This window comes from Vulpes vulpes, chromosome 10 (genome assembly GCF_048418805.1).
Source record: "Vulpes vulpes isolate BD-2025 chromosome 10, VulVul3, whole genome shotgun sequence".
NCBI classification, from domain to species: domain Eukaryota; kingdom Metazoa; phylum Chordata; class Mammalia; order Carnivora; family Canidae; genus Vulpes; species Vulpes vulpes.
In genome coordinates this window covers 90,535,222-90,607,310 of record NC_132789.1, presented here as the reverse complement: position 1 = coordinate 90,607,310, position 72,089 = coordinate 90,535,222, and the positions used below count along the sequence as shown (strand labels likewise).

General features: G+C 36.7%; 1 long non-coding RNA gene across 1 annotated transcript; it reads left to right on the top strand.

The window, feature by feature from the left end:
* The first annotated feature begins 39,869 nt into the window (after window positions 1–39,869).
* LOC140594250 (uncharacterized) lies at window positions 39,870–56,655 on the top strand. The gene is made up of 5 exons (XR_011994988.1): window positions 39,870–40,080; window positions 42,379–42,478; window positions 43,317–44,180; window positions 54,012–54,177; window positions 55,734–56,655. It is a non-coding gene; the product is annotated as an uncharacterized lncRNA (long non-coding RNA).
* Window positions 56,656–72,089: the final 15,434 nt, after the last annotated feature.

Sequence of the window (72,089 nt, the reverse complement as noted above, 5' to 3'; positions counted from 1 at the left end):
AAATATTGAAATCAAGTTAGTCCAGATTCATATCTTGGTCCTCTGTCCCTATGTGAAAGTCTTTTGAAAATCTTTCTGAATGGTTCAGCAGTTGAGCGTCTGCCTTCGGCTCAGGTCGTGATCCCGGGGTCCTGGGATTGAGTCCTGCATCAGGGTCCTTGCATGGCACTTACTTTGAGGAGAAGGAAATTTTCTTGGGCATAGGAATGAATTAAGCTTCTGGGGTGCTGATAAATTTTTCCTTTTTTTTTTTTTAATCTAGGTGGTGTTTACATGGATGTGATCATTTTGTGACAATTCATGGAGCTATTCACACAGGATGGCATGTTTCTCTGTTGTATGCTACAATATATAATAAGCAAACAGCAAAATCTATGTTAAATTTTATCAAAAGACACAAAAAAATTCCTAAATGAACATAAATACTGTTCATGCTTGCTTGGCATAATCTAACATCGTAAAGATGCCATTTTCCTTAAATCAGGTTATAAATTCAGACATTTTTTGGAAACATGTCAGCTGAATTTTTTAAAGGACTGACCAAACTAATTAAAAAATCAAATAGACAAGAGTGCATGAAAAATAAAGATTAAGAATAAGAAAAACAAAGGAGACTCACCCTAAAGGATATGAAGGCATTTCATAATTCCATTGTAATGAAATAAAATTTATTTATTTAAAATAAAATAAATAACATGTTTCTGGTCTGGGAACCAAAAGACCTATGAAATGCAAACAGACTCCAGAGTCTAATTTGTTTGGAAATTTGGTACATAAAAAAAGGTGGAATCAATCTCTATTGTCATCAACAGCAATAACAATAAAAGAGTATGTAGTAAACAATTTCATGAGATTTCATTATATGGAAAAAATAGCATTGTGGATAAAACAAAATAATAACAAAATAATATCCAAATGAATTAATGAGCAGATACTAGAAGAAAATAAAGGAGAATATATTTATGACGTCAGAGTTGGGCAATATCTCACTGAGAGAAACAGGACACCCCCTAGGAAAATACGTAAGTTCATTACATATACAGTTCTGAAGGGGAAGCTGGAATGGCCAACGTGTATGAAAAGAGGAGTATTTGTTGTTTCTAATGGCTGAGTCACATTCCATTGTATACATAGACCACAGCTTCTTTATCCACTCATCTTCCGATGGACACCGAGGCTCCTTCCAGTTTGGCTATTGTGGACCATTTGCTTTGACGTGGATGGAACTGGGGGGTATTATGCTGAGTGAAGTAAGTCAATCAGAGAAGGACAAACATTTTATGGTCTCATTCATTTGGGGAATATAAAAAATAGTGAAAGGGAATAAAGGGGAAAGGAGAGAAAATGAGTGGGAAATATCAGGGAGGGAGACAGAACATGAGAGACTCCTAACTCTGGGAAACGAACTAGGGGTGGTGGAAGGGGAGGTGGGTGGGGGGTGGGGGTGACTAGGTGATGGGCACTGAGGGGGGCACTTGATGGGATGAGCACTGGGTGTTACGCTGTATGTTGGCAAATTGAACTCCAATTAAAAAAAAAGAAAAGAAAAGAGGAGTATTCATACTAGGAATCAAGATAGTGACAGGATTCTTTTGGATTCTTCAAATGAGACAAATGTGGAAAATAAAAAAACAATAAGATTTGATGAGGACAGAAAAAAATGGGGATCTTCATGCAGGTTCGGTGAGAACACAATCTGAGTCCAAACATTCTGGAGCTCCATCCAGCCTTATATGGAAAAAAATGGCATTGTGGAACCTATAAACAAAAATAACATCCAAATGAATTAATGAGCAGATACTAGAAGAAAATAAAGGAGAATATATTTATGACGTCAGAGTTGGGCAAGGTAAAAGGAATGGGGTCTACCTAGTGATGGATTCAGTCAGAAAACAATTTCATACATCTTGTCAGGATTTGTCTAGAACCTGAGATGGTATTGAACACATTTGCGGTAGAATGGGAGTAAGATTGGGGATGAAGAGAAAAACAGAAAAAGGGCTTTACAGAGACCCCTGGTGTCAGAGAGCCCTGAGCTGTACCATTAACTCCACTTTCTTCACATTAGGCGCAGGTGAAAGAGAGGAAAACATGGAAAGAAAAAGAAGTCCTATTTATAAGCTTTCTTAATTGTCATTTATCATCTTAAAGGGACACTGTATGGGTAGAGACAAATCAAATAATGATCATTGTATTCAATTGTGTTACCTCAGAGTCTCTCCATGGGAAAATAAACTATCAATAGCTGTGTGGACTGGTAAATTTCCCAACACACCCAAAGGTGCAAAAGTTTTAAACAGTGTTATAGCTCTTCTGATCTGACTCTAGATCTCCTTTTGTCGCCCGGCCCTGTGGCACAGGGGTCCACAGGTGGCTGTAGAGCCTTGGTTTCTAAGTTATGGTCATTGAGGTAAATTATTCAACATAGTAATTGTGAAATAAGCTCAATAATAGTGCCCATTTTTAAAAAGATTGGAGAGACACTAAATCAAATAATTCAGGCACAAGACTTGGCATATAGAGATCCCTGAGTAAATGTCAGCTACTACCTTTAGGCTCTGTTAAGAATATCCTTACTTCTGAGATTCGTCTTAATACTCTACTTATATCTTAGGTGCATTTATTTATCGTTGCCTTCATGAATCATGCAGACCTCTAAGCTTTTCCTCATAGTAGGAAGAATTTTTCCGAACTACTCTCCAAAGGTATTTGTATGTTTGTTTGTTTGTTTGTGTTTTGTTTTGTTTTGTTTATTCTATCTCTCATAGTTCTTGAAATTTTTTTCCAGGAAGACTTTTTGAAAACCAACATTAAGGGAAACTTCATGTATTTGGTCAATTTTCAGGAAAAATGTTTTCTTTTCTTTATTTTTTTCCTTAAAGATTTTATTTATTTATTCATGAGAGACAGAAAGAGAGAGAGAGGCAGAGACACAGGCAGAGGGAGAAGCAGGCTCCATGCAGGGAGCCCGATGTGGGACTCGATCCCTGGTCTCCAGATCAGACCCTGGGCCAAAGGCAGGCACTAAACTGCTGAGCCATCCAGGGATCCCCAAAATGTTTTCTGATCTTAGTATATTTTTATTAGTTTTAAAAAAATATGGAAATGGTTAAGTACACCTCTTACTAGGAAGTGCAATTGCAGACGATGCATTTTATTACAAAACCGCCATAAATATATTTTAATCTGGAAGGTTATCCACATAAAACAATGGACCAGATTCTATCTGTCATTCTGTACAGTTACTTTATGTTTCAAAATTAAAGTATGGGGGAAAACTCTTATAAATAAGCTGAATCAAAGAGAACTAATTCTATTAAGTATTTCCCTTTATTTATGAAGATAAACTTAATTGATGTTCTGGAGTGGGGGAGACTGTAGTATTTTCATAAACAAAAAAAGCTGAACATTTTTAGAAAAATGTAATAAGGCAAGTGGTGGGTTTTTTAATCTTTCAAAATAAGAATTAGAAGTTTGATGAGTAAACACCTGAGGGCATAATCACAAGCTGCTTGACCAAACCACACGGAGATGGCTTTGCGAAGACTATTCTTTCCACCTTGTGATGTCACAGCGACTTTGAACTCCTTTGGTGCTATTGAAATCTCTGTTCACACAACTGTCATTCCTGCAAGCTCTGTATATCAGTTGGCATTGTGTTTATTCATGGAGGAACACCACTGGAAATACCTGTTCTGGGACATGGTTTGTACTGAATGGGCCATTGTGTTTATATACACTCATTTCCCTGAAAATGCTGTCTAGATAAAGCGTCTCCTGGAAAATCAATAATGTGCTTCATTTTCAAAATAAGCCTACCTTGTTGTTCTGAAAAATGGCAAAAAAAAAAAAAAAATCTTTTGTGTTAGGGTATTTCCCTTTAAAAATGAGAAAGATAGGAGGACACTTGATGGGGATGAACACTGTGTCTTACACTATATGTTGGCAAATTGAATTTAAATAAAATATTAAAAAATAAATAAAAATGGGAAAGATAAAATTGTGCTTCTATATTCTGCAAATCGTTTTCTTTGGTAGTGTTGACTACATATTTGGCTTCTATAACTTTGCAAGTAGCCCTGACTGTTAGACTGATCCATTGTGATAATATGAATCTCTTGCAACATCTTTAAATCCCAGGTTATTCTTTATTGAGCATGCTTCCTTCAGTTCAATCTGTGCTCAGTATAATATCATCCTAGAGACTCATCACTGCTCTTGTATTCTAGAGACCACTCATTGTTCTCTATGTAGCAGTAACATGTAGCCGCCTGCTGGTCCTGCCCCATCTGCTGTTTCTTTCCATCCACCAAAATGTTGTAATTGGAGTTTAGGAGTAGGATGCAAGGCCCAGCATTGGCTGACCCAGTCACTGGAAGATTTTCTTTTTCTTTTTTTTATTTTCAAGATTTTATTTATTTCTTCATGAGAGACATACAGAGAGAGGCAGAGACACAGGCAGAGGGAGAAGCAGGCTCCTTGCAGGGAGTCCAATGTGGAACTCAATCCCGGGACCCTGGGATCATGACCTGAGCCAAAGGCAGATACTCAACCACTGAACCACCCAGGCGTTCCTCTTTTTTTTTTAATTAAGTTTTTTTTTTTTAAACCCTAATATAGTTGACATACAGTGTTGTGTTAGTTTCAGGTGTACAGTATAGTGATTCAACAATTCCATATATTCCTCACTGATCATCATGACATGTGTTCTTTTTTTTTTTTTTTTATGACATGTGTTCTTTAGCCCCTTCACCTATTTCACCCATTCCCTCCATCTCTCGTATGATATGCTTTATTTAAAATGAGTATACTTAGTTAAAAAATATTTTTCAACAAGAACATTTTTTGCTTCATGTATACTTTAGAATACATAGTTCTTAAAGCTATATATAAAACATTCCATCCAAGAAAAATAGAATACACATTTTCTTAAAGTACACCAAGAAGAATCCCCTGGTTAAATCACATAAAAAGAGACATGACAAATATTACAAATTTAGGAAAACTGAAATCATACCAAGTATATGTTCCAACCACAGTGCTACAAAACTGAAGATTAACAATAAAATAAAGCTGGAAAAATCTACAATGTAAATATTAACTATTTAATACATAAAAATTAAACAACACATCACTGCACCAGCAATGGGCCAATTAAGAAATGGAACAGCAAGTTAAAATATGTCTCAAAACAAAAGAAAAAGAAAACACAATATTCCAAAACCTATGGGATGCAGCAAAAGCAGATGTTAGAGAAAAACTTATGGCTTAAATGCTTGAATTAAGAAAAAGAGTTCAAGTAAGCAACTTGGTATTAGACCACAAGGAATTAGAAAAAGAAAAAACTTAGCTGAAATTTAGTAGGAGAGGGAAATAACAAAGAAATATCAGAAATAAATAAAATAGAGATCTGAATAAATAAAATAGAGATCTTAATAAACAATATTAATGGCCATTTTTTCAAAAAAAATAAACAAAATTGGCAATGCCTTAACTACATTAACTAATAAAAAAAAAAAGAAAGAAAGAAAGAAAGAAAGAGAGAGAGAGAGAGAGAAGACCCAAACGCCAAAATGAGAAATGGAAGAGAAAACAATTCAATAGATAACCACAGAAATACATAGGGTGATAATAGATTACTAAGCAATAATATACTAACAAATCAAATAACTTAGGGGGAAAAAAGCCAAATAATTCCTAAAAACATGTAAGTTACCAAGGTTGAATCATGAATCTTGAAGCCAAAAATTAGAAAATCTTCTTATACCAATAATAAGAATGAAAGTTGAATTAGGAATAAAAACAATTTTGTATAAATTTATTTCTCCACTTGGAAATTTGGGTTATTTCTAGTGCGGGCTATTATGGAAAAAAAATCTACCATGTACATACCTTTTAGCATATATGTACTAGGAGTGAAATTGCTGAGATGTAAGTGCTCATATGTTCAGCATTAGTCAATAGTGCATGTAATTGTAACAACTTACTCTATACCACCGGCAAAGAATTCCGTTTGCTCCATCTTCTTATCAACTCATGGTATGGCCTCTTTTTGCTGTATCCTTAGTGCATCACAATGAAAGGAACATGGTGTTGTTTTGCCCCTTTATTCGAACATGTTAACTGGTGACTTCATTAATGCAATAACTGCTAAACTCCACCACTTAGTTTTCTTTTGTAATTAATAAGTAATTTGGGGGAGATCATTGGAAGCTATGTAAATACCTTGTTCCTCATCTACCTTTACCTGATATATGTATATATCATCATATAGGTCATGTTATATTTATCATCAGGCTTTATGTTTTAAAGCAAGTAACTGTCCTTTTAGAACATATCTTAAGGGCAGCCCGGGTAGCTCGTTGGTTTGGCGCTGCCTTCGGCCCAGGGCCTGATCCTGGAGACCTGGGATCAAGTCCCACGTCAGGTTCCCTGCATGGAGCCTGCTTCTCCCTCTGCCTGTGTCTGTGTGTTTCTCATGAATAAATAAATAAAATCTTAAAAAAAAAAAAGAACATATCTTAAAAATTCGGTCATCTGAAATGTGCCGTGACTGGTTTCACAGCCCAGCATATGATCTATCTTGGTGAACACTATGTGCACTTGAATTTTACACAATAAGTATTTATGTTTCAATAGAGTAGTACTTTAAAGATTTCATTTATAATTTTTAAATCTGAATACAAAGAAGGCCTAAATTCATATTTGAAAGGTAATTTACACTCTTCAAAGGATATAATTTAGTTATCAGAAATGTTTTTTTAAAATAAAGTGAAATTAAAACACTGAAAAAAAATCAAAACACTGAAAAAAAATAAAATAAAGTGAAATTCTCCTGAGAGCCTAAGTGAGTAAAAAATTTTTCTTTCATCTTCTAGCACATTAAAGACTTATATTAAAACCACCACCCAGAGGCTGCTGGGTCCCTTTTGTGATCCTTCACTCACCAGAAACATCTTCCATGTCAGTGCAGGTATGAAAGTACCTCCATAGTCATGGACTGTCTCATACTTGTCTTTCTGCCTTTTCACCTTACGGTGGTATTCCTCACTTCTTTGTCCATAAAATTCCTGTGGTGTTTTTGTTTAAATTACATATTCTTGATACTTTCTTTCACATATTCTGATTTTATAGATTTTTGGATAGGGTCCGAGAATTAGCATGAAAAATAAATGAAAACCAAGGAGATTTGAATGCAGGTGGTTGGGGGATCACATCTGAGAGCATTACCTACCTAATGTCTTCTTCACTCATTCTGGTGTTTAGACAGATATTGATAAGTCTGTCCTTCTTTGATCCTTCGTCTTTTGGCACCAAAGGGCATAGGAAATGGGATGCTAGAATATAAATAAGTACATTGACTCATGATAGCACTGACAGCTGTTTTTATTACAGTCCCAAATCTTAAAGTTTGAATATAAATTCACAAAGGAATTTTTCTTGATTTGGGCTTAAACACAGTAAATGGCTAAATTATCTAACAGTCAGAACTTCCAAAGCATATTGTTCACAAATTAATAAATTGTTCAAGTGAAAGGAAGATCTACTAGATCAAGAAGTAAAGAGTATTCTCAATCTAGTTACCCTATAGTACGGTGCTAATCTTTCCTATTTCTGACTATAAGATCTAAATAACCAGAAGACAAGACTCTGGGTTTTCCTTATGAACCATCTTTTCTGTGATGAAAAGTTAGTAGAGCCAATGTGAAGGCATCTATTCCTCTCTGCCAGGGAAGTTAATATTCTCATATGTGCCAACTGAAGAGCTCTAAATCACTGCTTTTTTAAATTCTTCACCCAATTCTTTCAGTTGCTGTGAAAATTTGTGTTTCTGTGATAAATTGCACAAGTCTTTGAAGAGCAGACTTTTCCTTTCCAGCAGAGCATAGTATTAATAGCTTTATTTTAATTGGATAGAACTTTCATTTTCATTTTTTCTTTTGAGAAAACCAATCTGTGCTAGTCGTGGAAACAATTATCCAACATTCAGCTTAAATAATCTATTAGAACAATCTCTTGGGAAAGTCAAAAGCCAGGCAGGATTAGCTTTCCAAGAGGGAGGACAGTTGTTTACTCTCAAATGTCATGCAATCCAGCAAATCTGTAAGGTTTATTTTTAGCATAAATTCAGCTATTTCATTTTCCCCTACAACTGAGTGAGAACATTAAAATGATTAACGTGGTCCTAAATCACTGCACAACTTCATGTCAGAAAGACAAGAATTAGACAATGTACATAAGGAAACCAAGAAAGGCTGTGAAATTCTAATTTTCACCTCATTTTTCTTGTAATATTTTCCCAAATGTGTTTTCTGTAATATTTTATGTGATGCAATAGCAAAAAATAGAATGGACAGTTTCAGAGAAGACTAAAATCCAGGCTGCCTTTGGAGACATTAACCTGAAGTCTTTGTTGTCTCTTTAAATTCCTTATTATAAGTAATAATTGTAAATTTAACAATAATAATAATAATTATAACAGTAAGCACCTGCTTAAGTTCCAAGATCATTGAAACATGAAGGCAAAATAGTAAATAAGATTCCCTTGAAAGTATTCCCCTCTAGGTAACCAACTTGCAGGGTTAGTTAACCTCTGGGGTATGTTTTTCTTAGCTTTATTGAATTTATATCATTATGGATGTATTTGTCAATAAAGAAGCAGAAATAACATTCAAACATTTTAAACAGCAAAACACAATTTACTATATAGTAAGAAAATTATTGTTCTGTTAATAGCATGATTTCTAGGCTTAAATAATTAGAATCTCAAGTAGATCAATTAGCTTCTATGAGCATCAGTTTCTTTGTCATCAAAAATGAAAATAATTGGACTAAATCAGGTGTTCTTTATTTGGGTTATGACTTGTGGTCTTAGAGGAAGAAAGCAAACCTGACACAATATGAAAACATTTGAATGCATGTACATTTGCAGGCAAGAGGGTCCATAGCTTTCTGTTTGAATTCTCAAAGCAGTCCAAGGCTAGGAACACACTAGAAAATCCTCATGTTCCAGTTTCTCTGACATCCTAAGCATCATATGACTTTCAAGTTCACTTGGGTTCTGATGAAGGAATATTCCCTTTTTTGCTGAACTTATCATCTGAATGATTATATTTTGTAAAATCTAAATTCCACTTTGTCCACCAGAAATATTCCCTTATAAATAAAAATATAGAATGATTAGGCTTTATAAGCATAATATTCTGTAAATTAATTGTCATCAAGTTCCTGAAACATTTCTGTTGTCTGAAAAGATGACCCAAGTTGATTACAAATTCCATTTACATGGAGACATAATGTCCATAAAAAGAAAAAAAAAGCTGTTTTTATATGTAATAGGGTTTGTCTTGAAGAACAGATGGAAAGTAACCCAGAAGCAGGTGGGTTGTGTACACATTTGTTATGTAAGAAGAAGCAAAAGTCTTGGCTTAATGAGAAAGTCATCTTCAGTTAAGAGCGTGGGAAGACATTTTTCCATTGAAACAAAAGCATAATGATGAAATACTAAAGCTGTCAAAATAAAAGTTGCTTTAGCAACTATGTTGAGTTTTTGTCTTAGTGTCTAATGAAGGGAAGACTGCAGAGATGGAGCAGATACAAATTAAGGCAAACCTGAGCTGGATATTGACAGAATGGGGTGACGCGCTGACATCTGGCGGAACATATTTCTGGCTTAGTTAGTTTTATTCTCCTATATCTCTCTTCTCCTTATGAATTGTTTCACGGGACAAGATGCAGACTTTAGGCATATAATAAATTCAACCACTGATTTTTATTTCCCAGAGTATAAAGACTTTTTGTTTGGACATCCTGGGGCTTATTTGTTGAGAGATTCCTAGGAAATTGCTCCAGTTCTTTAGATTTTTAAAAAGATAAAATTTTTTATGTCGGTTTTTTTCCCCCTAGTCTGTTTAAATGTTTTTTACTTTGGAACTGTAGGCCCATTAAAGTAGAAGTAGTATAAGAGAAAGGAAGGGAAGGATATTCCTTCTGGCTGGATCCAAATAATTTGAATTTTGAATGAATTAAAGGTATGTTGGTGAAAGTGGTTCACGTCAAACCAATGAAACATAGTCTATTGACTACTGATATGAATGCATATGCATTAATATGAATGCAAGTGCTTTCCAAAAAAAAGGAAAGAATCCCTAAAGTGATGTTGGAAGAGGATACTAATGCTAGAAGGTGCAGATCCTGAAGTAGAAGTGATTGAGAGCTTTACAAGTGCATTCATTCGCTTTCTCCCTGTGCTGTGCATTGCAAATTCAGATAACAAAGCAAAATCCCTGCCACAAGGAACAAAGAGTTTTGTGATTAAGAAAGGTGGAAAGAACAAAATAAAATACGGGACTGAACATTTTCAGAATGTAATGACTGATATTAAAAGTAGCCCACAGAAGGTTGATTACTATGTTATGGTTTTTTTTTTCCTTTCTTTCTTTTTTAAAGAGAGAAGAGTAATACTAAAATTATCAGTGAAAAGATCCCAGGGACTCTTTCCTTGATGACTACTTAGGTGAACGTGGAGAGTGGTTTTGCTTTGAACTCAAGGGGTGCCCTGCGTTTCAAGCCTGTGATAGAACTTGACTCTTCCAGAGACTCAAAGAAAGCAAGAGAAATTAAGTCTTGTACTACAGAGTAGAAAGTTCAAACGAACTAGGAAGAAAATGAAATCAAAGTTTCAACAACTGGAGGTAGAAGGGAAGGCAGGACTAGAAGAGATACTTTAACATACATAAACCTTTTAAGCTAAAGGAGTAACCAGAGGTTGTGTGACTATCACTCCACCCTTGTGTATAAATTGTGTCCTGAGGATCCCTCCCTCTTGAGGTAAAAATAGTCATGCGTGTGAAAGGCCAGGACCTGTGCCATAGCTCAGTGAGTCCCGTGAGGGAGGGACACCATCTGAGAAGAGAAAGGAGAGAGACTACCAACATCTGGGCCCTAATACCAAAGGGACAAATAGACCATAAGGTCGACATTTTAGCACTCAATAAATGTCACAGTAATGGAATAAGAGAAGAGAGGTACAAATGTCTGATTTTCCAAAGGAAAAATATCCAAGAGCTATGTTTACAGAACTTAGACAGAGAAATTTGTTTGGGAGTTTGCTTGGGACCCTGGTCAGAGACAATTGAAGTTCAACGTTTTAAGGCTCCAAACTCTAGGTAACAGAAAAGCTAAACTGTTTTTTTTTTTTTTTTTAATTTTTTTTCCAAGTAAGAGAGTAGATTTTGACAATACCACAAATTACCTTTAGGAAGATTTAGAGTTCTGTGTTTCTCATTTCACCCTCCAACAATTCTTGGAAAACTTTCTTCTTTCAGAGGTAATAGTCTTATTCATTCCTTCATCCTCAGTGGAAAATAAATGGCACTAGTAGAGTGAAGAAAGACACAAATGGCTTCTTGATCACTACACAATGACCTACTGATCTTGCAGTAGTTGCTTGTTCTTGATTATCTAGCTTTATCCCTTATCTCCTCAAATCCCTGCCTTTATGCCCTGATGACCTGATCCTCATTATGAATTTAACCCCTCCATACATAACCAGATGGCCAGATGGCCAGCATGTGGACAGGAATTTACTCTATGTAATCTAAAATGCAGAATTAGAAGCATTTAATAGAGGTTTCCAGGAGGCAATTTAAGATAAATTAAAGGAAGGAGTCTCTAGGAAGTCTTAGAGTTTTACGAAATTGTAATGGCTTGGCTGGTGAGATAGTGAATTCCATAGCACCAATGTTATTAACAAAGATGCAGGATGGCCCTTTGCAGGAAGTGACAGAAATTTCTTGCATCAAATGGGAAGGTTGTGAGATATCTGAGGCTTTACTTCCTCACAAAGGAGCTGGGTGGTAAAGCCTGAGTGGGACAGAGGGAAAGAAGCATAGCTCTTAACACTGTGGTGTAAATGGATTGCTCACACCAACTATGTAAACAAGCCCACGCAATGTTTATAAACAAAATAATTTGGAATTCAAGAAAGTTGTCCAAATTTCATGAACCAGACAGTTAAGCTCAGGAGCTCAATTTACAAAGCCAAGAAAGATTTTAAAAATCAAACAAATCCAAATACAGGAAAAAGAAAAAAGAAAAAGGAAAGCTGGTGTTGTCATTTGCAGAATTCTAAGAAAGGAGCAGTCCACAAAAGAAATTAAAAAACATTTTTTTTAAAGCAAGTCTCTGGCTTGCCTCTAATCTATATGAGAAAGGAAGAATAAGGATAAGGGGTAGGATCGGTGATTATTCTTCCTATAGTGGTGAAGGAAGCTAAAAGCTGGGATCTGAAGAGGCAGCCTAACAAAAGTCTAAAAATGTAGTTATTTCCAGGAGACACAGTGAGCGTAGAATGCTAATGTTGAGAACAAGCTTGATGGGTTACAGGAACAGAAAAGAAGGTCAGAGGGGCTGGATATAGTGAATAAAGGGGAGAAGAGAGGCAGACAGGCTGAAGAGACAGGCGGGGACCTCTTTATATAGGGTTTTGTTGAGTTTATTTAAAAATCTGGATTTTATTTTGTATCTGAGGAAAGCCACAAAATTTTGGTCTAAGCAACTAGCAGTGAGGGAAAAAAAAAAACAATATAAATGGTATGAGATATATACACTTTTTACCTCAAACCATCATGGAAGAGAGGCAGGGCAAGTTGAAACAAAGGCCTTAATCATATTTCTAGGAATGAAAGCCAGTAGGATTTTGAATTATGTGATGCGCATTCTTTTTGGTTATGGAAACAGGGCTCCACAGTCTTTAGGAAGGCCCAGCCATGAATATAATGGAGCAATGAAATCTTTAGTCCAAGGAAGTCAGAGAAGGACTTCAAATCCAAAGGGGTCAATGTAAAAAAAAAATTAAAAAAAAAGGGGGTCAATGTAAATTTGGGATTTAGGAGGAATAGGGGCTACTGATGATATGTAATCCTATAAATAAGTCAATATGTGGGAGGACAGAATGAGCCAAAGGCAAACAATATGGTTCTTTGAGGGTAACTCTGAAATCCAGGATCATTGGTCAGATTGGTAGTGAAAGAGAAAAAGTAAGGAGAGGAAAGTTGACTAACCAATGGTATTTTGAAGCCCATAAAGTTGGTGGTGCTGATGGTTCTTTTCTTTTTTTTTTTTTTTTTTTAAGATTGTATTTATTCATGAAAGACATAGAGAAGCAGAGAAAGAAGCAGGCTCCATGCAGGGAACCCGACGTGGAACTCGATCCCAGGACTCCAGGATCATGCCCTGGCCCAAAGGCAGGTGCTCAACTGCTGAGCCACCCAAGTGTCCCCATGGGGCTGATGGTTCTTATGTAACTGGCTGTGTTAGCCAGTAAGTGGGACAGCATGAAGACTACGCATAGAAAAGTCTTCGAAGCTTGGGAAGCTATAAACGAAGATGATAAAATAAGGCAGAGAAGAAAGCTGCAGTATAAAGTATCGCTTTAAGGAAATGGAACTTACTCAAACCACTCTATTTGTAAGTTGTACAACCAAACAACTGTTTCTCCAAAAGAACCATCTTGGGAGCCAGCACTAATTCCAAAAATACTTTTATTTCTCATGGCAACTTCAGAGCTCTTTGACAAAACATGTCCATGTGCATACCTACATGAACAGGCATGTCTTTCTTCAGGAACATTTCTCTTTCTTTGATCTCTGACCGAGGGCCGATTCTCAAGCCAAACCTACATAAAAGAATAAATATTTGACACCACTTGTGATTTTTCAAAAAAAAAGAGTTGTTTTAAGTTTTAAGGCATTTTTGAAATTGTTTTGAGCATGACTGTCATAAAACATGGGATTCCAAAGTAACTACAGGATTATTTTGCTTTTATTCATAACGAATTCTTAAAGGTTCATCTGGAAAATGCAGTATAGAAAAGTAAAACAATAATCAGTTCCTTATTAGCTGGCTTGAAAATTACATTGAAAAATATATTTAAGTACTGTGTGCAGTTTTATATTCACATATTTATACACATTTCTTTTCTTTCGTGATGAAGTAGACAGTTGAATGGCATTAATCTAATAGGTAGACAATTAAAGCAGAAGATTTGCTCATTTCTAGAATTGACTCAATTGTATTAAGTTGCATCACTTTTTTCACACTTTCATTTATCCAGTTTTTGGTCTTTCCTAACTAAGGAAGGCAAAAAACAATCAAATGTTTAATGATTGCATAAATGTTGCTGTACGAGATGCAGATAGTAGCACAGGAAAGCTTGGAAAGAGGTTATCCAGAGTTAGTCCATTAGTGCCAACCATTGTTCTCACCCTCAAATCCCCTCACGGTCCAAGATAACTGCTGACACTTGAGCTACCATGTCTGAGTTACAGACCTGATAGAAGAGGTAAGAGAACTAAAGAAGCTTCCCTTCTAGAAGTAGATCCTCTATAAGTAGATTTTCCAGGAATCTTATACGTGTCTACTTATATCTTGTTGGCTAGAACTTAGTCAGATTATCACAGTCTGGCAAGGAGCCCAGTTAAAAGTTGATTTCTAAAAGTAAGGAGAAAGATTGGGGGCCGGGGCATGGATATTGGAAAGGCAACCAGAAGTCTCTGCCAAGATTGATTTCATTTCCTTAAGATCCTGCTCGGGCCCAATTCTTCATCTTCAGCTTCCTCCCATCATCTAGACAGGACCAGTAGTTTCCTCCATTACATGATTAGTTCTTTTCTCACTTCTGAATGAAACCTGAGTACAGTTTAAGACACTGACATTCAATTTGCAAAATTATTATTTTGAAGCTTGATGCTTCAATCAACAACAGTTCTTTGGATAAATTTTTTTTACTAAAGGTCTTCTTTGTATAATATAGCCCAACATCTAGCTCCCTAGAAAGAATACCATAGAGAATGCAATTGAAAATTGTACTTTGAAGTTAAAATTGGTCAAATCCCAACCAAATTAATTTGCTTTTATAGTTCTGTTTAATATATGTTTGCACTGGAGATATTCCAAAATGTCTATACTAGTAAAATTTTAAATTAAACTAAATCAAATTAAATTAAAATAACTTGAGAAACACAAACTCTCTTTCTCTGTGTCTTTATATTTACTTCACAAAGATGCCTTTTGGAGAATTTGTCTGACCAATAGCTCTCCAAACACACAACTTGGTTATTTAGAATAATGTTATAAGGAACATGGAGCATGTATGTCTCTTCAATATCCTGGTTTCAGTTCTTTTGAATAAATACTGAGGAATGGAATAGCTTGATCATATGGTGGTTTTATTTTTTTAGTTTAGTTTTTTTTTTTTTTTTTAGAAAGCCCTATACTGTTTTCAATAGTGGCTGCACTGTTTCACATTCCCACCAATAGTATACAGTGTACAATGATACTCCAATTTTTTCACAACCTTACCAAGGTTTGTTAGCTTTTGTTTGTTTGGTAATGGCCATTTAAACAGATGTAGGATGATGTCATTGCGGTTTTATTCTTTTTTTTTTCTTTTTTTTTTAAGATTTTATTTATTCATGAAAGACAGAGAGAGAGAGAGAGAGAGAGAGAGAGAGAGGCAGAAGCCCAGGCAGAGGGAGAAGCAGGCTCCATGGGACTCGATCCCAGGTCTCCAGGATCACGCCCTGGGCTGAAGGCGGCGCTAAACCGCTGAGCTACCTGGGCTTCCCATCATTGTGGTTTTAAATTGCATTTTCTTGATAATTGATGATGTTGAGCATCTTTCATATAGTTATTGATCATTTGTATGTCTTCTTTGAAGAAATACCTATTCAAGGTCTTAGTGCAATTTTAAAATTGGGTTATTTGGCCTTTTGTTTGTTTGTTTTTTGACTATAGGGTTATAGAAGTTCCTTATAGATTTTGGAGGTTAACCTTTTTATCAAATATATTGTTCGGAGATATTTTCTCCCATTTTGTAGAATTCTTTTGCTGTGTGGAGGCTTTTTAATTTGTATAGTCCCATGGATCTATTTTTGCTTTTTGCCTGTTCTTTTGGTGTCATATCCATGAAATCACAGCCAAGAATAATGTCATAAAGCTTTGTCCCTATATTTTATTCTGAGTTCTATAATTTCAGCTCTTACAATTAAGTCTATATTTAGAGTTTATTTTTGTTTATGAATTAAGATTAAGGTCCAGTTTTACTTTTTTGAATGTGGATATTTAGCTTTCCTAACACCATTTGTTGAAGAGATCATCCTATTCCCATTGAGTATTTTTGTCAAAGATCAATTAACCACATATGCTTGGTTTATTTCCAAGATGTCTATTCTATTTTTTTGCAGAGTTATTCACAATAGCTGTGATGTGGAGATAATATAAATGTCCATCAACAGATGAAAGGATAAAGAAAATATCACACACACACACACACACACATACACACACACAAATACTATTTGACCATGAAAAAGAAAGAAATCCTACATATGCAACTACATGGAGGAACCTTGAGAACATTATGCTAAACAAAATAAACCAATCACAGAAGAACAAATACTGCATGATTCCATTTATATGAGGTATCCAAAATAGTCAAACTCCTAGAAGCAAAAAGCCAAACACTGGGGAAAGAGGGAAATGAGGACTTGCTTTTCGATGGGTATAGTGTTTTAATTATTTAAGATAAGTTTTAGAGATCTGTTAAATGATATTGTGATTATGTTAACAATACTGTCCTGTGTACTTAAAAATTTAAGAGGGTAGATTTTATGTTATTTATTCTTCCCACGAAAAAAAAAAAAAAAGAAATACCAAAATACATATGTTAGTATTTGATTTCAAACTTACTAAGATTAATTTCCAATCATTGTATATAACTTCCAAAAAGCCAATTACCTATAAATACGAGGAGTTGCTGTTATGAATTTAAGCTACCTTCAGAAATCACACCCTCAAAAGTCTCTTTCTAAACAGACAGTCATAAAAATTTAATATGATAACAGAAAGCACCAAACAAAAATGGTATTAGAACAATTAGAAATTAATGAAATAATCTTGTTTTTAAAGTTAATAAAAATTTAGGAAAAGAAAACACAAACTTACATTAAAGTTTCATTCACTTTCTGACTATTAACATAATGCTGTTTGCTAAGAACTACACAAACTATGATACGGTAAAGGAATTTTTTTTAAGATTTATTTATTTATGTATTCATGAGAGATAAGTAGAGAGAGAAGCAGGCTCCATGCAAGGATCCCGATGTGGGACTGGACCCCAGGACCCCAGGATCACGGCTCGGGCTGAAGACAGGCGCTTAACCGCTGAGCCACAGAGGGGTTCCTGGTAAAGGAATCTTAACTAAAACTTTAGTTTCCTGAAACTGGGACCTAGGTCTCTATTCCTGCAGTTTTCCCCTTGATTTAGGTTTTAAGACTCCTCGTACCTAAAGCGAGGTAGCTAAAGGGACAGTATATGGGGTTGAGGACTGAATTGTGTTTTCAGTGGACTTCTAATGCCAGTGTGAATCAAAAATGCTAACATATAATGTCTGACAATAAATGAAATTAGTGAAACTCCTATGAGAAAAATAACCTAACCCACAAAATACCATGCGTTGTAAGATGTCATTAGAAAATAATTAGTGGGGCGGCCCTGGTGGCTCAGCGGTTTAGCGCCGCCTCCAGCCCAGGGCCTGATCCTGGAGACCCAGAATCGAGTCCCACGTCGGGCTCCCTGCATGGAGCCTGCTTCTCTCTCTCTCTCTCTCTCTCTCTCTCTCTCTCTCCTCTGTCTTTCATGAATAAATAAATAAAATCTTAAAAAAAATTAGTGTACTTGCCTCAAGAATTTTTCTTTAATTCTATAAAAGGACATAGAAATGTACAACTGTTGGGTCACATGCAGCTGCAAATTATGTCTAGCAGCAATAAATAGCATTTCTAATAATCAAAAAATGATAGAATAAAATAATGGAATAGAAATATGATTTGAGTGATTTCTCAATTATCTTCTTTTTTTATTTGACAGAGAGAGAGAAAACATAAGCAAGGGGAGCAGGTGAGGGAGAAGCAGGCTCCCTGCAGGAACCTGGGATCATGACTTGAGCTGAAGGCAGCTGCTTAACAGACTGAGCCACCTAGGCGCCCAATTAATATCCTCTTTGACATCCCAAGCTGTGCTTTTGGTAAAGTTGTTGAACCTATTTCCCCATCCATAAAATACAGGAAACAAGAACCTAGCGGGCAGGACTTTTGGGAGGACTGTGTTGATGGGCTAAAAGAACCTAGAGCAATACATGGCTCATGCTAAGTGCTTAACGAATGTTAACTATTGTTATTATTCAAAGGAACCAAATAGTTTTTGGTAAGTGTGATCATACTGAATTTATGAATATTCTTTTATTTTCCAAAGAACTTTCCCTGACATTATACAGTAATTGCCTCACAGACCTCCTGTATTCGACTATCTTTTACTAAAAGATTTCTCACAAGGATACAGCTTTCCTGGTAGCAATTATTAGTATGCAAATAAGACATCTCTCTACCAGGTCATTTTCAATCTTTTTTGTGTGTGCTTAGATTTTTTTAAATTGCAGTGTAATTAACATACAATGTTCTATTAATTGCAAGTATATAACACAGTGATTCAACAATTCTGTACATTACTTAATACTCACCACAAGTGTAGTTGCCCTCTGACACTGTTCAATGTTATTACAATATTGATTATATTTCCTAGGCTATGGGATCCCTGGGTGGCGCAGCGGTTTGGCGCCTGCCTTTGGCCCAGGGCGCGATCCTGGAGACCCGGGATCGAATCCCACGTCGGGCTCCCGGTGCATGGAGCCTGCTTCTCCCTCTGCCTGTGTCTCTGCCTCTCTCTCTCTCTCTCTCTCTCTCTCTCTGTGACTATCATAAATAAATAAAAATTAAAAAAAAATTATTTCCTAGGCTATACTTTTCATCTCCATGACTTATTCATTTTATAACTGCAAGTTTGTGCCTCTTGATCCTGTTTATCTATTTCATCCATCTCCCCACCCACCTCCCCTCTGCCAACCATCAGTTTGTTGTCTGTATTTAAGAGTATTTGCTTTGTGTGTGTGTGTGTGTGTGTGTGTGTGTTTTAATAGAGTGTCCCACTGTAATTCTATCACTAGTACAGAGTTCTGGTGAGGAGACAGCTGAAACAAAACAAAACTCCGAGGAGCATTCTCTAATAGAATTGAATGATTTCTCCGCAGTGAGTGGGGATTAAAACTCCGGATTAAATGAAGAAAAATACCAAAGTTTTCTTTTCTTGATTAGCCTTTTCTGTAGCGTTTTTTCACTCTCTTATATAAATTGTTCTAATATTTAACTTGTGTAGGGTATGTTGGAGTCATTTTTAATTCATACAGGAAGTAATCTGTAAGGTCGTATTCTCTGAACCCAGATGGTTTAAATTCAAATCTTTGCCACTCAGCAGTTTTTTAACTTTGGGTAAAATACTTAAAATCTCTGGGTGTTGGTTTTCTCATCTGTAAAATGATGATAATAACAGTTCCTACCCCACAAGACTGTAGTGAGGATTAAATAAGTTAATATAAGTAAAGCACTTTAAAATAGTGCCCAGGCCTGATAACGCTCAGCAAACATTATTGCTACTGTCTGTGTTATAGTTTTTCCCATTACCTAGCTTATCTATAGAAAATGGCTTTCTAATTATGAACCATTTTACTTCATTTTCTGGTCAACACATTTTTTTTAATTGCCTTCACAGCACTTAAATTTATTCTTTACATAAGCAACCATTTAATATCATTCTGCAGAAGTTTTACACTACAGAAGCTACTGTTTCATTCTGGAAGCTGCTTAACTCTGTGCCCTCTCCAGCCTGCAAGGAGCTTGAGCAGATCTCTGCTCCCCTTCCAGAGCCCCACACTCCATTCAGAATCCAGAGTAAAGGGGAGAATGGGCTGACACTTAACTGCAGAAAAGAGGATCTAATGGTAGGTTGTACTAGATAGGGGAATAATTACATATGATTTTGATTCTAATTTTGTCCCCACAGATAAGCCCTGCTCAATGTAGCTGCTGAGCCGTGATCATGATCTTTCTCAGGTGGCATCAGGCAAGTTCATTCTTTGAGGGTTGCCTAGACCATTCCTCTAAGTTTTGCATTTATATATCTAAATCCCAGATGGTGATCTCCATGTAGGTGTCCAACAAACACTTCACATTTGATGTGTCTCAGAGTAACTCATTATCTTCTCATCGAAAATATCTCATCAGTGCGCAGCTAAGTTTGAAGACTATAAATTTGCAACAAGCCATTAAGAAAAGCTGTGGACTTTTCTTTAACTTTGCTCTGCTTAGAGAATACAGATTCTGATATTCAGCCACGAGTTTTACATATTTTATGATATGATGCAGAAATCAATCAATTAATGAACAGAAAAATATAATGTGGAAATCTAAATGGTAAGAAACCTAGTACCCAGAAATCAATAGTTTATAGTTAAAGTGAAATCAAATTTACATGTCAGTAACATCTGGTGAATTCTTTTATTGTTCTGCTTGTTCAATAAGGAAGGGTAGATGAGGGAAGCCTGGGTGGTTCAGTGGTTGGGTGCATCTGCCTTCAGCTCAGGGCATGATCTTGGGGTGCCAGGATTGAGTCCCAAATCAGACTCCCTGCATGGAGCCCCCTTCTTCCTCTGTGTCTCTCATGAATAAATAAATAGAAATATATATATATATATATATATATATATATATATATATATATATATTAAGGGGGGCTGTGCAGCCTGGGTGGCTCAGCGGTATAGCGCGGACTTCGACCCAGGGCCTGATCCTGGAGACCAGGGATCGCGTCCCACGTCGGGCTCCCTGCATGGAGCCCGCTTCTCTCTCTGCCTCTCTCTCTTTCTCTCTCCCTCTCTCTGTGTCTCTCATGAATAAATAAATAAAATCTTTTAAAAAAAGGGTATATTAAAAAGGTGTTTGCCAAGACAGTGAGTTTATCCAGACTAAAAACGTCATGTACTCTTTTGCATACCCTTTATTCTCTCCTTCATACTTTGGCAGTGTAAAGTACCAAGAAGCTAAACAAATTAAAAACTCAGAAATTTTAAATAACGTTTTTAAATTTCAATTAATTACCATGTAAAAGACCAAAAATTCTGACATTTTCTAGCAATGCATGGGCAGTTAGTTCAAAGAGCCATAGCAAAAAATAGTAATGCCCTGCCCAAAGTCCATATTGCAGTTGAGAAATTTGGGCCACGAGTAGCCTTCTACTTTCCAGAACTCAGACAAAACTTACTGTGACGATTAATTTTACATGTCAACTTGAGAGGACTGCAGGATGCGCAGATACGTGGTAAAACATTGTTTCTGGTTATGTCTGTGAGGATATATCCAGAAGAAATTAGCATTTGAAGCAGTAGACTGAGTAAAGAAGATCTCCCTAACCAATGTAGGTGGGCATCATCCAATCCACTGAGGGCTTGCATGAAGAGGAAGGGCAAATCTGCTGTCTGTGTTTGAGCTAAGTTATGTGTCTTCCTCTACTCTCGGACATTAGAGCCCATCTCAGGCCTCTGTACTTTGGCTTAAATCATACCATTGGTTTTCCTGCTTCTCCATCTTTCAGATAGCAAATTTTGTGACTTCTCTGCTTCCATAATCATGCAGGCTAATATTTATAATAAATCTCATACTCATTCTCTCTCTCTCTCTCTCTCTCTCTCTCCATATATATAACCTATTGCTTTTGTTTCTCTGGAAAACTTTGACTATTACACATAGTGAGCCCAGTTTATTGCTGTTGCTTTCATGTTAACCATTTATAACTAGAGGCAAAGCATATCTTAACATATTATCTGTGCCATTTTAAAGTTTGTTAATGAGCTTTTTTATACATTTAAGAAGTTTACAACAGTAATAAACCAAGTCCTTCTTTTCTTTTCTTTTTAAGTATTAGTAGTGGCTGTGAGGTGCAGCTTTGATGGGCATAGATATTCCCAGTGTTCTTATCTTATATATCTTATATGGAAGAACAGAAGGAAACTCCAAGTCCTTCATGTTTCTAGTCATGTTCTCATATATACAAAAGAATACGTAGTAAAACTAAAGTAAAATAAATGTAATTTAAAAATGAATGTAGATGTGTTTAGTGGTAAGTAGAGTTTTGTCTGTGTGTTGTACGTTTAACATCTCTACTAACGTGAAAGCTGGACAGTCAATCCAGCTATCCTGTGCCATTTCTTTTGCAGATAGAAAAACAAACAAAAACAAAACTCAAGCTAATTTAAGAGAAATTAGCATTACTGGTTAGAGAGAAACAGAACTCAAAGTTTTTAGTAGTGTTTTTTTATCATGACTCCTTACGTGAGGCAATCAAATCATCACCAATAAAAAGTCTCCAATGAGAAAACGAGATAAAAAAAAGTCAAATAATACTTACTCAGTCACATAATTCTGAGGCAGAGCATTGGATCAAAGATCAGAAAACCTGGCTGTAAGTCTTTCTGTATCTTCTACCCAAGGGTCTTGTGTTTTGGAAGCAACAACATTTGACCTCATATGAATCATCACCAAAGTGCTTAAAACCTGGAGGAAGATAAGAGTCAGTAAAATTTAAATAAATCACAGCCCAGAAAAATAGCCACAACTTTGTCAAACTATCAAATAGCTAGCAGTTCTTTCTCTCCTTTCAAGGTTTATCTTGCTAGAGTTCACTCTTGGGTTAAGAGTAAAGATTGTAAAGAGGTTGTGTTTATAAAACCTTGTTCCTATTCAGAACTACTCATAATAGAATCATCCCAAAAATGCTAGTTAGTGCAATCTAGTTAAGAATAGAGGATACCTAAAGGTGTGAATTGTACCCATCAGTCTCAGCGCTACAGGGTTGAGGTAAATTAGAATCTTAGTTCCACCAGATGACCTGTTCATAAAGAAAAAAAAAGAACTAGCTATACTCCCTCATTAAATTCTCAGGCCTAATGCAATTCCTGATGATCGTTTTGAGTGAATGGTCTGCTGAAGCGTGCCAAGTTTAAGAGTGCAGTTCTTGAGGAAGTACTCCCTACTTTCCATATCACATCCTGACATCAAGACTTAAGGGAAAGTTAAGCCCATTTTAAGATCTACTTGGTGTTTAGATCCATACCCAACCAAGCTGGATGTATGAGTTATCTAACTGTGTAATGATGCTGTAGAACAAGCAACCAGCAAACTTCACAGGTAAGTCACAACAAACATTTGTTTTGGTAATATGTCTATAGGTCGTCTGGGTGGTTCTAAGGATTTAAACTAGATTTAACCAAGTTCATTCATTTATCTGTGGTTTACTCCAGTAGTGTTCCTATCTATTGAGGATCTGGGATATCTGACCAGTTCTCATCTAACAGCAGGCTAGTCTGAGGATATTTTCTTGGCAAGAACAGAGAAGAGAATGAGAGAAGGGGAAGATGGAGGGATATCATGAAGCTTAGTCACAACACTGGCTCCCTGTTTCTACTGCCATGTTCAACTGTCCAAAGCAAACCATAAGTGCAAATTCAAGAAGTATAGAAATATTCTTCTTTTATTATTGGAAAAGCTGCAAAATCACATTGCAAAGAATAGGGATACAACGGGGGGTATGGGAGGAGTGAGGAATCGGGGCCATTTTTATAATCAATATAGGACATCTGGGAACCTGAAGCCCAGCATAGGATACATGTTCCTTTCAAGAGTGAGTCACAGTGACAAGGCTAGATCTCCATGCTATTCCCCAGTAGACCGAGGGTAGAGATATGCTCTCTAATTTCCTCTCTCTTCCGTGGTGCCCACCGCGTTCTTTCATCCTTGGCCTTGCTCCGTGGCATATTCATCCAAAGATGTTTCCTGAATGGAAGGGAAAAAATTAACACCCATAGCAAGAAAGAGGCACAGGCACCATCTTATCAGAATAGATGCCCAGGAACTAAAACAAGCACTGATGCTGAGCCACCAGTGCTCCTTTGTGATTAAACATCAGCCCTCCATTTTCCATGAGAAAAACTCCAAACTGCCTGTCTTGAACTCAAGTTCACCATGCTTCTGTAATATCTGACACAGAGTTTCTTTTAAACTTTAGGGATATACTCTAGCTAGTCCATTGATAATGTGAAATTCAGTACAAAATCCTCAATGCATGTGTACATTTTTCTGGAGAAAAGATCTATGATTTCCATCTGAGCCTTAAAAAAGAGACTATGACTTAGAAAGGTTAAGAACTACTACTTACTTGGGTTAAACTGATTTAAAAAAATCAGTACACTAAACTGCCACAGAGCCGAATAGACTTCTCTCTCCAACAGAGCATTTTCAAATCCCCTAACAGGATATATAATTGATGTTATTTAGAGATATTTTAAGGACCAAATGGAGCAGCCTTGAGGCAGGTGAATTTGTAGAAATGAATCTCATACTTCTGAAGAGCTGCTTTTTCAGGAGAGTTCCATTAGCCTTAAAAACATTCCCAGCCTGGTAATATTTTAATTTAACAGTAATTTTATGATAAATAAAAGCAACTCAACACCCAAAGAATGAATAATCCAATCAATACATGGGCAGAAGACATGAATAGACATTTTTCCAAAGAAGACATCCAGATGGTCACCAGACATATGAAAAGATGCTCAACATTACTCATAATCAGGGAAATGCAAATCAAAACTGCAATAAGATACCACCTCATGCTGGTCAGAGTGGCTAAAATTGACAAGTCAGGAAATGACAGATGTTGGCGAGGATGCAGAAAAAGGGGAACCCTCTTAAACTGCTGGTGGGAATGCAAGCTGGTGCAGCCACTCTGGAAAACAGTATGGAGGTTCCTCAAAAAGTTGACAATAGAGCTACCCTTACAACCCAGCAATCGCATTACTAGGTATTTACCCCAAAGATACAAAGGTAGTGATCTGAAGGGGTACCTGCACTCCAATGTTTATAGCACCAATGCCTATAATAGCCAAACTATGGAAAGAGTCCAAATATCCATTGACAGGTGAATGGATAAAGATGTGGTATAAATAGACAATGGAATATTACTCAGCCATCAAAAAATGAAATATTGCCATTTGCAATGACATGGATAGAACTAGAGGGTATTATGCTAAGTGAAATAAGAGAAAGACAATTATCTGATCTCATTCATGGAATGAATTTAAGAAATATAACAGGGGATCATAGGGGAAGGGAGAAAAATATAAAACAAGATGAAATCAGAAGGCGAGACAAACCATAAGAGACTCTTAATCATAGGAAATAAACTGAGTATTGTTGGAGGGGATGAGGGTGGAGGGATAGGGCAACTGGATGATGGACATTAAGGAAGGCACGTGATGTAATGAGCACTGGCTATTATATACAACTGATGAATCTCTGACCTCTACCTCTGAAACTAATAATATACTATATGTTAATTAATTCAATTTAAATTTAAAGACTTTTTAAAAAGCAACTCCATCCTCCCAGAGCTTTATTTATCACTGAGTAGGAGGGCACTGAGAACTATCATAGAGAAGAGAAAGAATGCAGAAGAAACTTAAATCTACTAATCAGGTTACCACCATCATTTCTGTTCCATATGGAGAACTTCAACAATGATTAAGATTGTATTCACCGTCATCACATGCATTCACGGTCCTCCTGTCTTTTATTAATCATATAAGAACAAAGGAAATGATTGGGATTTTATAAAGAATGTTATTTACTTCTTTGTCAGGGATGAATACTTTCTTCTGGCAACCTGGAGTAGACAAAAGCCTGTTTGGGTTGAGATCAGAGCACACGATACTGCTGCCTGGTCCTGCTTTTGCAATAAAGACAGAAAACACAGTGAGGGAAGAAGCATTTTTGGTGTGATGAAAAACATTAGGGGAAGGAAGGAGCAGCCCTGGAAATTAGTCTTAGAACTTACAGTCATAATTAAGTATCGTTGACAAAATGTCACTTGGCCTCAGTGGGTAATTTATCGCTCAAGACTCAGAAAGAAGTAACTATTAGCAGATTCTCAACCTTTTGTTAGAAACCTCATGCTGAAGGCAATCAGTTGCTGGGTCTACCATTTCTGAACTTTAGCTCAACAGTATAAAAACCCTGGTGGGCAACACTTCTCTCTTCTCTGTTCCCCTGAACCGAGTCAGAAAGCCATGGTCATTTCTATTTCCCAAGGGGAGTTGCAACAATGATTGGCTCATACCCACCATCACCACGCACAGGCAGCTCTCATTAATAATCCCTTTGGTTAATCCTGTTGTTTTGGTTAATCCTGCTGCTTTCTTCCCTCCAAGTTGAGGGTCTTTTCCTTCTATCAGACACTTTAAAATAATGTCTAAGTCATTTTAATATTAGTAGAACTCTGGGTCGGTCAAAATGTATTTTTTTAATCTTTAAAAGAATTACGTTTTCAATTTCCTTCATGTGACCAGAAACAAAATGAAACGAATGAACAGCAATAACAAAGTAAACAAAAACTTCTAACAAAAATGGACCAGATGCAACTGTGATCTTAAACTGAGTCCTCACTGATATTATAGTTAAGACCGAGAATACTTTTCTACAAGTAAACAAATCTGTGTTCATCTGTTTGGGGGGAAAATAGCAGGAGAGAGCACTGAGAAAATGCTTGAACCAAGAAAGACCTAAATTTGCAAATACTGTGACACGCGGGACCCTTTGTCAGGTGCTTTCCATGTGTGATTTTATTTTATACTTACAGAAAAGCTATTTTACAGAGAGAAAATATAAGTTCCAGGAAGAACTTTAAACAACACCTCCCCCCATACACAAACTCTCTGTTGATGGGTTTTAAGGAAAGGATTTCAACGTGGAGATGCTTCAATACACAGTGTGCAAAACCTCTGCACTCACACGGAAGCTTTTGAATTCTCAGACAAATCGGAGGAAACTAAATCAAGACTAAGGGTAAGATCCTTTAATTAGCATGACTAAAATTAGCACCATACAACCTTTAAAAAATGCTTGAGAGTGCAATATGAAAACCAAAAACAAACCTGCAGCCTTTCCCTGGGTCTGCCTGAATCCCAGAGGAGGTTTTTCCATACTTTTCCCCATGAAGGACAAATTGACTGTAGGACAGCATTTACATCTTATTTTAAAACTATCAGCAACAGCTTGTCTTTTTACACTTCTGTCCTTGAGAATGTTCTTCAAGCCCCAGCATCTTTTTCAAAGTCTGTCTCTTAATTTGTAGCTCAAATGCAGAAACAGAACTTACCCTTGAGAAAACATTTGGAGCCATCTCTTAATTTAGGGGATGAGTCAGAATCCAGCAGGGCCATCCCATGATTCTATAGCATACAATTCACTTTTTTGGCATCAGATCAGCAAGACAGATCCATAAAAATAATAAGAAATAATAATTCCTCCAAAATCCCATAAAAGTGAAAAAGACTGCTTAAGAATTCTTATTATGTTTATAGGCATCAAAGGATTCAATTACAGTATTGTACAAGGAACTTTAGTATTTATCCAAACATTTTCAATAATTAAATCACATTTTTTCATGTTGCCTAACATTTGCTGGCACCAACAGTGCGCTAATCTTCATAGAGGGCCCAAGAAATCAAGGATAATGATCTCCTACTGCCAATCCACAGGAAGGTTTGCAAATTTTACTGTAATGCATTGTAGGAAGTAAATTGCAGATTCGCCATCACTGAACAAACAGCTTGAAATGATAACTGAAACAAGACGGTGAAATTAGGAAGACATGCGTGGACGAGTATATATCCCTAAATTTAGGTCATGAAAACTTTTGCATAAACAGAGAGTGAGGAAAAGTAGTCTAAGAGTAGAGCTTGTGACAAACAATTAAAGACATTTTATTTTAGGTTTAAAATAAATTACAATAATGAGGAAATCTTCAAAAAAGCAAAAGCTATTTGGGGCTTTATTAATAAATGTATTGGCTTAAAATAAGTGACAGTTCCACCTGTTGTTGAGTGACCCACCCGCTAAATTGCTTGTTCTCTGGAGGGAGACAACAACAATCTGGAAAATTCCCACGTGGGGAATGATGAAGAGAAATAAGAATGCTTAATTTAATTTCTGTGAGTGGACTTAACATGAAAATAAAGGACCACGGTCTTCAAATGTTTGACAGGCAGTAATGTAGAAAAGGGATTTAAATGCTTTTCCTTGGCTTTGACAAGCAAAATAAAGCCCTAAATGTAGAAATTATAGCCAGGGTCATTTTGACTTAAAATATGGAAAAGTTTCTTTTTTTTTTTTTTAATATTTTTTTATTCATGAGAGACACAGAGAGAGAGAGATATCTAGTGAGAGAGAGAGAGAGAGAGAGAGAGAGAGAGAGGCAGAGACACAGGCAGAGGGAGAAGCAGGTTCCATACAAGGATCCCGATGTGGGACTCGATCCTGGGTCTCCAGGATCACACCCCAGGCTGCAGGCAGCGCTAAACCGCTGAGTCACCGGGGCTGCCCATGGAAAAGTTTCTAATCCTTGTTCTACAAGTGACCAAACTGCCCCCAAAGTACTGCCTTGGATTTCTGGTGCTGAAGGAGGAGATATGGGAAGACAGATCCTATGTCTAGTAGGAAACTTCTTCTAAATGACTTCCGTATTCCTAGACTGTTTAAGGGGCTGGACGAGGTATCTTTACAAGAATAAGCGAAAGGGAGAAAAATGATACTTTTTTTTCTTACTAATGTAACTGAAAATGAGAATCTGTATGGGAATAAATCCTCAATCAAACACAAATATCCTACGACAGATGTCTTCACAGTATTCCAGAAGTTCTCTTTGTTTCCATGTTTGTTTGCTTGTCTTTTAATGCAATTTGATCTTTTTTTTTGAAGATCATTCTGAAAGTAAAAAGGGAAGTTTCTGCTTAATTCTCTTCTCTTTGCCTTGGGAAATTTCTCTAGTAGTAATGGGTAGGGCTAATTGTACAACCATGAACTTCTTGGGACACATACAGTGGCACCCAACACTTTATAACTGGTTAATCCCAAATCATTAGGGATTTTTCTCTCCGACTAGACTGCATAATGTCTACAAGTCAACTTCCTCAAATCCTCCTGAGTCTATGTGATGGGGCTGACTCTCTGGGGATAGAAATTAGGGGTATCCTTTCGTCATCCTGCTAAAGCTAATTAATACCAACAGAATGCCATCAAAATGTCCTTTGGAGGAAGTTTAATGGAGTTCTAAAGTAAATCATGTATTTCTGGATTACCTAAAAGTTTACTGTAGGTATCTACTTTGTGAGCTAAAAATAATAATGAACCTCTATTTTGAGGAGTGTCAGACTTGCTGTTACAGAGCCACAGGTGTATTCCTGAAAGAGACTTGGTTATAAACATTAGTTGAAGAATATACCTGAGAATGCTATGAGCTGCTTATACATAAAGGTAGAGGAAATTCCAGAAAATGGTGGTTTTCCACAATTACCTTCTGCACTAATCTTCATTAAGGGTGAAGAGTATAATTCTATGCCTGCCCATTACTGAGACTTCCAGAATGTATTCATTTCCCTAGGACTATGTCCTCCTTGCACCATTCTTAATATATATGCTTAAATATTATCAATCTCTCTTTTCTTTCCTTTTACCCTCTGCCTGTCCTTCCTTCACTCATCTTTCCTCTCAGTGACAATCAAGGGCTATTTCTCTAGCTTGTCTTTGAGCAATCTATGTAGAAAAATAAGAGAACTAGGTCCATTTATCTCTAGAAAACAAGTGACTTTTGAAGGTCTTGAAATATATATTCATATTTCATTCATATATATTCATATTTCATATGTATATGATATATACAATCCTCTGTATAAATCAATGTGATGATATTTTAAAATAGGAAACTAATTATTCCAATATTCACATACATTAACTAAAACTAGCATGAAAATCAGAGAATACTGTTTCTGCAAAACAGTATTTGCTTTCATCAAACTAGAAAGCATTGTTTATTTTTTTTATCCTGAAACGAAAAGCCTGAGAGCAGTTTCCAGCTCTCCACACCCTCCAGCTGCAGGGCTCGGCTGCACTGCTTATCACCATGCTAGCTGGAAACATCAGATCACCAGCTGAAGGAGCATGGCCTATGGATCATAGCTTTCTCCCTGTCAATTTGAGTATTGAAACAACCACTTAAGACACTGAGTTTCAAAAATGAAGTCAGTGATAAAAGAAAGGAACTCCTTCCATCTGAAATATTAAATTCCCCTGGGAAAAGTTAGAGAACTCTTCCCCAAGATTAAAATAATAATAATAATAATAATAATAATAATAATAATAATAATGAAGGAACCAACAAATTGATTTCAAGGCAACTGACACTTATTCATACTTAAAGGTTTCACAATGCTAGGCTTAGAATAAAAGCTTATAAGTTTGGTACCAGCTCTCCACAGGAAAGACTAAACACCATTACAAATGATAAAAAACTATATACACAGAATCCATTTCTTTGTTTAAAATTGTGTGTATTCAAAGCAGTGGGAAAGCTAGCAAGAGAAAAATAGTCTGCCCAGAAAGCCTCCCAGAAGAATGTAAGCAGTGCAGAAAGAGAGCTACTTACAAATCAAATTTAGAACTCAAAGGTACCTTAAAACTATTTGATCCACACTTTTATTTTTCAGATGTAGAATTAAAGAGAGGTTGTGAATAAAATCGGTTCACAAAATTCACATGGGGAGAAATTGCCCTGAAACGCGGATCTCCTGAGGACTGACTTATTCAGAATTCCTTCTATCCAACAAACATTCTATTTTGTAAGCACTTACTCAGGCCCTACCACATGTATGGCAGTTGCCGACTGGGGGAATCACAGAAAGATAAATATTCGCCCAAATAGTTTATGTTGTAGGAGGAGGGATACAATATAAAAAGATTTTCTAACACACAATATAAAGAAGTATGTGCCATTAAGGAAAAACAACATGACTTCTACTTTATTAAACACAGCCTTTGGGAACTGGCAAATACTCAGCATGTTTATAAACAAAGCTCATGACCTGACAATTTTATTTTGTTGTTGATGATGCTGTTAAAATATAAAAAAATCAGCATTCTATGGTTCTATGAAAGCTACTTTTGGTTACAAATTACTGGGCCATACTGTTTCCTTTACCTTTTAAAAATTGTTTTTATTTTATTTTATTTAGTAACCTAATAATACATTACTTATTCTGATTTTGAATAAATTTGTAGATTTTTTTTAAAAAGTTTTTTCTTGGTATTGTTCTGATACCTTTCCATTGAAAAGTGATTCTGGTAGAACAATTATGAGAGACTTGTAAAATGCTGCACTGCTATTTAACCCCCAACATAGTGCAGTACATTGCTTCCAACTAAAAACCAGTTAAGCTTGTAATATAATATACTCTAAGCTTATTTAGTAGATCACAGAAAATTAAGTCAACACTCATTCAATGAGAATATAAAGATTATATTAACCACATATTGCCTTTGAAATGAATCTATTCATGTTACACTTTGCATGTAAATTTTACGCTAATTGGCTCTTATGCTGTCCATGAAAATCTCTTCTGGAAAGTAATCTGGGGAGAAAAGCCAAAATGTGAACTTGTCAAAGACAATGAAGACAGTCAAGTGTATGCCAAGAAGTTCAGAGATTATTTGGAGTTATTATTTATGTTAAATTTTTTCCTTTGTTACAGAAAGAAATGATGTCTCAAGACAGGAAAACTCTATAGTTTCATCACAAAATAAATTCCTTTGCCAGTAAATCTCAGCTTTAATTTTATGAATATTTTTAAAAATACAAGAGAAAATTATGTCTTCATTTCTTTCAATTCCTGTTATTAACAACGTTTCTTCCCCTTTTTCTTTCCAGGTGTCATGAATTATCACCATCAGCTTTCCTAAAAGCTCAGGGCCCTAGAAAATCCTGGCAGCTGTTGGTTTGTAAAGTATTTTCCTACAATATGTCCTTTTCACATTGGAGTTTTATAGAGGAAAATAGTTCTTGATTAAATAAGTGGAAGACAGCTGTTATGTCCCCATTATATACTAAATCCAGGATATTTAGAATATCCTACAAATCTAAAATCTGAAAACCACACAAATAACAACAATAAAAAAGAAGAAAAGTTCTGAAGAAAACAACAAAAATAACTGAAAACAATTTAAATATAAATACCTATGAAAGATCTTTCTTTTAAATTGAGTCTCCTCACCTCCCTTCCACAAACCTAACTGAATTAGAATAAAAAAGAAACAATCAATCTAATTTTTCAAAGTGGGATTGAAACCACAAAAAACTTTCTGAGTTGCTGTCTGTAGATTAAAGGCCAAAAGCTTCTTTTAAGACTCTAAATTTTGTAGTTTCTGTGAAACTATCTAGGATTCTGCAGTCCACATTGATAAAACTAGATAAAATGCAAATATAAAACAGATGCTTCCAAAATATGTCTGAAAAAAGTTTAATGGTATATTTTCCAGTTTTATTGACACATAGTTGACTTACATCATTGTATAAATTTAAGGTGTAGAGCAGGATGGTTTGGATGGTTTGATTTACATATTACTGTGAAATGCTTGCCACAGTGGGTTCAGTTAACATCCATCTTATTTTTTTTAATTTTATTTATTTATTCATGAGAGACGCAGAGAGAGGCAGAGACACAGGCAGAGGAAGAAGCAGGCTCCTCGCAGGGAGCCCAATGTGGGTCTCTATCCCAGGATCCCGGGATCACGCCTTGAGCCAAAGGCAAACGCTCAACCGCTGAACCACCCAGGCATCCCCAACACCCATCTTCTCATATAGGTACAATAAAAAGAAGAAAGACAAAAAGGAACAAATGTTCTTCTTGAGAATTCATAGGATTTACTGTCTTAACCACTTTCCTATGCCTTATTCCAGTTTTTTAAAATATTTTATTTATTTATTCATGAGAGACAAGCAGAGACATAGGCAGAGGGAGAAGCAGGCTCCTCGCAGTGAACCTGATGCGAGGCTCGATCCCAGATCCCAGGATCATGCCCTGATCCAAAGGCAGAAGCTCAATCGCTGAGCCATCCAGGCGTCCTGCTTTATTCCAGGTTTCACTTTTCATGGTTTCAGTTACCTACAGTCAACTGCGGTACAGGTGATCCTGCTTCTGACATATAATCAGAAGGTGAGTAATAGCCTACTGCTATGTCACAATGTCTACATCATTCACCTCACCTCACCATGTGTGCATTTTATCATCATTATGTTGCCATCTTGGTGACATTGCTCCCTTATGGCACTTTTTTAATGGTACTGGTTAATGGTATTTACCCTGTCCCATTAACATCCTGAATGTTAATAATCATTAAACATGGAGAAACAATTTGATCTCCCTTACTTCCTGTGTTACTATTCTAGGGAGGCCATAACAAGGTACCAAAAAGGGGGTGGCTTAAGCAACAGAAATTTATTGTCTCAGAGTTCTGGAGGCTGGAAGTTCAAGATCAGACATCAGCAGGATTGGTCCTTTCTAAGAGAAAATTTGTTCCCTGTCTCTTTCCTAAATTTGGTGGTTTGCTGATCTCTTTGACTTTCTTTGGTTTGTAGAGGCATCACCCAGATTTCTGCCTTCATCTTCACATGAACTTTTTCCTGTGTGCATGTCTGTGTCCAAATTTATCTTTTATATAAGGACAGTCATATTGGTTCAGGGGCTCATGGTACTCAAGTATGACTTCATTTTAACTTTACTAATTACTTCTATAAAGATCTGCCTGTGTCCAATATGCATAGCAACTAAATACACTTTGAAATATCCTTCCTAGAGAAGGATGGATTGATACTATAGGATTGTTTATAATAACAAAACTCAGAAACTCTGAACTGTCATTAAAAAAGGATTCCTTAAGTAAAGATATATTTACCTTATCTAATATTACAGGTATTACAGACACTTATATCCACATTAATTGATCAGGAGCAATCATCAATATATGTTTAAAAGTTAAAAAAGAAAGAAAAGAAAATTTCCAAGAAATGTACATCATTTGAGGTTTTTATTTAAAAACGTAAATACTCATATGCGCTTAGATTCTTATTTTATTCAAAGGCTTAAAATTCATTCTTCTCAATAGGGTCAAAATGGTTAGCAGTGGTGTTCAGATCTCTTATATCCTTGGTGATTTCCTATTGATTTTTTTTTGGTATAATTTTCTTTTAATTAGTGACAAAGGGGCATAAGATATTCAAATATGTTTGTAGATTTTTCTATTTCCCCCTTTATTTGGTCTCTTTTGCTTTTGTATTCTGAAGCACTTTTATTAGAGGCATACAGATTTATATAATGGTTATGTCTTTCTGACAAATTATCCTTTTGCACTGTGAAATTTTCTTATTTATCTATTATAGTAATCTTTGTCCTGATTTTTCTGGTATTAATAGAAAGATTCCAGCTTTCTTATGGTTACTGTTTCATGGCATGTATTTTTCTACTCCTTTCTTTTAAACTTTTTTATACAAAGTTTGTCATTTGTGATAACATAAAGTTGAGTAGTTTGTAACCTGTCGGATAATCTTGCTTTTTAATTGTAGTATCTATTCTATTTACATTTAATGTAACTATTCATTAGTTGGAATTTGGTTTACCATGTTGCTATCTGTGGTCTATGTGTCCTGTTTTTGTTTGTTTGTTTGTTTGTTTGTTTGTTTCAGTGTCTTCCTTTCCTGCTGGTTTTGAGCTAGCCAAATATTTCTGTATTCTAATTTAAGTTTTCAAATGGCCTTTTAGCAAAAATTCATAGTATTTTTAATAGTTAACATTATACTACTTCACAAAAAATATAAAAATATAGAACCAGTGTAGTTCCATTTACACATTTCCCTTTTATGTGCTATTTTTGTCATATGTGACTTATCTACATATTACAAATCCCATTATACAATGTTCTACATTTTTATTTTTATAGTAAGTTGAATTTTTTTAAAAGTAAGAAAGTATAAAAGAAAACTAAAATTAGATGAAATCAGAGAGGGAGACACACCATAAGAGATTCTTAACCATAGGATACAAACTGAGGGTTGCCGGAAGACAGGTGGCTGGGGGGATGTGGTAACTGGGAGAAAGTCATTAAGGAGGTCACTTGATGTAATGAGCACTGGGTGTTATGCAACTGATGAATCACTGAAATCTACATCTGAAGCTAATGATACAGTATATGGTAACTAATTGAATTTGAATAAAATAAGATACAAAAAAGAGAAAAAAAGATTATATATATTTATATATTTATAAAATTATATAATGTCACATATTTAATTTACATATAATTTTTATTATATTTACATATAATTATATACTATTTATATATAATTTATATATTTATATATTTATAAAATTATATAATTATATATAATTATATATATTATTATCATTATAAATATATATATATATTATTTAGCCATGCTTTTAATTTCTTCCTGTCAATTTAAGTATCCCAGGAGTATCATACTTTCTTTTATTTTTTTTCATACTTTCTTTTCAGTGTGAAAAATTTCTTGTAGATTTCTTGTGCTTTCACTCCTTTGAAAAAGTCCATAGGTCACAATATGTTCATAGTTTTTATCTTTTTCCTTTCTTTTTTTAACAGACTGAATTAATCCCTTATCTTCAAGTTCACTAGTCCTTTTTTATACTGTCCTTAATCTGCTGCTAATCTTATCAAGTGAGTGTTTTATTTGAAAACTGCAATATTCATTTCTAGAGTTGCCATTAGATCATTTTTTATATGTCCGTTCACTCATTATAATCATATTCTTTTTTGTGCTTGATTATATTTGCAATAGCTATAGTGATTTTTTTTTCTGCTAATTCAACATCTGAATTATCTCAGTGTTTGATTCTAGCTCCTCTTGATTATGGTTCTTATTTTCCTGTTTCTTTATATGTCTGGTAATATTTTATTTTACACTAGATATTTTGAATGACACACAATAGCGAATCTGGGTTCTTTTTTCTTCTGATAAAGATTGATTTTTGTTATAAAAAATTTTAGTAATTTAGTATGATTTATATCTATATCTATATCTATATCTATATCTATATCTATATATTAAAAACTCACCTAGTCTCTTTTTTTCAAAGCTTGAATCGTTTGGTCCAGTTTATATCTGCATTAAGTTCTGCTCCAGTGCTTATAGATTGTTATTGTCTTTTAAATATATTTTGTTAAATAAATAAATCAATCTTTTAAAAAATAAATATATTTTGTTGATAGTTTATAATTATGAATTTAGAAGATTAATCCTACATAATCTATCATTTAGAGAACTTGAATTTCATGTTTAATTTTAAAGAAATTAAATTTTAAGAAACAGATAAAATACAATCTTTAACAAAATTTGAAAAAAAATTTAGTTAAAAAATATATTAATGGAGTCAGACTATTTGGGGTTTTTTTAAAGTATAATTGACATATGACATTATGTTAGTTTCAGGCTGTGTCCATATATATATATATATATATATATATATATATATATATATAAAGTGTGTATGTAATTATAGCTGTATCTCCCTTGCCCCTGGCAAAGCAGGGGTTTAAATCAATCTAAGCATTCTAATTAATCTTACAGAGCTAGAATTCCTTAAGTAATAACAAATCTTTTCTTCATTTTATGTAGGCAACAGATTCAATATAAATGTTATTCTCTACTCCCCTAAACAAAATCATAAAACAACAGAATATCAAAACATATCCCTCTGGGAAACAGGAACTCTCAGTCATTGTGTGTGTATTGTAAACTGGCGAAACTGTTCTTAAAAGCAATCTGGGAGTGCTTAGTCAAATTAAGAGTACATGTACCCAGTGATCTAGCCTACTGATTCACAGATGTAGAAGTCCATAGAAATTCTCAAAGAGACTCATGACTGTTGTAACGACTGATATAGTAGTTGAAAAATAAAACATTGCTGAGAATACACAAGCACTGTTTTTGGTGGAGGTAAACACAATGCTCATTACTAAATGAATTAAGGTAAAGGGTAGATACACATTATGATATATAGATAGCAGTTAGAATCAATAAGCCTGATGTACAGAAAAAACACAGATATTAAAAACATAGAATTGAATGAACAGCAGATGAAAGTGAAGTAGATACTTTTATTTTTTTAATATTTTATTTATTTATTCATGAGACACACAGAGAGAGGCAGAGACACAGGCAGAGGGAGAAGCAGGCTCCCTGCAGGGAGCCCAATGCGGGACTCGATCCCAGGACCCCAGGATCACGCCCTGAGCCAAAGGTAGACGCTCAACCACGAGCCACCCAGGAGTCCCAAATTCTTAGTATTATCTTATGATAATAAGATAATACTTATCTTAATTGAGTATTGAACTTAATGTTCAATTTTCTTGACTGACTCATAAAATGTATTTTGAAGACATTTTAATTAATCTCAGTAAGTTATACAAATTGTACTTGGTTATTTCTTTTTTTTGTGGTTATTTCTTAAGATTCTCCTTTTTCTCTCTATGTCTCATAAGACTCCTTTAATACTAATAACTTTTTAAACATGTAAATATGGTCGAAAAAACTAGGTCATTTGCTATGTAGACTATTCTGCATTCTAGACTTAGCAGATTGAATTTTTATGATATCGTTTGTTTCTCTCTTTTTTGCATTTACTGTAAACTCTTTTCATAATATTGATCTCAATTTCCAACTACCTTCTACTAAGAGTATCACTGAACCTTTAATTATATTTGAAGAAAGTGTTCTCATGAGTATTCAAAGAAAGCACAGCTGTTTCTTCATATTCTCTAGACTTTTTCTCAGCTAAACATTCCATGAATATCTTTCTTGAACATATTATATTTAAAAAGATAACTTGAGAGTGACCTCCAATTGTGGAAAATCGTGTTTTAAAAATAAATTGCCTTATCACTTCAACTAGAATGCCCTATTTACATTGACCAAGAATGCCTTTGATTACATTCACTTAAAACAGAAAAAAAACTCTACTGAGGAAAGGAAAATAAAAATCACTATATTGCAGTGAGATTTTTGACAATATGGATCTATATTTACTTTTACTGAATTACTGTCAAAGATGTTAGCCCGAAGTTAAAATGTGACTACTATATAAAATCAAGCCATTTCATTTATTTTATAAATTAAATTCTTCCTTTCCAAAAATCTATAAAAATTTAGAAGATTTTCATTAGATGATAGATTTCCATACAGTTATTTGAAGACTTGGTAGAAGAGAATGGAGCTCTTTTTATAGATGGAGCTCTAATTTTATAATCATATATCATATTTTGCCAGAGTAAAAATTATACAGGACGACGAATTGAAGTGGACCAAAGTCACATTTTGTTGCTGTTATTCTGGTCTGAATCATCCCGGAATAAAGGAAGTATAGTCACTTTGTGATAAACTTTTATGTAGTTTCTGACATTGAAAACCAAAAAAAAAAAAAAAAAAAAGGTATAGAAACCAGGAGATAAGTTCCGTCTGGCCAGTGCTGATGTGGGTGCTTAAATCCACGCATATCCTCACAAATATTCATGCATAGAACACACACGCACACACTCACTACTCTTTGATTCTTTGCTTTCAGACAACATTGCTAAGTAGATATGCTTTGTCATGAATATACTAAATGATTGTTAGGTAGTTAGTATTGCTCTTTTCATACTCATCTTGAAATACACTAAATCTCAGGCATATATGATTTCAACAAGTTTCAGCATCTCTCTTTTGTAGTCCAGGATGCTGAACTGCAGATGTGTTTGTTTTTCAAGGGAGAGCGAGAGTGCGTGCACATGTTGGTGAGCAGAGAGGGGAGGGGCAGACGGAGAGGGAGAGAGAATCCTAAGCAGACTCCTCACCCAGCATGGAGCGGACTCGGGGCTTGATCTCACAACCCTGAGATCATGACCTGAACTGAAATCAAGAGTCAGACACTTAACCAACCGAGTCACTCAGGCACCCCAAGCAGAGGTGTTTTTATTCTGCAAAGAATGATGCTTGCCCATAAATTCTCCATACTGCACACAGGAGAGGAACATATGGAAATTGAGCATTTCCACTAGTTTTTCTCAGAAACTATGGACCTTAACACTTCTGTAATCCAATTATTTTATCGGCTTTTCTTAGTACTACTATAGACATTTATTTTTAAAAGAAAGACAATGGAGAAAAGTTTGATACATTTAGTGGAAATTAAAAACTATAAGAAACTTGTGATTTTTATACTTCTCACCCATCTTGTGACAGTACCTACCTGGCTTTATTTTCTGCTTTTATTTTTTTAAACTTTTATTTTTTTAAGATTTTATTTACTTATTCATGAGAGACATAGAGAGAGAGATTGGCAGAGACACAGACAGAAGGACAAGCAGGTTCCATGCAGGGAGCCCGATGTGGAACTTGATCCCGGGTCCCCAGGATCATACCCTGGGCTGAAGGCGGTGCTAAACCGCTGCACTACCTGGGCTGCCCTATTATCTGCTTTTAAATGATAACATAAACAGATATCAAATTGATTCATGAAAAGAATTTTAGTAAAATGACATCCTCAAGTCATTATGAAAGTAAGTTTTGCAAGGGAAAATTACTGATTTTATTCCAAGTTCATATGCAAATGTAAGACAATACAATAATTTCTTACAAATACCCTTCTGTAGATATATCTACCACCACAACTTAGAAATTATGTGTTTTGGAGGGTAGGAAAAAATATAAAATTTCATGTGGTAAAAAAGTAATAAAATAATTATGCAAAATGTTTATTTTTATTACAGCAAATATGTTGCTTTGAAGATTATAGAAACTGCCAGGTGAATAAAAATTAAACTTATTTTAATAGCCTAAACTTTTGTCAGAATCAAGCAATCTGAAAGCACTGAATCGCTATTCATTATTCTTGTGCATGGATGGTAGGCCGTGACACTAATCCACTAACAGGATTCTCTTTGTATTCAGGAAGTAGTGCATGAAAAGTAGTCAAATGCACTGTATAGTTCCATTAGCTTGAAAAAAGGTACTGTAGTTTAGGGCACCAAGAATAGTTTTTTTTTTCCTTTTGTTTTCTTCTGACTGGCAACATGAAAAAGGGGGTTAAAAGTCAAATGTCCACATTGGATTCACCTTTGTTACTTCCTTGTGGAAATGTGGGCAGGTTGCTTCACTTCTCTGAACTCATTTCTTCATCGGTAAGTTTAAGGGGCAACCAACCAATTTACCTATATTATTAATCTTTTATGATTCTAAGAAATGACTGAGTTAAGGGACATCTTTCTTTTTTTGTGTGAAAAGTTGTTATATCTGAGATTATCTAGGAGAAAGAATTACACCCTTCTCCACAATTAATCTTCACATATTGAGTAAATATTTTCCAAAATATTGTCCTGGCCATCCTTAAAAATAAAGCCACAACTCTGAAAGAACATTTTCTTATTTATTATTATCATTATTGTTTTAGTTCAGCAAAAACCATTTCATCAGATGAGTTTATTTTTTATAGGTATTTAAAAGTTGACTAAAAATTTCACCTTTCAATGAATCGTGTTAGTATATACCATAGATAACCATATGTAAGTAACTGAAACAAAAAAAAAAGAAAAAGGAGAAAGAGAAAAATTTCAATTAAACAGAACAAGATCTCTCATGTAGGAATAGGATAGAGATTTTTAAGGTTACTACAAATGGACTAAACACCAAATGTCTTTTCATTTCAGTTGGTAAATTATTTTAGCATATTATGTTTGCTTTTAGCCTTTTAAAATACATGTAAGCAAAACTTATGGCAAAAAGTGAAAGCAAAATAAATCAAGGATATATAAAATTAAAATATATACCTCTCAAAATAAACCAAGTGCACCCTTGACTCTTTTAAACTTCCAGTAGTAACTTCTAGCATAATATCAGATTACTCTAGGTATGTATATTCTGGTATATAAAAATGTACACATCGATATATTAATTTTTACGATTCTGTGAGTTTCTAAAATAATTATTAAGGTGATGCATGCATCTAATTTTAAAGTTAAACTGCTCAGAATGCGGCAAAAGACATACAAATTCTATGCATTAATTGGTATACAGCACTAGAATAAATTCCAAAACTGAAATTGTTAAAGAGTATGTGAATCTTGTCAGATTGCTCTCCCACCAACTTGTACATACACTTGTACTCCCACCAACAGAAGAAAGTCCTAATTTTATCACACTCCCACCAACACTGTGCATTATGTATCTTATTCTAATTTGGTTATTCAAATCAGATGTTGCATCTTTAATTCTTATAATACACTTGAAAAAATTCCTAATAGCCTTCTATCCTCTTAGACAATTAAAAAAGTTAATTAATTTCCTCAGCCAGTTGGATCAGTGCTATAAACCATAAAATGCATAAATTCATTATACTTTAAACATAAGCCTTAAATCTTATAATTCTTTTTTGTATTTCTCTCATAAATGTGTTATTTACCATAATAAAAAAGTTGTTTTTATTCTATGCTTTGTCATAATTTACATAATCATATGAATTAGGAATTTGGCATCATGGGTTTCCATTTTTAATATATTAATATGTCTTTTGGTAAAACAATTTAAGTTAAATTATAATTTCTAACTTAGATATAAATATTATAGACCATATTGGGGATCCCTGGGTGGCTCAGCGGTTTGGCACCTGCCTTCGACCCAGGGTGTGATCCTGGAGACCTGGGATCGAGTCCCACGTGGGGCTTTTCCTGTAGGGAGCCTGCTTCTCCCTCTGCCTGTGTCTCTGCCTCAATCTCTCTCTCTCTCTCTCTCTCTCTCTCTCTCTCATGAATAAATAAATAAATAATTAAAAAAATATTGTAGCCCATATTGATTATTTCATGGAATATGTATTTAATTTATCTCTCAATGGAAAAAAGTAAGTCAATTTTTTTAATACTTTTCATTTTTTTAATTTTTCTTACTTATTGCTTTTTACACACACATGCAGGTGATCACTTACAGGTGATCACTTACAGGTGATCACTTTACAGGTGATCAAGAATGCAAAATGAACATTATCATGAGAGTAACTTTATTTGTAATTATTTCCTTATGATAGATCTCCAGAAGTAGTATTATTATGTCAATTATTTTCTTCTTTATTGTATTTGTGTACTACAATGTTGATTTTCCCAAAGCAGTTAAACCAACTAGTTACCATTAATTTTAGAAAATAAAACTGTCATTAATAACTAGTATTGGTTATTATTTATTCTATATTTGATTTATGTAAGTAGAGAAAATACTTCCACATTTATGTTTTTATTTGTATGGCTATGAAAACTAGAACCATGGTATTAGTAAATAATGTATCTTTACTAGTTTTTTGTATCTTTAATGAAATCTAAACATGATTATATATTCATACTTTAAAATTTCCTTCTACGTTTTTATATTTAAGTATATTAACTCTTCATTATATAATATTTTCCTATTCCTTTGTTTTCATTTTTTTGTCTTAGGTATGTCTGATTATGGGATTTTTGGCGCATAGCTTTTCAATTTTGAAAGAATCAAATCTTTTCTTTTGTGATCACAACAGTTACGTCTAAGCTTATACAGGTAAGATTGGCAATTAATTAGTTCTAGTGTCTTCCGGATTTCCTGGTATGATATTTGCCTCCAAAATCTATTTTATTTTTTTGTCATGTATAATATTTTATTTCTTCTTCTATTTTAAAAAACAAATTATAAAAGCAATCAATTTAATAAGAAGACTATTTGGGATTCTTGGTCTCAATCCCAACGTGTGTGTATGGGGGCGGGGGGAATGGAAGGAGGGTTCCACACAACACCAAGGCTTTCTTGGGCACTAGGAAGTTGTCTGAGAAGTCAATTCAATTCTGACACTGTCTACCTGGAGATAGCATCAGATTCCACAGATTGACGGCTTAGTCCCACAAAACTGCCCCCACCCACTTTAGACTAGACAAGCCTAGCCTGTTACCTGTGCTTTTGATGACCAACTACAAATTGGAGTTCCCAATGACACCCCTCCAACTCTAGATGGCAATTCCAAGTCCAGGTTGCTACCTATATATTCCAATATAACCAGCTATTGCTTAGCTATTATAATAAACAATAGTGCAGTAAAATGAAACTTAGTCATCAAAGATTCCCTACTCAAGGCACAGCATTGTGCTAGATGGTGGGAGAAAGATATGGGTACAGTCTGTCCCATTTTATGAGTTAACATTTTCAGTGAGGATAGCAATTATATATGTATTTTTGCTCTTAAGTATTCTCCCCTGAGGAAGCTGATTCCTCTGAGGCCCTTTTGAGGCATGAGGGGTTTTGTTTTATTCCTCAAGCCATCCCTTTGCTCCTCATTGTGACTCTCAGATGATTCTCTTCCCTTCTCTGGACAAGATACCAGTTTTGTTTTGTTTTGTCTTTGAAGATTTTATTTATTTATGAGAGACACAGAGAGAGAGAGGCAGAGGGAGATGCAGGCTCCATGCAGGGAGCCCGACGTGGGACTCAATCCCAAGACTCCAGCATCATGCTCTGGGCTGAAGGCAGGCACCAAACCACTGAGCCACCCAGGGATCCCCCAACATACCAGTTTTAAATCTCATCCCTCACTGAGGCTGTTATCTGTGGAACCCTATGGAAGTCCGTATGTCTCAAATGTTTGTTCCTGGTTTCCCAGTCCTATCTGATTCTTAGCTATTGCTTTACACATAGATACTCTTCCAATTCCCCGGACTCTCAGGTCTTAAAACTCCTGTCCTTTAAAGACCTTGTCTTCCACCTGTCTCAACCACTCTACCTGTATGGATATTAATAAACACAGCCCTTCTATAATTTCAATTCCCTTTACTCTTTCAGCACCACCTTCTTTCCTTCCTGCACATTCTCTTTGGTTCTCTGGCTTCAGTGTTCTTTTAAATCTACTGAAATGTCCAATCCTATGATCCTATCCCTTTGTACTCACTTCCATCTTTTTTTATTTCTTTTTTGCTTCTTATCTGGCTTAAACTTTACCGTCTTTACAATACCCATGAAATCATCTTCAGATTTTATGCTTTTGTCTTACTTGGCAAATCACAGTCTGATTAATCCAACTCTCCCCTTACCCTACACCTATACTTCCACACCTACACCACAGCAGTTGAACATGGTGGTTGAAAAGCATGAAACCTGCTGTGGATCTGAAAGGAGTGGTCTTGTGCATTAGTTGCCTGGTGCTTACCTCTGCGATTCGCCCCGTACCTCTTCTCTTCTAACTTCCAACGCCACCTCGTTCCACTGCTGCTTTCAGGTGAGAAATTTCTTCCTGTATAATTGAAAAAAATTGAATCTATTGAAAACAACTTCCAGATTCTCTATATGAATCTCCAACTTAGTGGCATTTACACCCATGGACTCTGCTTTTAGTGAGCTGTTTTTTATGTAAAGCTAATTCCTCCATGTGTACCAGGAGATCTTATTCACTATTTCCTATGTCTGCAAATGTTCTCCCTTTACTGGATTTCCTATGCCATACAAGCATGCAGTCATCTAACTCATCTTAAAGAAACAAAAAAACAGTAGAACCTTCTTTTGATCCCACTTTCCCAAACAACCACCACTCATTTTTCTATTACCTTTTGTGTCAAAACTTCCCCCAAAATCATTTATATTGGATGTGTGTGTCTAGTTTCTTCCCCCGAATTTTTTAAATTAAAAAAAGTGTTTTTCTTTTAAACAACTTGAAGTCATTCATATAATATTCAAATGCATGTAGAACTAAACGTTGAAAAAAAATAGTGGTAACATTGAGAGCAATTCCTGAATTATCAAGTTGATGAAATTGTGACTTCTATAAAGATAGAAGAAAAATTATGAGTATTATTTCTGTGGAATATTTGAAATGAAAATACAGATAGGACTGAGAGGCACTGATGCTTTCATGCATTAACAATAATTGCATTTATCTTATTTTTTTATTTTGTACTTATGCAGGGCTATACCTGGTCAGGTCTCTCAACATTCATAAAGACATAAATCTACATTTTAGGGATATACTTTTATTAATGTAGCAATAAAGATGAAAAATTAATCCAATAGAAAATTCTGCTTCTTATAATTAAATTTAAACTTGTTGAATTTTAAACTGGGTTTTAGATTTGTATGGAGAATAAGCAAGTTATTCTCCTGAGATAAATTTTTCATAACCAGTGTCTAGCCTCAGGTTATATGCTTTTTAATACAAAACATGAAAAGGTCCAGTTGTGAGAACATTTCCTGCAATGTTTGATTTCACTTCAAGGTAAATGAGAAGTGAGGTTTCAAGCCACATTCTGAAACCATTTAGCCCTTCCAGTCATGCCCAGTGACGCCAAACTTGGATGTTTTGAAAAAAGTTAAGTGCTCACGATGCCAACTCTAGGGAAATATTTGCACAGTTCTCCTTTGGTGCATATCAATCTGAGTGCTGCTTTTATTTCATCTTCATAAAGCATTAGATTAAAAAATTAGTTCCAGAATGGATGGCATTTCTAAATACTTAGTTAAACTATAAACCAGCTAGTCTCCAGTCATAATGCCTAGGTCAGTTTACTTCCCTTAACTCTAAATCCAGAACTGCTGATTTCATGGAAATAAATTCTGAAAGAAGTGCATTCACATAAACAAGGAATTAAATGTTAGATATAGAGATTGTACACTCCTTTGTCTTTATATTTACCAAGTAAAAGATTAACCAGTAAAAGGAGTACATCATCTGGATTATTTCTATATCAAAAAATATTCAATTATACTGCTTCGAATTATTTCGTGTTTAATAAAACTGTAGTTCTGCTCTTGGGTGGTCAGCTCATGGTGGATAAAGAAAGTAATTATGTTAACATATTTGAGTAGCACCATATGCTTTTTCTTAATTTGCTTCTGCCCTATACAACGTGCACACAAAACCTGATTAGGGCTTTTACTAAAGAATGTCATTGGGCAGCCCGGGTGGCTCAGTGGTTGAGCATCTGCCTTCGGCTCAGGTCATAATCCCGGGGTCCTGGGATCGAGTCCCACGTTGAGCTCCCTGCATGGAGACTGCTTCTCCCTCTGCCTGTGTCTCTGCCTCTCCCTCTCTCTCCTCTTTGTGTATTCTCATGAATAAATAAATAAAATCTTTAAAAAATATATTGTAAAAAAAAAAAAAAGAAGAATGTCATTAGTGAGAAACAGTGGAAGAGAGTGAATGAGAACAGTGATGTTTCCAAAGCTAATTAATCTGTTCTATGAAGGCAGGGGCAGACTGAAATGCAGTATCAATTAAAAAAAAGAGGGGAGATTCAAGATGATGTCTTAGTTTCTAGCTTGGGTGACTGAACAGATGGTAAAGCCATCAAAATAGATAATAAAGAAAGAAAAACTGGTTTTTGGGAAAGACCATGAATTCACCTTTGGATATGTTTTGTTTAAAGTGCCCCCCTAATATAGACTGACATTGATTTTTTTTTTTAAGATTTTTTATTTATTTATTTAAGAGCAGGAAAGCAGAGCTAGAGGGAACCCAAGCGAGGGGAGGGGCAGAGGCAGAAGAAGCAGACCATCCCCCAGCTAAGCAGGAAGCCTGATGCGGGGCTTGATGCGGGGCTTGATCTCAGGACCCTGGGATAGTGACCCAGGCCAAAGGCAGCCGCTTAACTGAGCCACCCAGGTGCCCCAGGTGCCCCAGGTTGACACTGATATTTTTTTAAGAAGTGGTCAAAATGAAAATTCTCAAGTCCTAAGAGTATGGCTGATCGGTGAAGCCCTGTGGTGATACCTGTAGGAGCGAGCAAAAGAAATCTACCTGCAGAGAGCATATTGGAACAAGGGAACCTTCAAGAAATAGGCAGAGGAAACCAGCCAGGGTGAGGGAGAATCTGAAGACCAGAGAGGTAGAGGGGTTTGAGTCATGAAATCATGGGTTTCTTGAGAAGTTCTTCAAATGAGGTTAGGTTTGTGTGGACTCACCTCTAAGACCTTGCACAAACCTTTCAAATGGCCTCCCCATCCTCTCTTTCTGCTCATGAACCCTCTCTCCTGTCAGATGCCAGCCTCCCTTCTCCCAACCTCAGAGTGCAGCGTTCTATACGCCTAAAAGCATTTTATCCAGAAGTATCCTTCTAGCAGCTAACCTTCTTAAGTATTGATTAAAATTGCAATCTTAAAAGAGTGGCAATCTTACCCTCGCTTCAGGTTTCTGACTCTTTATTCTGTGCTACTTTTTTCAATGATACTTACCATGCTCTGGGATACCAGAAATTTTATATTCATGTCTTCTTGCTATTTATTAAGTGTTCCCCCCTCAAAAAAAACCACATACACAAAGGCAGAGGTTTTAATCCTCTTTTTTTTTTCATTGATGTATTGCAAATGTCCAGAGCAGTGCTAAGTATATATCAGATACTCAATAAATCCCTGTTGAATTAATTACTAAAGGCACACTTCTCCTACAGCTCTTTATCATAGTGGTTGTTTTTCTCTCTGACCAGAGGGCTCCTTTTTCCTCACTGTTGCGTCCAGACCATTCTCTCCGCTTGACTATGAAATCACCAGTGTTGGATTCCACATAATCAAACTCAAGTTCCCGCATATCTTCCTGTTACCACTGTGTATTTCCCACAGTCTCAGGACATCCACCCCTCCCCACCTTCCTGTAAATCTCTGGGATTTCAGTTACTGGATCACTGTCAATCTCCTTAACCCTATATTCTAGATAACTTGTGTTTGCTCCCCCAGATCCACTCTCATTCTTCTCCACTACGCTCTGTGTCCCTCATGGGTTGCATCAAAAATCTCCCTTGACTTCTGGCTTCTTCATGGGTCAGGCCAATGGGAGGGATTGTAGGAAGTCAGTTCACATTATTCTCACAGTCCCCTCCCACCCAGTCATGGGGGCTTGGCTAGCAATCCTTTCACATGACCATCTCCATGGAACTTCCTTCTAACTAGGTTCTAGCTTCCTCTTCTTCAGCCTTAAGGTTTAACATGCTTAACCCATTGGTAATCACAGGGTACTACACAACTCTTCCATGAGGGATCCTTAAACTTGGATCCCCATCTGTTTATCAAGCTTTTCTCAAGTTGCCCAGTTTATTTTTATTTTTATTTTTATTTTTATTTTTATTTTTATTTTTATTTATTTGAAAGAGAGACAGACAGACAGAGCATGAGTGGGGGGGGGGGGAGGAAGAGGGAGAAAGAGAAGCAGACTCTCTGCTGAGTGGGGAGCCCGATGCCAGGCTTGATCCCAGGACCTCAGGATCACAACCAGAGCTGAAGTCTGATGCTTAACCAACTGAGCCACCCAGGCACCCCTGCCCAATTTAAATACACCGTTGGTTTTCTGCTAGATCCCTGACTGATATAACCTTCTATTTTCTCCTTTTTTCTTCCTAGTGTTCGTAGTATTCACCTTTGGAAAATTTCTACCTGATTGCAACCTTTAGTCCATTGCTCTTATTATCCTGCACCGTCCTTCATTCACCGTATGTCCTTTCTTCGCCCCTTACTCAGCTCACGTTTCCTCATCAGTCCTTGTAATCACACTCTTGCTTCCATCCTCAGCCTCGCTGCCCCACTCTAGGTGGGTTATAGTGGCATCGTGAAAATCCACCTCATTAAATCAGCTTTCTCCCTATCCTGTGCCTGCTCACAGGCAGTGATTACTGCAGGAAAACAAAAACAAAAACAAAAACGCATTATCATGCTGAATTCATGATGACTAACCGAAACTTCATCCTTAACAGCACCTGGCATTCGTACCATACTTCCCCATTCATTCACTCCCTCCTATCTCCTCTAGATAAGATTTTATGCTTCTCCTTTTTCTTTTCAAACTGCTGATATCTCCTCTCTAATCTCCATTCTCAACTGATGGCTGTTTCTTTTTTCACTAAGGAATTTGTAGCAATCAGAAGAGCTCTTATCATTAGATGTATCCCTCTACTGTAATTTGTGTCACATTTTCTAACTTCTCTCTGGTTCCTATGGAGGAATTATCTGGGTAAAGCTGACCCTTCCATTTGTCCATTTGTCCATTACATCCCTTTCTCTGTTTCTTATTCTCTCCATTCTTTGTGTATTATTCTTTCCTATGCTACTAAATTATTCTTGTTAATCTACAAAGATGTGGTTATTTCTCCCTTCTTAAAACAGATAAAATCTCATTTGAACCCATTTCCCCATCTAGCTACCAACCCATTTCTCACTTTTTCTTACAGCAAAATTCCTCTATAAGGTTTGCAATAGTTACTAGCTCCAATTCCTCTCTCCCTATTGTGTCTTGAACCCATGCCAATTAGGTTTCTGCCCCCTGCTAATCCACAAAAAAATAACAAATCATCAATGATCTCCACATTGCTAAGTCCGATGGTCAACTCCCAGTCCTTATCATACCACAGCATGTGGCACAGTGAATATTTCTCCTCTTTGGGCTGCCTTTTCACTTGGCTTCCCGGACATCAAACACTCTTGGCTTTGCAGCTACATTTCTGACTATTCCTTCTCGTGCTCCTTTGCTAGGTACTCTTCATACTTCCAACCTTAAAATTTGGGAGTTCTCTTAAATCTGGTTCTTTTTTAAATCTAGTTCTTTTTTTCTAGTAATGTATTTTCCCATTGTTTTATTTGTACATTATGAGGTGTTGTAATATTTACTTTAATTCTACCTTAAGTTTAATTAATTTTAATAATAATTAAATTCAATTATATAATTAATAATATACTAATTTAATATGCATTAGATAATTATGACATTACATATGTTATATTGTATACCATTGTTTTTAATATTAGTATTTGGCAATAACTGCAGTTGAAAACATTTGATTATTTTCTTTGAACATTTTAGATGTTTAATTTTTAATTTTTTTACTTTTTTCTGCTTTGTTGAGGTATAAATGACATAAAATTGCAATATAATTTTGTTGAGGTATAATTGACAAATACAATTGCAATATATTTAAAGCATGCAGCATGAAGGTCTGAGATACACATACATTATAAAAGGATTTCCACAATTGAGGTAACTGACATGTCCATCATCTCACATACTATTCGGGTTTTTCTGAAAGAGCAGCTAAGTTTTTCAATAATACTATAAAGTATTATCAACTATGGTCACCATGTTATAAACTAAGCCCTTAGACCTTATTAATCTTATAACTGAAAGTCTGTCTGTATTTACCAGATCCCAGTTTTCCCCCACCCCATATGCACTGACAACCATCTTTCTACTCTGTGTTAAATTTCATATTTTTTATTTCAAAAACTGCATATAATTCATGCCATGCAGTATTTTTCGTTCTCTCTCTGACTTACTAACTTTGCATAATGTCTTCCAGTTAGAGCCATACTGTTGCAAATGATAGGATTTCCTTATTCCATACTGTGGCTGTTATGAATGATGATGTAATGAACATTGTAATACGGATATCTCTATGAGATAGTAATTTCATTTTCTTCTGATGAATATCTAGAAGTAGAATTGCTGGATCATCTGGTAGTATTATTTTTAGTTTTTTGAGAAACGTCCACATTGTTTTCCATAGTGGCCACATCAGTTTACAATCCTACCTATAGTGCACGACGGTTCTCTTTTCTCTATACCCTCATTGGCATTTGTTATCTCTTACCTTTTTATAAGAAACATCCTAACAGCTATGCAGTGGTATCTCATTATGATTTTGATTTGCATTTCCTAGATGACCAGTCATGTTGAACACTTTTTAATGTACCTGTTGGCTTTTGGGTTGTCTTCTGTAAAAAGAAAAAAAATCTAGTCAAGTCCTCTGCCCATTTTTAAATTGGATTATTTTGGGGTTTTTGCTCATAAATTGTATGAGTTCCTTGAATATCTTAACCTCTAATTAGATATGTGTTTTGCAAATATTATCTCCCATTGCCAGCTTGCCTCTTTATTTCATTAATTGTTTCCTTTGCTGTGTAGAAGCTTTCCTTTTTTTAAAAAAATAAATTTATTTTTTATTAGTGTTCAATTTGTCACCGTACAGAATAACACCCAGTGTGTGTAGATGCTTTCAAATTTGATGTAGTCTTACTTATTTATTTTTGCTTTTGTTACCTTTGCTCCTGTCAACTATTTTTTTAAATTATTGCCAAGAGCAATGTCAAAATGATTATGTCCCATGTTTTCTTCTAGGAATTTTATGACTCAGGTCTTGTATACAAGTCCTTATATTGAGTTGGTTTCTGTGTCTGGTGTAAGATAGGAATCCAGTTTCATTCTTTTGCATGTGCCTGTCCAGTTTTCCCACTATTATTTACTGAAGAGACTATTCATTTTCATTGTACATTTTGGGATTCTTTGTCAAAAATAAATTAATTGTATATACATGAATTTATTTTGAGCTCTCTATTTGATTCCATTAATATACATGTCTGTGTATATGCCAAACAACCATATTGTTTTTCATTACTATAGCTTTGTAATACAGTTCAAAATCAGGTAGTGTGATGTCTCCACCTTTGTGCTTTCTCAAGACTGTTTTGGCTATCTGGGTCTTTTGTGGTTCCCATGAATTTAAGCATTGTTTAGTTTATTTCTGTGAGAAATACCACTGGAATTTTTTTTCCATTGGAATATTGGTAGCACTTGCATTGAATATGCAGATCAGTTTGTGTAGTACAGAGACTTTAACAATATTATTTCTTCCAGTCCACGAGTATGATATATCTTTTCATTTATTCATATCTTCTTCAATAACCTTCATCAATGTTTTATAGGTTTCAGTGCAGAGTTCTTTTATTTCCCTGTTTAAATTTATCCCTAGGTATTTAATTCATTTTGATGCCATTGTAAATGGGATTATTTTTTAACTCCTCTTCAAATATTTAGTGTTCATGTACAGAAATGCAACTGATTTTTGTAGTTCTGTATGTGCTCATTGCCCATACTCACCTAGTCTCATAGCTTTAAATATCATTCATATAGTGATTATTATCAAACATATATTTCCAATCTGGACTTCTTCCTTGAAATCCAGGCCTATTTATCAATTTCCTACTCTTCTTTTTTCCTGTAGTGTTTAATAGACCCCTGAATCATCATGGGAAGAACACGAGATAAAGCAGAGAGTTAAAAAATAAATATTTAGTTTCTTTTTATTTTTTTATTTTTTTTAATTAATTTTTATTGGTGTTCAATTTACCAACATACAGAAAAACACCCAGTGCTCATCCCGTCAAGTGTCCACCTCAGTGCCCGTCACCCATTCCCCTCCAACACCCGCCCTCCTCCCCCCTTCCACCACCCCTAGTTCGTTTCCCCGAGTTAGGAGTCTTTATGTTCTGTCTCCCTTCCTGATATTTCCCAACATTTCTTCTCCCTTCCTTTATATTCCCTTTCACTATTATTTATATTCCCCAAATGAATGAGAACATACACTGCTTGTCCTTCTCCGATTGACTTATTTCACTCAGCATAATACCCTCCAGTTCCATCCACGTTGAAGCAGATGGTGGGTATTTGTCGTTTCTAATTGCTGAGTAATATTCCATTGTATACATAAACCACATCTTCTTTATCCATTCATCTTTCGATGGACACCGAGGCTCCTTCCACAGTTTGGCTATTGTGGCCATTGCTGCTAGAAACATCGGGGTGCAGGTGTCCCGACGTTTCATTGCATCTGAATCTTTGGGGTAAATCCCCAACAGTGCAATTGCTGGGTCGTAGGGCAGGTCTATTTTTAACTCTTTGAGGAACCTCCACACAGTTTTCCAGAGTGGCTGCACCAGTTCACATTCCCACCAACAGTGTAAGAGGGTTCCCTTTTCTCCGCATCCTCTCCAACATTTGTTGTTTCCTGCCTTGTTAATTTTCCCCATTCTCACTGGTGTGAGGTGGTATCTCATTGTGGTTTTGATTTGTATTTCCCTGATGGCAAGTGATGCAGAGCATTTTCTCATGTGCATGTTGGCCATGTCCATGTCTTCCTCTGTGAGATTTCTCTTCATGTCTTTTGCCCATTTCATGATTGGATTGTTTGTTTCTTTGGTGTTGAGTTTAATAAGTTAGTTTCTTTTTAAAATTATTTATTTATTTATTCATTCATTTAGAGAGAGTGTGCATGGTGGGGGAGGGGCAAAAGGAGAACAAGAGAATCTCAAGCAGACTCCTCACTGAGCTCAGAGCCCTGTGTGGGGCTTGATCCCAGGATGCTGAGATCATGACGTGAGCCAAAATCAAGAACTGGATGCTTAACTGACTGAGCCACCCAGGCTCCCCAATAAATCTTTAGTTTGCAACTGGGATTTTCTATTGCAACATCATGCCAAAAAAAGAAAAAAAAATCTACCCACCTCCTAAGAAATAGATACTTTACATTTAGTCTTCAAACAATCTCCTAAAATGGGTTAAATCAATTCTGTGTGATTCATGAGAACCAAGGCTAAGAACAGCTAAACAGATTGAGATCACAAAGCTAATGAGCAGCGGAGCTGGGATTGAACCCAAATAATCAGAATCCGCTCCAAGCTGTGCCAGTGTGTAGATTTCTAAATCAATTCAGATAATACACTCTAATCAAGATCTTGATGCTGAAGAGAAGCAAAGGTTTCCAGGATGAAGTTAAAACAGCTGTAATAAATTTTTTTAAGTATCTTAAAAATGTGTTATTTGAGCTTTTTTTCGTCATCCACATCCCAAGGAAATACTTGATTCATTAATTTTGGAATTTATCTCTGAAAAACTGTACTTTTAGTGTTGTTTAAAGTTTATCGCTTATAAATCCCTTCCATTAAAAATTGCTTTCCTTGGATATTTACTGATGGCCTTAATTTTGCTTCAATTTTAGGTCTTGATTCAATCACAGCAAAATAACAAAAGTCTATCCATCCATGGAAGTTTTTAATAATATATCATCAAGGACCTAATCAAAAAAAGAAAGGTTTTGTGGCAATCTTTTCTCTAATTTCCACAAATACAATTAGCATATATCATGAAAAATAAGAGACAGTTATTGAGAAATAAGTAACACTGAAAAAATAATAACATGATGGAATTTTTGATGCAGGGATCTTTCCACAATTTAATCATTTTTATTTTATCATTTAACTTAAATATGAGCAAATATTTCTAACTGTATCATGAATTGATTCCAAGCTACCATCAGTTCTCACCTGTCAAGGTCCAGCAAGCTGGAAAAACAGAGGCTTTGCACATGTACTTTATGTTTCCTGTGTCATAGAAGATCTGAGAAGCCAAAAAGGAAAAATGAGACAACCTCAAGTGATTGGCAGCCTCAGGGAGCATCCCCCATCCCTGAAAGGTGAGTGGTGAGAAGTGGGTTATCAGAGTCCCAGAGCCAGGGGTCTCTGCTGAGATCTGACACCATGATGAAGTCTACATGTCAGGAATTCTGCCGGGTGGGGATGTCTGACTGGAGCTGCAGCCATAGCTGGATGAGTGCTGGGGAGCACATGGTAGGCAGAGTAATGTCCCCTCTAAATGTCCACAACCCAATCCTCAGAAACTGTGCATATGTTACTTGATATACCAAAAAGAACTCTGCAGAAGTGATTAAATTAAGGATCTTGAGATGGAGAGATTATCTTGAATTATCTGGACCTGCTGGATGTAATCACAAGGGTCCTTATAAGCAAAAGAGAGACAGAAGAGCCAGAGATGTGAGGACCGAATCAGAGTCGGAAAGACACATTTAGAGATGCTACATTTCTGCTTTGAAGATGAGGAAGGGGTCACAATCCAAAGAACGAGGGTGATCTTTTCCAGCTGAAAAGGCAAAAACCCAACTTCTTCCCCTTACTTTCCAGAAGGAATACAGCCTTGCTAACATCTGATTTTAGCCCAGCAAGACCTTCTTCAGATTCCCATAAGATAAGAAAAATATGTTGTTTTAAAGAATTAAATACAAGCTAGTGTATTATAGCAACAATAGAAAACTAATTGGACAGGATGATATATATCCAGATTTATTCTTATCTCCTACTCGCCAATCTTCCACCAGTGGCTCAAAATAGTAAATGTTACCAAAAAGGCAGAGAAGCAATAGTTCTCTGCTAGACAGGGGAGAGATGAGAGAAAAGCAGGGATCTTCCCTCATTCATTCTTGATCCTTACAAGCCATTTTCTTCCATCTGGTCATTATATTTTAAAATATGGTGTTTACTTAGTTCCAAAGCATCCTACATTCTTACTCTACACTCTCCCTATTTCTTCAGTTTCCATTAAGCAGCAAAGGCCCACAAATATAAATCTTTTTCCCTGACCTCTCCTCTCAGCTCTAGACCAGTACAGTGTGTTTGAATTCATCATTTAAATGTTTCACGGTTATCTCAAAATCAACATGTCAAAAAGCAACGTCGAATGTTATCCCCAATCTGCTTCTGTATTTGGCCTGTAAGGGATTATACCCAGGGATCTAGATAAGGCAAGTTTAGAGGTTTATATGAATTCAACAGTGCAAGGAAGAAACATGGGAACTCTCCCTGGCTCTTATCCAATTCCTCGCCGTCCCCATCTCACATCCCCAGTCTGCATAAGGGCCAGACTGATCTTTTCAGGTTGCAAATGTGTCCAGTCAGGAGCTCTTTGACGATCACCCAATGCTTTCAGGATAAAGAGCCATATTCCTAAAGCCAGTCCCAAGACTGCATGACCTGACTCTACCTCAGCCTCACTCCAAACCACATTCCCTCTTGAACCCCACTGGCCTTCTATCACTTCAAACAAGCCGAGTCATCTTCTTGTATAGGATGTACATGCATATGCCCATCTAGTCAGCTCAGGCTGCAGTATAAACAACAGGATTGTTGTAACTAACATAGATTATAGTGTAAACAACAGAAATTCATTTTCTTACAGTTCTGGAGGCTAACAAGATCAAGAGTAAGATGCCAGCATGGAGGTTTTCTGGTGAGGTCCCTCTTCAGACTAAAGGCTGCTACCATCTCATTGTTGCTCTTATAACTTCTTTTTGTGTGTGTACATATGGGAAAAGAAGAAAGAACACTCTTCCATGTTTCTTCTCCTAAGGGCACTAATCCTATCATGGGAACTCCACCCACAAGACTTCACCTAAACCTGATTATCTCCCAAAAGCCTTATCTCCAAATACCATCAGGTTAGAAGTTAGGGTGTCAACATATGAACTGGGGAGGAGAGTGGAGGGGGCACACAACTCAGTTTGTAGCAAAGCCTGTGACTTGGACACACTGCACACACACCCCATTCTCATAATGAATGATTTCCAAGGCAACCTTGTGGGGTCCCTCCCTAAGAATACAACCAATTTTCCTGTAACACAAAATATCATGTCACTTTCTTCATAACAAATATCAAAGATGAAGTTGTACATTTATTCATGTAGTTATCTAAATAATATTTCATATCCCATATTCTGTTGTTGCCTCTGTGGCAGAAGATAAATTATCTTTTTCTGTTCACCCTTACATCCTTATTGTCCAAAACAGTGCCTGATACAGAGTAAGTGAAGGATAGTTGGAAGAAAGGCAGGCGGGGACAAGAGGCCTCTGCCCTAAGAGGAAACCTTTAAAAGGATTTTATACCACTGTGGAAGGAGCCTTCCACCCCTTACCACATGACAGGTAGATGACGAAAACCTGATTTGGAGACAGATGCAAGACAGATTAATCAGATTAGAACAGCCTTCCAACAAGCCCTAAAAACCCCTAGATTTAAACCTCAAATCAGTGACCCTTTCAGGTCCCCTCCCTCTTCAGGAGCTTTGTACTATCACTCAATAAACTTGCTGCCCACAACTCTTCATTGGTCTATCTCTTCACTCTTTAAGCAGCAGGAGTAAGAACCACCATGACCTAGAACAGCGAGCAATAAAGGAAAAGAAATCCTGTAACATAAGTATTCGATGTATATATGCCAGATGAAATAATAACTAGGAAAACTAGTTCCTGATTTCATCACTTCCTAGCTATATGACCTTGCACAGATTACTTAATTTCTCTGATGCTCAATATTCTCATCTTTAACATAAGAATAACAACTACTTCCTGCCTTGGATCTAAAACATCTAGAGCAGAGTGTGGCCAACAGTAAGTGTCAATAAGTGTTGTTGATTGAAACTACCAGATAGTTTAAATGCCCTCATCTGTGTTCTAAAACAAGAAATATTCTCCCTCTGATTAAACTTTAGTCAACGGGGCACCTGGGTGGCTTAGTTAGTTAAACATCCGCCTTTGGCTCAGGTCATGATCCCAGGGTCCTGGGATCAAGCCCCACATGTAGCTCCCTACTCAGTGAGGAATCTGCCTCTCCCTATCCCTCTGCAGCTCCTCCTGCTTGTGCTTTCTCTCTTACTCTCTCTCTCTCTGTCAAATAAATAAATACAATTTTTAAACTTTAGTCAGCCTCTCCTGGTGTCCTCTGCCCAATGAGGCCGTACCTTTCAATCTCCATACTTGTGGAGTCCAGTTTTAGCAAGAATCCTGCTAAGTCATTTTAGCCAGAATCCTACATCTTTGGTAGCTGATCTGATTGAATTCCTCATCCCCTACCCTGGATACTTGTCACCCTTGTCTGCCCTTGGCAAGAATCCTATCAAGTCCCTTTAGCCAGAATCCCCTAAGCCTTGATATTTCTTCTAGTAATTGTTCATCCACTGACTCCCACCTTGCTCCTTGGCTATACGATTCTGCTTTTCCTTATTCGGAATCGATCCTGACTTCTCTCCCCTACTGCAAAACCCCTATCATGGTAATCCTCTTGAATAAAGTCTTCCTTACTATCTTCAATAAATGTCATGGCAAAATGTGTCTCTAACAAAAATATTTGAAACAAAATTGGTTTATTGTATTCACTGCTATCTAGACCCAAGTGAGAACCTTGTCATTGAGAAACAAGGAGAATACACTATCTCTTGAAGAGAAGGGAAAAGAAGTATCATAAAATCTGGAAAAAATCAAGATGTAATGATTCTAGTAAGATTGAGAGATTTTTATTTATGAGAGAGAGAGAAAGAGCATGGAAAAAGGAGCAGAGGGGATGCCTGGATGGCTCAGTGGTTGGGCACCTGCCTTTGGCCCAGGGTGTGATCCTGGAGTCCCGGGATCGAGTCCCACATCAGGCTCCCTGCGTGGAACCTGTTTCTCCCTCTGCCTGTGTCTCTGCCTCTCTCTCTCTCTCTCTCTCTCTCTCTCTCTCTCTCTGTGTGTGTGTGTGTGTGTGTGTCCCTCATGAATAAATAAATTTAAAAAAAGAAGAAGAAAGAAAATGGAGCAGAGGGAGAGATACAAGCAGACTGGATGCCAAGAGCAAATATGGGACTCATGACCTGAGCCAAAACCAAAAGTTGAATGCTTAACCCACTGAGCCACATCAGTGCCCCAAGATTAATAAAATCTTACAGATAAAAAGATTACATTTAGAATAAATTATTGAGAGACAAAATTGTCATATATAAAAATATAGTAGGAACCAGACTATAATTCCCATAGCTCTGTGATGCCTCTGAGCTCAATTCAATGCCCTGTAAGTCCCAGGAGAAAAAATTCTGGAAAGCCTATCATGAAAAGAAAATTGCTGCTATTGGCCCATATCAGAAAAATTATTACTAGAGGGTCAGAATAAAAGAGATCAAAGCTATTTCTGCCACTTGCAGGTTCAGGAGATAGAGCAGAAATTGTGCCCTCCTTTGAGGGCATAACTATTTTTTTTAGAAGGAGGAATTAAAGAAGTCAATAAACCAATATACAGGATGCTTGCTTATCATCTCAGAAAAAAAAACACAAACAGTAAAATGAAGTCAAATTATTCTTTGAAAGAAAGTATGGATGACTTTATTCTGCATAATATATCAAAGAGCTAAGATCAAGGTTACTAAAATTTTAAGTCTTAATTATACATCACATGCAGTTCAGATTAATAATATTCAAAGTCTATCAATCAAGATTTCAGCATTTAGTGATCAGAAATACACAAATTGAATATAACCTCTATAATAGAAGCAATTCTAGCTCCACCATGTTCAGAGGTAATATCTGACTCCCAGGACAATGTCTCTCCCTGTTTTCCCTTTGTGTATTTAGCATTCTTGCATTTGTTTGTAGTTATTTCTTATTGTTCATCTCTCCAACTAAGCTATGAAGCTTTTGCATATAAGAGCAAGGTATTATTTTGGAAACCTTAAGATCCAGCACTTGAATAAAATAAAAGAACAGATTTACTATACATTGAAAAATTAGAACTCTTAGTATTTTTAATAGTAGCAGTCACCATAAGTAATGTGTAATCATAAAACTTATTAAATTATTTTAACAGAAGTTGATAGTCATGTTCAAGTTAATGAACTTGTTGCTACAGAGGATAAAAAAAGTTACAAAAAACCCATATCTTTTTATTTTTGATTAATCTAAAGTGTAATAGGTCATTACATATGTGAGACCAAAAAAATGAGATTAGTGCCATTAGAAAAATATGAAAAAAATTGTAGATTCACAGGACAGATCATTTATGTAGTAGTTTGAATAATAGTCACCCAAAGATGTCAGATACTAATTCCTGGAATATATAAATCTTGCTTTATAAGGAGAAAGGGCCTTTATAGATGTGATTAATGATTGATTTGGGGAGATTATCCTGGATTGAATAAATGGGTTTTCAATCCAATCACAAGTGCTACCAGAGAGAAACAGAAGGAAGTTACACAGAAGAAGAGAAGGTGATATGAAGACTAACAGGGAGATATTTAAAAATGGCAGCCCTCCAGGACCAGCCAACGTCTTACTTTGAGCCTAACTCCTTGTTATGGATCAACCATGAGCTCTCAGAATCCTCACAATTATTCCACCAAGGTGGAGGCTGCTATCAACCGGCTGGCCAACATGCATGTGGGGCCTCCTACAGCCACCTTTCTGAGCTTCTATCTCAAACTTGTTGAGGTAGCTCTGGAGGCTAGGCCACTTGTTCCATGAGCTGGCCAGGAGGAGCATTGAGGGTGCTGAGAATCTAGAAAATGCAAAACCAGTATGGGGGGAGGGGCGCCCCCTTCAGGGACCTGCAGTAGCCTTCCCAAAATTAGTAAGTTAAAATCCTGGATGTAAAACAAACAAACAAACAAACAAACAAACAAACAAAACAAAAACCCTGGATGCTATGAAAGCTGCCCTGGTTCTAGAGAAGAACCTGAATTAGGCCCTTTTGGATCTGCAAGCCATGGGTGCCCCCCTCGGGTAGACTCTTCTCTCTCCCTCTATGCCTTCCTGGAGAGCCACTTCCTAGATGAGGAGGTAAAACTAATCAAGGACATGGGTGACCACCTAACTAACCTCTGCAGGCTGACTGGCCCCCAGGCTGAGTGAGTATCTCTTCAAAATGCTCATCCTCAAGCATGACTAGGAGTTTCTGAAGCCCAGCAGCCTTGGAGGGGCCCCTCTGGGATCTCTAGTGCCATGGCTCATGCATGAGCCCCTCCCTGCAGCCACTGGGCAGCTTTTAACCAACGTGGAGTCCTCTCCCAAGCCATGGACCAAATGGAAGCAGTAAAGCTTTTTGCAGCAAACAAAGCAAAACAAAGATGGAGGCCTTGAAGATTGAGGTGATGCTACCACAAGCCAAAATAATGTCAGGAGCCTCCAGAAGCTGGAAGAAATAAGGGGCAGGTTCTATCCTTACCCTTTGGAAGGAGTGTGTCTCTGCTGACACTGATTTCATCCCTCTCACCAGAACTGTGCAAAGATACTTTTCTGTTGTTTTAAGCCCACCAAGCTTGTGGTAACTTATCAAAGCAGTCACAGGAAACTAATACAGCCTTTAAATAAGCAATAGGGAAAACCACACGGTAATGCAATATTCATGGAAATGGAGGCTGCCAGGGGAACCTGGAGGAGGGTAGAGGAGAGTGTTGCAGACAGAGTCAGTAACAGGAGCAGAATTCGGTCAGTCAAATTTCTTATTTATTAGATCAGTTAATTACATGATAGTGATGTGGGTTTTGTTGTTGTTGTTTTAGAAAGACAGCAAGCACACGAGGGGATTGAATGCTCCATTCCCAGCAAGGAGCCCAACTCAGGGCTCGATCTCATGACCCTGAGATCATGACCCAAGCCAAAATCAAGAGTCCGATGTTTAGCCAACTGAGCAACCCAGGTGGCCTTTCAGGAAAGTGGTGTTAATAGACAAACTAAGATCAGAGAGAAATGCTGTACTATCCCCAGTGAAGTAAAGCTACCAAGGCAAAAATCTCATATTTAGTGGCACACTTTTTTGTGCCAAGCACTGTTCTAGATACATTATAAGTATTTGTCTTGGCTAGTTTGGGGCTTCTTTGACAAAGTACCCCATATACTATGTGACTTATAAACAACTGCTATTTTTTTCTTGAAGTCATAGAGCCGTCATGGTCCAATTCTGGTAAAATCCCTCTTTTGTGTTGCAGATTGCCAACTTCTTGTATCCTCACTTGCCAAAGAACAGCTGGAGGAAGCAAACCCTTATGACTCTAATATAAGCACTAATCCTATTCATGAAACCTCCATTCCCATTACCTCAGCTAATCTCATCATGTCCCAAAGGCCCTGTCTCCTAATACCATAACATTGGGGGATACAATTTCAACAGTTTTGTAGAGACAAAGACATTGAGTCCACAATATTTATTTATATGAAAATCACAACATCTCTAGTATTATTCCGATTGACATATAAGGAAACTAAGGCAGAGAGATGTTGAAAGCAACATGGCCAAGATGACATTGAGAATTGTGGGCTCTACATCTCCATATGTCACTGCTACTCCTGCCTAGTAGCTTAGTTTGGTTTTAAGGGAATAGGGGAAATAAGGCGGATCAGGGTAAAAATAATTTGACAGTTCATTTTAAGGATAGTAATACTAATAAACATTATTCTACTCTTTTTTTTTCTTTTGGTCTCTAGAGTTTATAGTCAAATCGATAAATCTAAAACACAGCTACACAGGAGTAAATAACTCATCAGAGCAGGTGTCAGTACTTTATTAGTCTTCATGGTCAAATAATATTCCATTGCATAGATAATGCAATTTGTCTGTTAATTGGTAGACATTTCAGTTCTACTTTGGAGCTGTGAACATTTGTGTAAGGTTTTGTATGAACATACATTTCCAGTTCTCTTGGGTATATACCTAGGAGCAGAATTGCTGGGTGATAGGGTAACTGTATTTTTAACTTTTTCAAGAATTGCCAAAAACCGTTGCACCATTTTACATTCCCACCAGCAATGTGTGAGGATTCTCATGCCTTTACATGTTACCAACATTTGTCATTGTATACCTTTTTTTTTCTTTTTTTTCTTTTTTTTAATTATTTTTTTAAATAAATTTATTTTTTATTGGTGTTCAATTTACCAACATACAGAATAACAGCCAGTGCTCATCCTGTCAAGTGCCCCCCCAGTGCCCATCACCCATTCACCCCCAACCCCCGCCCTCCTCCCCTTCCACCACCCCTAGTTCATTTCCCAGAGTTAGGAGTCTTTGTTCTGTCTCCCTTTCTGATATTTCCCACACATTTCTTCTCCCTTCCCTTATATTCCCTTTCACTGTTATTTATATTCCCCAAATGAACGAGAACATATAATGTTTGTCCTTCTCCGATTGACTTACTTCACTCAGCATAATACCCTCCAGTTCCATCCACGTCGAAGCAAATGGTGGGTATTTGTCGTTTCGAATGGCTGAGTAATATTCCATTGTATACATAGACCACATCTTCTTTATCCATTCATCTTTCGATGGACACCGAGGCTCCTTCCACAGTTTGGCTATTGTGGACATTGCTGCTATAAACATCGGGGTGCAGGTGTCCCGGCATTTCATTGCATCTGTATATTTGGGGTAAATCCCTAGCAGTGCAATTGCTGGGTCATAGGGCAGGTCTATTTTTAACTCTTTGAGGAACCTCCACACAGTTTTCCAGAGTGGCTGCACCAGTTGACATTCCCACCAACAGTGCAAGAGGGTTGCCCTCTCTCCACATCCTCACCAACATTTGTGGTTTCCTGCCTTGTTAATTTTCCCCATTCTCACTGGGGTGAGGTGGTATCTCATTGTGGTTTTGATTTGTATTTCCCTGATGGCAAGTGATGCAGAGCATTTTCTCATGTGCATGTTGGCCATGTCTATGTCTTCCTCTGTGAGATTTCTGCTCATGTCTTTTGCCCATTTCATGATTGGATTTTTGTTTCTTTGGTGTTGAGTTTAATAAGTTCTTTATAGATCTTGGAAACTAGCCCTTTATCTGATACGTCATTTATAAATATCTTCTCCCATTCTGTAGGTTGTCTTTGAGTTTTGTTGACTGTATCCTTTGCTGTGCAAAAGCTTCTTATCTTGATGAAGTCCCAATAGTTCATTTTTGCTTTTGTTTCTTTTGCCTTCATGGATGTATCTTGCAAGAAGCTGAGTTCAAAAAGGGTATTGCCTGTGTTCTCCTCTAGGATTTGATGGAATCTTGTCTCACATTTAGATCTTTCATCCATTTTGAGTTTATCTTTGTGTCTGGTACAAGAGAGTGGTCTAGTTTCATTCTTCTGCATGTGGATGTCCAATTTTCCCAGCACCATTTATTGAAGAGACTGTCTTTCTTCCAATGGATAGTCTTGCCTCCTTTATCGAATATTAGTTGACCATAAAGTTCAGGGTCCACTTCTGGGTTCTCTATTCTGTTCCATTGATCTATGTGTCTGTTTTTGTGCCAGTACCACACTGTCTTGATGACCACAGCTTTGTAGTACAACCTGAAATCTGGCATTGTGATGACCCCAGATATGGTTTTCATTTTAAAATTCCCCTGGCTATTCGGGGTCTTTTCTGATTCCACACAAATCTTAAAATAATTTGTTCTAACTCTCTGAAGAAAGTCCATGGTATTTCGATAGGGATTGCATTAAACGTGTAATTTGCCCTGGGTAACATTGACATTTTCACAGTATTAATTCTTCCAATCCATGAGCATGGAATATTTTTCCATCTCTTTGTGTCTTCCTCAATTTCTTTCAGAAGTGTTCTATAGTTTTTAGGGTATAGATCCTTTATCTCTTAGGTCAGGTTTATTCCTAGGTATCTTATGCTTTTGGGTGCAATTGTAAATAGGATTGACTCCTTAATTTCTCTTTCTTCAGTCTCATTGTTAGTGTATAGAAATACCACTGATTTCTGGGCATTGATTTTGTATCCTGCCACGCTACCAAATTGCTGTATGAGTTCTAGCAATCTTGGGGTGGAGGCTTTTGGGTTTTCTAGGTAGAGTATCATGTCATTGGCGAAGAGGGAGAGTTTGACTTCTTCTTTGCCAATTTGAATGCCTTTAATGTCTTTCTGTTGTCTGATTGCTGAGGCGAGGACTTCCAGTACTATGTTGAATAGCAGTGGTGAGAGTGGACATCCCTGTCTTGTTCCTGATCTTAGGGGAAAGGCTCCCAGTGCTTCCCCATTGAGAATGATATTTGCTGTGGCCTTTTCGTAGATGGCTTTTAAGATGCTGAGGAATGTTCCCTCTATCCCTACACTCTGAAGAGTTTTGATCAGGAATGGATGCTGTATTTTGTCAAATTCTTTCTCTGCATCTAATGAGAGGATCATATGGTTCTTGGTTTTTCTCTTGCTGATATGATGAATCACATTGATTATTTTACGAGTGTTGAACCAGCCTTGTGTCCCGGGGATAAATCCTACTTGGTCATGGTGAATGATTTTCTTAACGTATTGTTGGATCCTTATGGCTAGTATCTTGTTGAGAATTTTTGCATCCATGTTCATCAGGGATATTGGTCTGTAATTCTCCTTTTTGGTGGGGTCTTTGTCTGGTTTTGGAATTAAGGTGATGCTGGCCTCATAGAACGAATTTGGAAGTACTCCATCTCTTTCTATCTTTCCAAACAGCTTTAGTAGAATAGGTATGATTTCTTCTTTAAACGTTTGATAGAATTCCCCTGGGAAGCCATCTGGCCCTGGACTCTTGTGTCTTGGGAGGTTTTTGATGACTGCTTTGATTTCCTCCCTGGTTATTGGCCTGTTCAGGTTTTCTATTTCTTCCTGTTCCAGTTTTGGTAGTTTGTGGCTTTCCAAGAATGCATCTATTTCTTCTAGATTGCCTAATTTATTGGCGTATAGCTGTTCATAATATGTTTTTAAAATCGTTTGTATTTTCTTGGTGTTGGTAGTGATCTCTCCTTTCTCATTCATGATTTTATTAATTTGAGTCTTCTCTCTCTTCTTTTTAATAAGGCTGGCTAATGGTTTATCTATCTTATTAATTCTTTCAAAGAACCAACTCCTGGTTCTGTTGATCTGTTCCACAGTTCTTCTGGTCTCGATTTCGTTGAGTTCTGCTCAAATCCTTATTAACTCTCTTCTTCTGCTGGGTGTAGGGTCTATTTGCTGTTTTTTCCCTAGCTCCTTTAGGTGTAAGGTGAGCTTTTGTATTTGAGTTCTTTCCAGTTTTTGAATGGATGCTTGTATTGCAATGTATTTCCCCCTTAGGACTGCTTTTGCTGCATCCCAAAGATTTTGAACGGTTGTATCTTCATTCTCATTAGTTTCCATGAATCTTTTTAATTCTTCCTTAATTTCCTGGTTGACCCTTTCATCTTTTAGCAGGATGGTCCTTAACCTCCACGTGTTTGAGGTCCTTCCAAACTTCTTGTTGTGATTTAGTTCTAATTTCAAGGCATTATGGTCTGAGAATATGCAGGGAACGATCCCAATGTTTTGGTATCGGTTCAGACCCGACTTGTGACCCAGTATGTGGTCTATTCTGGAGAAAGTTCCATGTGCACTTGAGAAGAATGTGTATTCAGTTGAGTTTGGATGTAAAGTTCTGTAGATATCTGTGAAATCCATCTGGTCCAGTGTATCATTTAAAGCTCTGTTTCTTTAGAGATGTTGTGCTTAGAAGACCTATCGAGTATAGAAAGAGCTAGATTGAAGTCACCAAGTATAAGTGTATTATTATCTAAGTATTTCTTCACTTTGGTTATTAATTGATTGATATATTTGGCAGCTCCCACATTCGAGGCATATATATATTGAGGATTGTTAAGTCCTCTTGTTAGATGGATCCTTTAAGTATGATATAGTGTCCCTCTTCATCTCTCACTACAGTCTTTGGGGTAAATTTTAGTTTATCTGATATAAGGATGGCTACCCCTGCTTTCTTTTGAGGATGATTCGAATGGTAAATGGTTCTCCAACCTTTTATTTTCAGGCTGTAGGTGTCCTTCTGTCTAAAATGAGTCTCTTGTAACATCAAATAGATGGGTCCTGCTTTTTTATCCAATCTGACACCCTGCGCCTTTTGATGGGGTCATTAAGCCCGTTCACGTTCAGAGTTACTATTGAGAGATATGAGTTTAGTGTCACCATGATATCTATTCAGTCCTTGTTTTTGTGGATTGTTCCACTGAACTTCTTCTTAAAGGGGAATTTTAAGAGTCTCCCTTAAAATTTCTTGTAGAGCTGGTTTGGAGGTCATATCTTCTTTCAGTGCCTGCCTGTCTTGGAAGCTCTTTATCTCTCCTTCCATTTTGAATGAGAGCCTTGCTGGATAAAGTATTCTTGGTTGCATGTTCTTTTCATTTAGGACCCTGAATATATCCTGCCAGCCCTTTCTGGCCTGCCAGGTCTCTGTGGAGAGGTCTGCTTGTTACCCTAATACTCCTCCCCATAAAAGTCAGGGATTTCTTGTCTCTTGCTGCTTTAAGGATCTTCTCTTTATCTTTGGAATTTGCAAGCTTCACTATTAAATGTCGAGGTGTTGAATGGTTTTTATTGATTTTAGGGGGGATCTCTCTATTTCCTGGATCTGAATGCCTGTTTCCCTTCCCAGATTAGGAAAGTTTTCAGCTAGGATTTGTTCAAGTACATATTCTGGCCCTCTGGCCCTTTCGGTGCCCTCGGGAACCCCAATTAAACATAGGTTTTTCTTCCTCAGGCTGTCGTTTATTTCCCTTAATCTATCTTCATGGTCTTTTAATTGTTTGTCTCTTTTTTCCTCAGTTTCCCTCTTTGCCATCAACTTGTCTTCTATGTCACTCACTCATTCTTCCACCTTGTTAACCCTCGTCCTTAGGACTTCTAGTTTGGATTGCATCTCATTCAACTGATTTTTAATTTCTGCCTGATTGGATCTAAATTCTGCAGTCATGAAGTCTCTTGAGTCCTTTATGCTTTTTTCTAGAGCCACCAGGAGCTGTATAATAGTGCTTCTGAATTGGCTTTCTGACATTGAATTGTAATCCAGATTTTGTAACTCTGTGGGAGAGTGGGCTGTTTCTGATTCTTTCTTTTGAGGTGAGGTTTTCCTTCTAGTCATTTTGCTCAGTGCAGAGTGGCCAAAAGCAAGTTGTATTGGGAAAAGGAGAAAAAGAGAGGAGAGAAGAAGGAAAGAAAAGAGAAAAAGAAAAAAGGAAGAAAAAAAGGAAAAAAGAGAAGAAAAGGAGAAAGAAAAAGAGAAAGGTGAAAAAAAAAAAGGGTGGGGGAAGAAATCAGAAATCAAAAAGAGAGAGAGAAAAAAAAGAAAAAACAAAAACCACGGGGGAGAATCTTCCGATTCTGGATACTTTAAGTCCCTTGACTTCCCCTGGAACTGGTCCGTCTCGCTGGTCTTCTGGGGGAGGGGCCTGTTGTGCTGATTTTCAGGTGTTAGCACTTGGGGGAGCTGCTCTGCCCGCTGCCTGGTGCAGGGCTCAGTGGGGGTTGTTCACCCCGTGAGGCCCCAGGAGGAACAACCGCAGTGGCGGGGGCAGCTCTGGAGCCCTGGAGTCAGCTCCCGCAGTAGCTCCGGGGCTCTCCGTCTGCAGGGCCTGGGGGCTCCGGGGCGGGGCCGCTGATCTGCTCAGCTCGGGGCAGGAGCGTCCTCGCTGTCCTGGGCCCTCCCGGCCTCTGCCTGTCCCGGGGGAGGCCGGATCCTGGGCTGTGTCCCGGCGCCCTGTGCTCTGGGGCCTGCGCTGTTGGATTCGCTCCCGCCCCGCAGCCCCCTCCGCGGAGCCGCCGCCCGAGCCCCTCCGAGCTGTTCCCGGAGCCCCGCAGCCCCCTCCGCGGAGCCGCCGCCCGAGCCCCTCCGAGCTGCTCCAGGTCCCCCCGTGGCGCTGCAGCCCTTAGGGAGCTCGGCGCACTCTCCCCGGGGCGCAGGTGCCTGTTAGTGTCCCCGGGAGCCCGAGGGCATCCCCGCCCTCCTGGGTCCTGCTCTAACTCCCTGCGAGCCCCTTTCCGCCCGGGAAGGTTGGTGCAGCTCCTGCTCCTCCGGGACGGGGCTCTCCTGTCCTGGGGACACTCGCCCCGGCCTCAGCCCAGCTCCTCGGGGCCCCTCCCCCTTGGAGGCCTTTTGTTTCTTTATTTTTCCCTCCGTCTTCCTATCTTGATACAAGCGCGAACTCTTCTCACTGTAGCATTCCAGCTGGTCTCTCTTTAAATCTCACGCCAAATTCGTAGATTTTCAGGATGATTTGAAGCTTATCTAGGTAATTTGGTGGGGACAAGTGACTTGGGGACCCTACTCTTCTGCCATCTTGCCCCTCCTCAACCTTATTCTACTCTCAATCTAATTTTCCCTCTATTATATCATTTGAAATTAAAGTGGACAAGCATATTGTACTCAATTATTTTTCCTTACTGTTTTCTTTCCAGCATTAGGGAAAAAATACATGTAAATTATTATAATTTATTTATAATTGGAGAATGAAAAGTAAACCAATGCTAGGCATCATTAGCCTCATTTAAGAAAAATTGTCTTCAATGTCATCCTGAGCTTTATTTTCATTGGGGAATTTTTTGTCTACCAGAGGAATTTTGATAAACAAAAGTGTTTTTTTTTAACTTTAATTCAATTAATTAACATACAGTGTATTGTTAGTTTCAGAGGTAGAGATCAATGATTCATCAGGTGTATATAACATCCAGTATCCATACATCATGTGCCTTCATTAATCCCTGTCACCCAGTTACCCCATCTGCCCACCCACCTCCTCTCCAGAAACCCTCAGTCTGTTTCCTAGATTAAGAGTCTCTTATGGTTTGTCTCCTTCTCTGATTTCATCTTGTTTTATTTTTCCTTCTCTTCCTCTATGCTCTTTTGTTTTTAAATAAGTAGTTAATAGTTAAACGAAATTTCTCAATTTTCAACAAGAACTTAAATTACCATTTTTAAAGGAGGCTTTGCTCCTATAATAGCACATTTAGATATGTTATCACCAAGGAACTTCTCAGGATGTTGTGAGAAATTCCAGTTTGGAGGAGCTGATGATTCATAATTGGATCTGAAGAGACCTAGGACTTTTACACTGGTTTTTGCTTTTCTGGCCAAGCATAATCCTTAATGCTCTTTCTTTCTCACATACTTTTCATCTTTGACTAACAAAAATGACTATTTTCAATTACTATTTGTGTGAACTGTTGAGTTGACAAAGAAGTTAAATGTGGAAAGGCCAATGTAGGTCAGCTTTCACAGGGCAACTTGATGGCCATGATGGTTCAGAAGATGGCTCTTAGAAACATACTGCCATCAAACATAGAGGTGATCAGGCAAAGGAACAGTGACACATTATCCAAATTTATAAAACACTGTTACATTAAGCTAATCCCAATTTTACTCATGTATACGGTTCATGCATTCTTCTAATGGAGTGAACATGAAATTACCATCTAAAGGTTGTTTTGTGAATAGAGAACTGGGGTGACATAAATGACAGTATCATCAAGCTCATCAGAAACTATGCATACTCTTTTGTTTATTATTGAAGTATAGTTGACACACAATGTATTCATGTATGTATTCATTCATTCATTCATTCATTCATTCATTCACATTATGTATTCATTCTTAATGTGACAAGGATAAGGCTGCTAAGCAAATTAGAATACTTTTAAAGGACAGCACTAAAGATAACAATAAAAAATGTTTATTGATAAATGTTCCTTTTATATGATCCACAAAAGGTGGTATAGATATAGGGCCATGAGCAAAAGCTTTAGAGTCCAACTCTGCTATTGCTATCTTGAGTAAACTCTATTCCAATTTCAATTTCCTCACCTAAAATGGAAGTAATAATATTTTGTTAGCAGAGTTTTGAGAATATTAAATTCAACAGCAAAGGTAACGTATAACAAAGCATTTTCTATCCTTTTGCAGAACATTATTTCTGACAATGATATTCCCATGCATTCCTGTCAGAAGGGCAAAGACCATATATCATCTCTTTTTTTCTATATATCCAAATCATAACCAACAATGTAGCTATAAGTCTTAGATTATTGTTGAGTATTTTTGTATTGATAAACTGCATATACCAAATGTTATTTCTTAGTTGTGTCCCTTTCAGAAAGCAATTTTCTCTTGAAGATATTAGGACTCCACTCTAAAGACTTCACCATGACAGTGACATTGACAAGATAATAGTCAGCTGTTTTTGACTTTTGACTCTCATGTGCAACTTCCTAATCTTTGACCATGTGCCTTAGAAATAAAAGGCAAACATAAGTGACACATCTAACTAAATATCAACTAAGCTTTTACGAAATGTGAAAGAGCATAGCTTTAAATAATTATTTACATTTACAGTTATTTTTCCCAAAGAAAGATTGATGGTATAATTTGGTGCAGACACACGTAAACAAGGCTTTGCTTATCTAATACCATAGATTATGACATTCAAATATATCCAGATTGGGAAATGGGATAAATTTTCTTTGCTTAATTAATTGCAATCAATCTTATAAGCTCTTTTGAGAACAATTTAAAAAGAATGATTGATTGTATGTTTAAAGCCTGGACTGTAGGGTCATCTCTGGCCCTCATATGCCTAATAGTGTATGGCTTTGAGAGATGCATTACTTCGGAGTCTTAGCTTCCACATCAATAAAGTTGAAATGTTGGAGTTATTTTGAGGACTAAATTCTATCATTTGTTGCTTACCTTACACTATAACTGACACAGAAAAGCTTATTAACTGCTCAATTATTTTTATCAATTGCTATAATTTGTTGACGTTAGGTTCTTGCCTACTTACATATATACACATATGTATGTTCACAAATATGCTTAGAAACACACAAAACACTAAGCAGCCACATCACAAATGTAAATAGACCCTCATGTAATCAGTAAGAACGTAAGGAATATTCAGCTTCCACACATAGCTAAAGCTACAAGAAACATCCCTATCCTTCCCCTTACTCACAAAGCGGGGTCAAGAGAATTCATGTCAACATAATTAACAATACGCGTCACCATCTATTAAAATCAACGTACAACCCTGTGGCTATTGGCATCAGAAGCAACACAGAAAAGGCAGCTAGTGGCAAAGACATGTCACTCTCTGTTATTAGTAAGAGGACAAAATAGAATCTCTCTCTGATTATAAAGTTTAAATTTCCCAGTTTAAATTTAGCACCATGTTCTTTTTGATTATGAAGTTTTGCATTCTGATGATTTTAAATCACACGGAGTGATTTTGTATCATGAGCAGTAGATTAAGAAAGCCAAGAGAAGAATTTTCTAGTAGATATGTATTCCCTCTGGTACTTTGTCCTCTCCTGAGAGCAAAATGAAGCTAAATAAAACCCATGACATGTGAAAAGTGAAAATATGTTATCACCATTTCGAGTTCAAGAACTTAGGTTGTTTTCATAGGAAGGCAAACCAACACATCAGGATGGAATTAGCTGTCATCTTTTGGAAGAGCTGTTAGGCAGATAAACGTTAGTTTAGGGCAGTACTGGATGCCCCGCTAAAAGAATGCAGTAAAATACATTGGCAATCCCTCTCTATTTTTTCTTTTTTTCTTTTTGGCAATCCATTTGTATTTTGAATACAGTTTTGTGGACTATAAGTCAGTCATTAAAGCATGCTTTTATTTTTATCCCTCTGGTACTGAATTTTCACACTGTGTGCCAACATATTATATCCACACTACTCGTAACAGAATCTAAAGCAATTTTTTTTGGCTAAAATTAAGCACGTCCATCTGAGACATTTTAGCAAGGATCCCACTCATCATGGCTTACTGCTTTTTGCTGCCTTGTTTATTGCAGACTTAAAAAAAACCTTCAAGCCTCAAGCCTGAATTGAGCCTATTGTCTGAGTGTTCTGCTGGTATACTCTCCAGCTGCAAGGCTGGAGAAAATCATGCAAGAGTAGGGATGGGTACCTCTGCAGAGTCATGGACTCCCACCCCATCTGGGGCCTTGGGGTAACCCAGCAGCACTCCGTGTCCT